At 49.4% G+C, this 63,042-nt stretch overlaps 1 protein-coding gene across 2 annotated transcripts; it reads left to right on the top strand.

Annotated features, from left to right (window-relative positions):
• The first annotated feature begins 2,997 nt into the window (after nucleotides 1–2,997).
• Sdc1 (syndecan 1) lies at nucleotides 2,998–24,732 on the top strand. Of its 2 annotated transcripts, none has more exons than XM_051181679.1 (5): nucleotides 2,998–3,345; nucleotides 21,123–21,204; nucleotides 22,134–22,600; nucleotides 23,022–23,157; nucleotides 23,336–24,732. In XM_051181679.1, the coding sequence occupies exons 1-5, from the start codon at nucleotides 3,280–3,282 to the stop codon at nucleotides 23,503–23,505; spliced, it is 921 nt and encodes a 306-aa protein (XP_051037636.1). In that variant the 5' UTR covers nucleotides 2,998–3,279; the 3' UTR covers nucleotides 23,506–24,732. The 2 variants fall into 2 exon arrangements, with proteins under 2 accessions (XP_051037636.1, XP_051037637.1); XM_051181680.1 differs by lacking the exon at nucleotides 2,998–3,345 and adding an exon at nucleotides 4,085–4,138.
• Nucleotides 24,733–63,042: the final 38,310 nt, after the last annotated feature.

The raw sequence follows: 63,042 nt of genomic DNA, 5'->3' as shown, positions 1-63,042 counted from the left end.
AAAGCAAAATCCAAACAAACAAACAAAAAAAACCCAAATGAACACAAAGATCTCTTCCATGGTAATTTTTTTTGTTTGTTTTTTGAGACAGGGTTTCTGTCCTGGAATTTGCATTGTAGACTAGACTAGCCTCAAACTCACAGAGCTTGGCCTGTTTCTGCCTCCCAAGGGCTGGAATTAAAGGTGTATGCCACCACTGCCCAGCCTCTTCTAACGGTTCGTATTACCTCTCTTTCCCTCAGAACCTTGTTTACTATATACTTGGTTTATTTGTTTATTTGTTTTGTATTTTGTTTTTTTAAGACAAGGTCTCACTATGTAGCTCTGACTGTCTAGTAGCCTAGGCTGGCCTCAGACTCATAGAGATCTACGTGCCTCTGCCTCCTGAGTGCTGGAATTAAAGGTGTGTACCTTAACACCTGGCTATATACATTATATCTATTTTAAAGAATGTTTTGAACATTAATGTGTATATATATATATATCATTATATGTAGTATATGCTTTATATATATAGACTTTTTTAACCTAAAACACATATTACACTTCAAAATCAGTTTTGAAATGTTTTCCATGACAAGTGTTAACTCTCTTCATTTTAGAAATACTACTTGGGAGTGGGGCTGAAGAGATGGCTCAGAGGTTAAGAGCACTGCCTGTTCTTCCAGCGGACATGAATTAAATTCCCAGCTCACAACCATTTGTAGTGAGATCTGGTGCCCTCATCTGGCCTGCAGGGATACATGCAGGCAAAAAGCTGTATACATAATAAATAATCAATCAATCAATCAATAACAGCTATTTCAGCTTCCCTGCAGTGATGGGCATTAGGCATGCCTTTTGAGCACAGCTGCTTCTCAAATGCAGCCCTACAGTCAGGTGTTATACCTGTTGTTACTTCAACTAAGAGTGGGCATTTCTCCCAGAAAGAAACCATCCATATATGTTTGTAGGAAGAATAATAAAATGACCTATAGAAAATTGGCTTTGTCCTTGGGGAAACTTAGTTTTAAAAAGAAAGAAAGAAAAGATCAGACTTAGGGATTCACCAAAGAAGTAAAGGAAAATATTTAATAATCCATGGTTTGAACACCAACCAAGATGGCTTTAGCCGAGGCCCCTCCCCAGGAAGGCTAGAGGCTTTCTTCTCAACCAGACATTATTCTCCTAGTGTTTAATTCTTGTTGTTTTATTTTATTTATTTATTTTCAAAACAGGGTTTCTCTGTGTAACCTTGGCTGTCCTGGAACTCGCTCTGTAGATCAGGTTGGACTTGAACTCACAGAGATCCACTTGCCTCTGAGCTCTGGGATTAAAGGCGTGTACCGATACCTCCCAGAGAGTGACCCTCTCTTAGGGGTTCCTAGTCACCAGTCCTAGGCAGTGTACTTTGGTAAGAGGTTCCAGAAGGAACCATCCCTTAGACGTAGGGGAGGTGGAGGCAGAGGCTCTCTTGCATATGGAGGACAGGAAGGAATTACAAGCCAGGTAAGGTGTCTGAGCTCCAAAGCCAACAGGTCTTTCATCTCCTTTCTCTGTATATATGCTTTTCTTAGGGTCTCCTTGTAGGAGTCCTCTTCATTGCCTGCCCCTAAACAGACTCATTGATCTGTGGTAAATTTATTCAGGTTGAAGGAAGCATCAAATTGTTCATGTTTAAACATGAAACACCTCCATCAGTCCCTCCCTGTTCCCAACCCCCCCTTTTTTTTCTTCCTATTTTGAGAGGACTAGAGGGTAACATACCAAATTGTCTTTTTTTTTTTTTTTTCCTTCACATTCCGTTCGAAGTATTGAAGAGCTGACTTCAGACCCTGGAACCACTCTCCAGGAGAGACCTGCTTTTTAGGTCCTAGGCGTCCTTGAGTGTTACTGTTGGGGTGCTCCTTACCAAGACCCCCGAGGATCCAGGCAAGAACTCAGCAGGATCTGTAGCCCCCGTGAGCAGAGACTCCACACCCCCCCTCCAAGGGAGATTCCCCATGACAAAGGTGTTGCTACACTTGTGAGTGCTGGGCTACGGGCCACCACTAGAGGCGCGCGCGCGCGCGCGCGTGTGTGTGTGTGTGTGTATGTGTTGGAATAAAGAAAGTTACTGAACTTTCAAAAGGCGGGCTGCATACAGATTGAAGGCAAGACAGGGCCGGTTTTCCCCTTTGCTCTCACTGCAGTTCGCTACGCCCAAAGCCTTTCTGCTGTTTTTTTTTTTTTTTTTTTTTTTTTTTTTTTTTTGACATACGTGCTTCTGGGTGTTGGAAACCGTGGGGTCCAGGCCCTAAGGGGCAGGAACTCAACTGGAGCTCTTCAGATGCCCGAGGTCACCTGGAAACAAAGAGGCCATTTATTTTTTCTTGTGGTCTTGGACTACGAAGAGAGAGGGCTTTGTCTCTTGTGGGAAGACAGCAAAAACTTAAAACAAAAAAAAGCCAGCTCTTCCAAATAGTGCTCATGTCTTCAAAGGTCCAGAGTTCTCAGCACTTTGCTCCAAGACTCTAGGAGTCCCATTCTCACTCGGAGGAAAGGTGGGAACAATACATCAGTCCTTTGGCTTATATATAGCCTCATTGCTTTCTGTGAGGTGGCCCTGAAAATCTTGCTCACCTGGAGGGTGCAGGGCACCCTCATCCAGAGGGCGCTGCAGCCTCGCGCATAGAGGACCAACAATTGCCCTTCCCCAGGGCAGCGCCTTCGGACTCGGAACCAGGCCATAGTAGCGGTTGCACCTGGGTCCGCATCAGCCACGCATCAAGGAAGTCACGACGCGGGAATCTCAGATTGTTGGCACCAGGACTCAAGGAAGGAAGGCGGCCCTCAGACCCCCGGGAGATGAGGAGTGGGGTGGGCTTCGATCTTAGGAGGCGTGGGAGGGGGTGTGGCTGTATCCCGGGGGGGGTGGGGCGCTCCAAGGGGGCGGGGAAGCCCAGAGGGCGGAGCCGAGGGGTGGGGACTGGGGCTACCCAGGCCCGCGGAGCTGGGGGTGGGTGGCTAGTTTTTTGCAACGGCTAACAGCCTGTGGGTTTATTATAAGGCGGAGCTCGGCGGGAGAGGTGCGGGCCAGCATAGACAGAGCCTGGCGCAAAGGAAGGAATCTGGCAGTCGAGGAGCTGACTCTAGCCGGTGGAACCTGCAGCCCTTGCTCACTCAGGACAGCAGCGCCGGCCAGGCAGGCGTCCGGGACAGCAAAGCGCAGCGCAATCAGCAGAGCCGACCGGCAGCTCCGCGCAACCCGCAACTCCAACCCGCGCAGTCCGCGGAGCTCCCGCCGCTGGTCTGGGCAGCATGAGGCTCGCGGCGCTCTGGCTCTGGTTCTGCGCCCTGGCGCTGCGCCTGCAGCCTGTCCTCCCGGTGAGTGTGGCCCGGGGCAGGGCTAGAAGGCGGCGGGAAGCCTGGACTCGCCACCCGCCGATGCCATGCAGGCGGCGGCACGTGGAGGGGGAGGGGAGCGGGGACTTCTTCCCGCGCTGCCTGGCGGATCCAGGGGTGGTGAACCCTTAAATAAGGACTCCTGCCCTAATTCCCTCCACGGTCGGTGGGTGCCGCGCGGGTCCCACAGCCCGTGGTCGGGACTGGGGCGTCCCGCTGAGTGGACTCTCCGCTGGTTCCCGGCGATCAATTAAGTAAAACGACTCCACATGGGTGTGAGTCCGCCGGCCTGCGGCGGCGCCTAAAGTCACTCTCTCCCGCGACTGTCTCGCTGGCCACCTCAGCGGCCTGGCCTTCGCCAGTGACCCGGAGGGATGCAGTGGCCATGGCCACAACGCCCTTTCCGCAGACCCTAATTTAAACCAGACTGCAGGCTGCGCCCCCAGCGCGGTGGAGCCCGGGCTCCTGGGTCTTTGCACCCGGGCAAGTTTGGGCGCAGCAGAGCCGGCGCCGGAGCGGGAGGGGGCGGGCTTGCGGGAGGGACCGGGATCGGGGCTGTGCGTGGGACACAGGAGGGTGGCACGGGGCCCTTCAGTTTTTTTCTGGCTGTCCCAGGTGAGCTGGGCCGAGCTGGCAGCGGGAGATTCCGGGAAGTTGGCTTCAGACCGCTAAAGACCCTAAGAACCCAACTTTGGGGTCACTGAAGTTGTGCTGCCTCCCGGAGGGCCTCGTCCGCATGGCCGGCCCTGGGGACCCTTCCCGCGAGTGGACCCCGGTACGGCTCTTCCCCTCCCCCGACTCGGCTTTGTGCTGAAGCCGCGCGCAGGGAAGGCGGGTCCCTTGGCCCGCCCAGTAGGGCCGCGGGGAAAGAGGGGCGAACGCAGAGCTGGCGATTGGTGGGGGGAGGCCTCTGGGTAGGATGCAGCCATCCACCTTTGGCGGGGGTCGGTCTCGCTAATGAGCGACTTGGCCGACAAAGAGCTTGTCGAGGGTCCCTAGAAAGTGCTCTCCCGCCCCAGCCGCCGTCCGCTAGCCCGCCTTCCCCAACGGGGGCGCTTTGTTCTCGGCCCCTGTAACCCTTCCCTGGGAACCGCCCCGCAGCGCCGGCCCTTGACGTGGGCCGGGTCCTGGGTCGCCGCCAGGTGTCAGCGCTTGCCCCCGGGGTGTCCACGCCCCTAGCCCCGCACCCTCGGTGGAGTCCGGGGGTCCTTCCGACTGGCGGGGTTTGACCATCCCGCTGAGAGGCAGAGTCGAGGTGCGGAGCCTCAGGCTTTATCCCTTCCGGAAGTGGCAGTCTCCCACCACCACATCTGGTCTGTTTAACTTTGGTAGTCCTGGCAAAGAGACACGTGCACAGGGAAGGAGAACTGAGAGACACCCAGGTCGTGTACATATAAAGTGGCATCCCGGATCACTGTTAATGGGCATTGTCTTGGCCGCATCCCAGGTGGCTCCATCACTCTGGAGTCTTGAGAGAGGACCTCGGTACTTATCAAGTTGCCCATGAGTTGGGGGGCCTGTGGGGTGCTGAATCAGGGTTCTCAGGGAGGGATATGGTTTCCGAACTGAGTCTCCGGTGCACTCTTGGCTTTAAGGTCCAAAAAATTGCTCTTGAGGGTTGTGGTTTCTGTGGGACTCAGATCATGCCTGGAATCAAAGTTACCACTGTGGAGAGGAAAGTGGAGCCGCTTGGCATGCCTCCCTGACCTGCCTGGCATTACATCCACCTCCAGCCGTTCTCTCTAGTCCCAATGTGAGGCCTCACTGGGGCAGTGGAGATGCCGTACTGCATTGCTTTCCAGCCAGGATGCAGCTTTCCTGCTGTCTTTGGTGAGGCGGATATTCCTATGAGCTAGGGCTCTCAAGCTCCCGTTACTAATACTGAGTAGGCAGTAGGAGGTGGCAATTCTGTCTGAACTGTGCTTCCCGGAATTTTCTGTGTCCTGGGTAAGGAGCGGGCACTGTAGCAGGCTGCCTTTCTGACCTGGGAGGTTGGACCCTTTAGGGAGACACAAGGCTTAGGAAGCAGAGTTGTCTCAATGGGAGGGACCTGCAATCCTGGGAAGGCTCCCTGGAGGAAGAGGCTGAGCTGAGCCAAGCTTTGAGGACAGACTCCCACTTGGAGGCAAGGGTGTTCTTTTGCTTATTCTTATTTTATAAAGTTTGGTTAGTTTGTTTTCTTCCAGCAAAAATCCATGTTTGGTTAGAAGTGGGTGTGGAAGAAGCAGGGCACTTCCACATCTCCCCCCCCCCTTTTTTCTGGATAATGGAGGCAATTGGGGTTTGCTTAAAAGGGAAGCAGAAACCCATGCCAGAGATCTTGTTCCCTTCCTAGGGCTCCCTTAGCTCCTGTGGGAAGCAGGTCAGAGCACCCCTGGGGATCAGTGAGCTAGAGATTGACTGTTGGGTGCCTGCCTTTGAATAGGCAAGGGGAGGCTGCTGGGAACCACTCCCCAGAGACTGGAACAGGTTTGTCCAAACTGTCCCTCAGTGTGTGTGTCACCATGGTCTTTTGTTTCTGCTATGTAAGGGAAAAAACAAAGTTACTCTGGAATAGTTATTTGCTATTTTTTCTCTTTCTTTCCTTAATTATTTGGACTAGTAGAGACATTTCCCCTGAGGTCTGGCAGAGTGGGAGGGAGAGGGGGGAGGATGGGCTCGGCCTTTGGAGATGATGTCACTGCTGGCTTCAGCTCCCCAGGGAGGGTGGAGCTGGTTTTAACCTACCTGTGGCTCCTGATGGGCTCCAGTAAAACCTCATTAACACACATTGGTGGGGAGCTGGGCCTGGAAAGAATGACTGGAAAGCTTGGTTTTTGCAGTACTTTCTAGACATCCCCATCCTCCCCTCCCCCTCGGCATTGCAGCAGAATTTCAGATTCCTGAAATCCTCTGAAAATGTATCATCATGGTAGTCAGACGTTTTCTCAGTGGATTAAAATTGCCTCCTTACAAAGTATTCTTTTCTTTTCTCTCTCTCTCTCTCTTTTTTTTTTTTTTTTTTTGAGACAGGGTCTCAGTTATATAGCACTGGCTACCCTGAAACTCACAGGGTAGACCAGGCTGGGCTCGAATTCAGAGATCCACCTGCTTCTGACTTTATGTTCTGGGTTTAAAGGCATGCACCACCACTCCCCACCTTTACAAAGCATTCTTAGATTTGAGCAGCATTCTAAAACCCTTATTTCCTTTCCATTGTCCTAAACAAAAAGAAAAAGATGCTATGTGTATTTAATCCCTCCTCTTCATGGTGATCAAGCAGTCTCCTGGTTCCATGTGGCTCCGAAGAACACTGTGTCCCAGTGCCTGGTGGTTTGCATTCTTAACTGCCTTTTTCCTTCTCAGTTTCTGGTGGCTAGAAGTGTCGCTGGTGTGCCCAAATGCAGCAGCTTTTCTCCTCAGTTCTGATTTATTTTCTTTAGCAGGAGGAAAAACAAATGCGATTGGTTATGATTCTTACAAAAACAAAGGTCTCACCTGTGGATAACTCTCAGGCTGTGTGAATCTGATGTCCCTCATGGTCTGCTGCAGTGTAATAGAATGGGCCAAAGGGAGCTGTCACCCCCACAGGCCTGAATGTGATGCACAGGCATTGACCAGGTGAAGGACCTAGGGAACCTCCCTCTGTGAAGAGATGTACTTAGTCAGTGCTAGGAAGCACTCAGTGCTAGGAAGCGTGTGTGAGCATGAGCCCCAGTTCCCTAGCCTCCTCTCATCTGTGACTTACTGGCTCCAGCTACCTTGGACTAACTAGGCTAGTTCACACTGTGTGAAGATGCAAAAGCCTTTGTTTTGGTTTTGAGACAGATTCTCCACTCTGTAGCCTAGCCTGGCCTCAAAGTCTTTGCAATTCTGCCTCTACTTCCAAAGTGCTGAAGTGACAGACATGAGACACTGTGCCTGACTGGGACTCCTGTATTTGCTTTTGACTTTGTATCTTGGCTTTTGTCTTTTTCTCTGTCTCTTCAGTGTATGTTTTAATTCTACAATATTGAGCACCCATACTGTTTGTCAGGTCGGAAAGGAAACTGCTTTGGATCAAGTAGAGCCCCAGACCAAAGCTCCACTGTGCCCCTGATTATACTATGTAATCTTAAGTGACTCACTTCCAAGTCTTCTTGTCACCTCATCCATAGAACAACTATCGCTATACCTGCTCTTTCTGCCCTCATTCTGTCATTTGTGTGTTCATTTCATAAGAGATGGTGTGAAAGTGCTTTGTAATGAAAGTGTCTGAGGAAAGGTAGCTGTTGGTAATATTTAAGTTACCTTCCACCGAGTGTGTGCTAGAGAGCACTTGGCGATTTTCTTACTGTCCAACTTAGTCTTTTTTTATGATATATACCATCACCTCATCTTTTGAATGAGGAAGAAATGGCTTACAGAGGTCAGCTCTCCACAAAGAAGAAAGTGGCAGAAACTGGCCTCTTGGTATGTGGTTGTATGTATGTGCTTGTGTGCACACTTATGTAGATGTATGATGTGAATACATTGTAGAGTTGTCCAATGCCTATGGCCCCCAGAAGCCCTGAACACAGGGTCTAGCTGGGCCCTGTGAGGCCCTCCGTGCTTGGTGCTTCCAGGCCTTCCTGGACTCTCTTGCCTGTGAGCATTTTGCATGGAAGGGGTACTTGGCAGGGCTGAGTTGGCCTGCACTGTGCCTTTGGGCAAGTCCTGGGATTGGGCAACACCCCGGGCCTTGGCTGTGTGTAGCTGATGGTTGCTTGGGTCCAGGCAAGAGCTCTTAGAAAGCTGAGGTCAGGAGACCTCAGTGGGTCTTGACAGTGGACAGTATGTACCTGGGGCTCCACAAAGCTTACATGCTGTTGACTGAGTGCTGAGGAGTCTGTCTGGGCAGTGCCTGCCTTCCTTCCTTAGGCAGCACTCAGCTTGTGCTTTTTTTATCCTGAGCATGGGGGACACACAGATTTAGTAGAACCTTTGTTAAGCCCAGGGAGATGGGTATCCTGGCCACAAGTGGGTAACTTGGGACCCAAGACTTCGGGTTCCTATGATGCATTCTCCTGGCTCTTTCCAATGCCAGAGTATGCTAGGGAAGCATCTTGGACATTATATTATTTCTTGTCCCAAAGCACACAGAATATACTGTTTCCTAATTGCTTCCCCCCACCCCCACTGATTTTTCAAGTGTTGGTTTTGAAAATCTCTTCTGAGAGCTTGCTTTAGTGTGTGCAGAGTGAAGACACTGGAACAGGAAGTCTATAGAAAGAGTATTTTCATCTCCAGGACCTTGTGCCCTGGGGCAGAGTCAGTATGGTGTCATTTCCCTATTGGCTATTTGAGGAGAGATTGGGTTATAGGTGGGAATGCACATTCTAGAACCTTCTATTGAGTGTGACAGGAATGCTCTGACAAATGCCCAAAGTGCTTGGACATTTGCCTTTTACCATAAGCAGGTAGCTTCAGGTGCAGACTCTAGACATGAAGTCCTTGAACTTGGTGCCGTTTTAGCTCCAGATGTGCAGCAGCCTGGGCAGCCTGCTCTGGGATGACTTTGCTTTGTAGACATAGGATACTGCTGCCTGCTTTACAGGACCTTTCCGGGTTACTTCTCATTGTCGATGCTGGGGAAACCCTGACAAGGGGTGGGTGTTGGAGAAGGGGTGCCGCCTGGCAAGTGCTGTGTGTTTGGAGAGTCGGGAGGTCTGGTGAAGCCTGCAAGTGGAGGCAAGTTTAACATGACTGGGGAGAAGGTAGTGGGTAATCTTTGGACCACTGACAGGCGGGTGTGGTAGTGGTGGTAGTGGTGGTAGTGGTAGACTGGCTCTCCTTTTAGAGATTTGCCCAGGGATCTTTCCTGCTGACTCTGAGAGCCTCTCAAGGGTCTCAGTCTGTCTCCTGGTGTTTATGGCTTCGTGGGCTGCCTAATTATATAGAGAGGCTGTGTTCCTCTGGCCTCCAGCCCTGGGAAAAGTCCTGCCCAGTGACTCACCTGAGGCCTGCAGCATGCTCGGGGCTGTGGCCATGCCTGCATAGCCCTCGTGTTCTCACTCTATGGGGCTCCCCTTTGAGTTCTGCAGCAGTGGTAGAAACATTGGGGAGACTTGGTCACCTCTTATTTGCAGGTGCCTCCCTTTCTGGGTGTCTTCCCCCTTCTGAACTGCACTGCACACCCAATGCTCTTTGTATCCCTGGCTTAGAAGCATGCAGAAATTATTCCTCTCTTTGTCCTAGATTTGTCCCTGACTTCTTTGTGGCCCAGGTAAGTAGTTCACCCTGTGGGCCTGTGAAATTTGCTCCAGGGCCTCTCTCTTCCCATTGCAGTGTCTAAGAGTCATGCACTGGCAGAGAGGTCTTGCCTTGGGATGGGTGAAGGTGACCTTACAGGGCTTCCCGGGCTACTTTTGTCTTTCTGTCTTTATCCCTTCTGGGGACTCAGCAGGGACAACTGACTGCTTGCTCCAGGAGTCTCAGGATAGACCACTCTGGAGATGGGGGTGAGGCAGGTTTTCTGATCTTTGCCCTTGGCATTCATTGTGGGAACCAGAGTAGATGAAGCCTCTGGGCCAGGTCAGGCTGGGGGTGGAGGCCAGGTGATGTTCTCTGTACCCACACCCAGGCATCCTGGCACCCTCCCCAAGGTCCGCTCATCAGCAGGAATGAAAGCTGTGCCGGGCAGGTTGGGGCAGTGGGCAGGTGGGCGTGTTTATCACTGTGCTCATCAGCTGAGTCACGATGCCAGGCCCCATGAGTTCTCCCCGGAGACTCACCCAACCCACCTTGACCTGCTGGCATGAGGTGGGGCAGGGCAGTGGGACAAGACAGGCCTTGGGGGGCTGAAAGGAAGAGGGGGGTTCATGTCCTGGCTGTGTCACAGAACTTGTGGATTTCTCCGGTGCTCCTGGATCTCTGCTGTCTCAGGAGGATTCTGCCTTAAGCTAGAGTATCGCTGGGGGTACAGGAAATGCACCAAGGAGGTGTGCCCATCTGTAGAGGATGTCCACCATTCTAGACCAGAGACAGTGGTGGAGAAGGGCATTTGGGACTCAGCCCTCTCCTGGGTCTTCCTAGCCAGCCGGAGGTTTTTATCTCAGAGTTTCACAAGGCCAGAGGGTCCACTTTGGAGACTGAACCACAAGGCTGGTTTCTGTCATGCGTTAGACTTGCCAGCTCTCTGGCTATGGACAGTCCTTAGGGAGAGTCTCATAGATGGGGCATCAGGAAATACAAGATAAGCAGGCACCTCTGTCTCTTGGGCATCTGTCTCTACAAATGGTAAGAGAATCCTTCCTGTACAATGACAGGGAAGAGACACCCTTAGTCTTTCCCACTTGGGTCTATCCCAGCGCTTTCTGTGGCCATAGAGGCTCTCTTTGGCTATACCATCTGTCTCATAAGGGCAACAGATAGGCCTGATGCCTGGGTTGCTCACCTATAGCCATTGGGCTGGCCAGGTGAGGGGGACCCAGAATTGGCAGGCTGGGAACACAGGATACTGATGCGAGACAGACTCACCAGGTGGGTTGCGTAAGCATCACTCCTCCCTAGGATGGGGGCTGGTATCTACTTGTGGCATCCAATGTGTGCTGGTCCTTGGCTGCCATAACAGCTAAGGATGTTCCTGGGGCTTCACTGGTTGGGGATTTGATTGTATCAGAGGGCACAGAGTGACACTAAGAGATCCTCTGCAGCAGCCCTTGGCATCCCTGCAGACCCGGAAGCACACAGGCCTTAGAGATCCATGCTTCTAAGGAAAGTTCCAGGTGGATATGGAGGTCAGGTTTGGGCTCGCAGGGCCCCAGGCTGTAGAATGTCTAAGGAACCATGGAGACCGTTGTGGAAGTTGACGTCAGCTTCTCCCAGAGAGAGCTGAGGAGGTGTGGTGCCCAGAATGCATGTTGGGGAAGAAATGGGGCCCTTGCTTCCTGCCGAGGCTTGGTCTGTGGGCTTTGTGGTCTCTAGGTTCTGTCCTATATCCCTGCCCTTGCCCCAAAGGCACTTTGAAGGGGCATTCCAAGAAGACACAGTGTTCCCTCTGTTCCCCCACCCCAGGAGGAGGCAGGGCGGACTGTAGCTTCCTAGAAGTGGTCCTGAGGACTCACTGGTGAATTTGAAAAGAAAAGAGATTTGCTGCCATACAGGCTGGCCGTCCACTGGACTCACCAGCCCTTGTCTTCCCACAGAAGTCTGGGTCTGCCTACCTTTGGGAGTCCAAGCTAACTCAAATCTTTCAGGGCTTGAGTAAGGGGCTACTGGAGTGTTATTAGCTGGCTGTTTCATTTTGGCAGGTCTAAACCCAGGGTGGGCTAGAGAGAAGTATGAGGTAGAATCTGACCCACCTGAACCACATCCTGGCTTTATTGTTTCCTATATCATCTTGCATGTAATTTTTTTTACTTCTAAGCCTCAGCTTTCTCTCCTGTGAAATGGGGTCATCATATCCTGCCTGGACGGGCTTCTGAAAAGATGAGTGAATATGTGAAGTGGTTGGAATTCTCTCCTTGACTGGGCGGGGGCTCAGTCTACAGGAATACTGGGGATGGCCTACTGTGTAGAGTACCCCCAGTGGCTGTGCCTGTACAGGAGGTTGCAGAGTCTCCTTCATGTGCATGACCGTTTTCTGGTCTTGCCCCTGGAATGCTGATGTCACAGGGTCTGCAAACACAGCTTTTGTCCTTCCTCAGAAGTTCAAGCCATTTCTGACAGACCAAACTTTCATCTTCACTGAGTCTCTATATGAGGCTGGATCCTGGCCTAAGCTGCGTGGGCTAGGCTGTCAAAGTGGAAGGGAATCAGGGAAACACAGACAGTCGGGCACGTGGGTGGGGGCTCAGGCAAACAGGGTTGTAGTTGTGGGAAGCCGTGGCCTGTGCGTGGAACTTGTCACTGAAGGTTACCTTGAGAGGAGGCAGGTTTCCCAAAGACACCAACACTGGACTAGAGTGCAAGGTGTGTGTAGGCACCTGCTTTGTGCCCACTCAACTCCATGGTGATGATGGCTAAGGTCTGGCAGAGCAAATCTGCCTGGCCTCTCTTCACTTTTGACACTGTGCTCTTAAACAAGTGACTGTCCCCTTTGCCTCAGTTTCCATATTGTGCAAGATGGGTAGGGCTGTAGGGTCTGAAAGTGGTTTTAAAGATAGGTTAGCTAATTCAGGGAAAGTGTTCAAACCGGTACCTAGCACATTACTCAAGAAATAGTGGCTGCCGATGACTGATCTCCTAAGGCCTAGATTTGTTTCTGTTCTTCATGTGGCCCTAACAGTCTGGGTCATGTGTTCCCTATAGCCTGGGTCAGGTCCTTAGTTTCTCCCACCCACTGATGGGTCCAGGACCTATATATGGGGGGGGCAGGCTGCCCCCATATTCCCTTTAGCCACCCCTGTGTCAACTATAAAGACTGTGGGGTTGTGCAAGCCTCCAGCCTGTGAGATGTCAGTGAAAGGCTTAGGCTGTTTTGTTCCTTTGTGGGCTGGGGCCAGTCCAGGAAGTGAGGAACCCACCCACCTTTCCAGAAGAAGACTTCCCTCGGAGAGTCCTATTCCTCAGGCTAGCCCACCCTGCCACTTGTACGCTCAGCTCAGTCCCCTTTTAATCTGAATTGGGCATTACGTGAGGGGGAAGGCACAGGCATCTTGTAGTTCAGGAGGAAAGGAGGAATTGAATGTATTTCCTGTGTACCTGTCACCCTGCATTCTCACAAAGGTTAAAGAAGTTTGCTCTGGGTCTCTTCTAGTCTCCCTTTTATAATCTACCCAACTGCAGAGCCCCTCCCCCACAGGAAACAGGTTTATGCTGTGATGTGAGTGACTGGTACCCCTCAGCCCCTCCCACGGCATTTTAATTTTTGAAAGGGCATTGCGTAACTGCAGGGACACAAGAAGAGAGATTTGGTGGTTAGAATTGGAGCCCTGGCTGCTGCAGGTGTCAAAAGTTTCTGCTTCTGTGAAACTTGAGGACACTTTATTTAGCCAGTTCAGGGACCGAATGGCCGGAGAAGTCTGTGGCACAGGTGTTGGGCCCCCATGCCCTGCTGAGTCTATAATCAGTAGGTAGCAGTTTTGGGGTGCTGGCAGCCTAGGAGTGATCATGGTAGGGGTTCCTGCACTGCTCTCTATCCCCATCTCTCAAGTCCCCTGCCCCTGATCTTCAAGGTTTGCCCAAGAAAAGCCGAGAGGACCCCCAGCTTTGCTTTAGGATAGCCTGGGGTCAGCATGATGGAGGGGTGGGGGTGGGGACAACCGCAAGAATGCCTTGGCCATCCCTTTCATCTACACAGGCTGCTGCTACCCAGAGGCACTTTGATTCCTGACCTCTCCAGCAGCCTCCTGGGCCATAATGTTCTTTGGAAGTGTTGAGAGAGGACATCGAGTGACTGTGCCCAGTGTTCCTGCCTGCCACCTACCACCACTGTTGGATGCCATGTTTGTGGTCTGCTGCCCATTGCTTCAGTCACTGTCTGGTTGCTCCTTGAGAATGAGCCAGAGGCGCCCCCCCCCCCCATCCAGAGAACATGTAATGTACAAGCTGTAGGCTGGGCCATGGGAGCCCTCTTGCTATCATTCTGTCAAATGGTATAGACGGGGAACCCAAATCAGGTTTGTTTCAAGAAATAAGAGCCTGGATTATAAGACTTCTTTTTGATATTTTGGGTTTTCTCATTTTCTCTTAGCACATCCGGCTGGTTAGAGCCAAAGGACTTGAAGAGAGGTGGCTGGCAAGTGTGGCCGATAGGTTCAGTCTGGCTCCCTCTGGGAGCATTCCCTGGTGAGAGGCTGGCTGGGCCCGGGCCAGCTGCCCTTGCTCCACACTCACTGCAATCTCACCCTGCCTGTCCTGGCTGGGTTCTGGCAGGTGGGAACTGTGGAGGAACTGGTCTTCCAGCCACAGTGCCACACCCAGCTCTCAGCTGAGCCTCATCAGAGACTAGTCCTGGCATGTGGACTGTAGGGCAGGTGCCAGTCCCATCCCACAGGGAGGTGTGGGCATCTGGGTACTCAAGTGACATTGACCTATTGTGGGCTTTGAGACTAGAGGTCTGGTGCAGGGAAAGGGCCTCGTGCTGGGAGACTTGACCCTGGCATTGACCTCGTCTGATGTTACACTAAAGGGAGATGCTGACAGAAAGGGTCCTTACAACCAAGAAGGGATACTGTCTTTGCCCTCTGCCCATTCCCAAGACTCCCCAAGCCACACAGAGGATGACTGGCAGGTGTAGAGCAGCAGGGACCGCTGAGGCTGGGAGAGAGTGGTCCTGTCAGTGGAAGTGCTACCAGGCTATGGGCCTTGGGGGTGCTTTGGGCTCCTGTGCTCCCTAGCTAGGCACTTGACACTCCTCCACCTGCCTGTCCTCCGTCTTGGCCCCACCCTGGGTTGGGCCTCTCACTCACTCCCTACTGGGTCACCAGTCACCTTCCCTGCAGGTCCCAACTTGACTGTTGGTAGAGAGACCGAAAGCTGATAAATCATGGTGGCTGTCAGCCAGAAATTTGGGTGGTGCCTGAAGGCACCAATGGGGACCATCCCTCCTGGAAGTGGCTTTAGGAAGGGGTGGGTTTTGGGCCTTGAGGCCTCCCTATAGTTTCTCAGGTCTCTGAGAGAAAAATGAGGGGTGGGCATCACCCCACCATGAATCTCCGATCATCACACTGCCCAGTGTGGCGTGTGGGAGCCATAAAAGAATTCAGGGTTATCCAAGCCACTTCATCCCCCCCCCACACACACACACACTCACAATGGGTCCAGAGACACAGGGAGAGCTATCTAGACACCCAGTGTAGGGGTAGTTGAGCTACCGCTGTCCTCGTTGGAGATGCTTTGGGACTGACGGCTCACCCTATTGCTATGTGCTCCTAGCATTCAGCTAGCTCTAGAGAGAAAGGTGACTGGGAAGGAGGGCAGTCAAGACCCCAGGCTGCAGGGCTACCAGGATAGGAGATTTTAGCCACGTTCTTTCCTGTATGCTCTACCCTCCCGGAGACACATTGCACCTTGTAACACACCTGCCCTTGAGGCCCACCTTTTACCTTTGGTGTCCCCTGGGACACCAAACATCTTCCCACTGATTGATGTCAGTCAGATTACAGTATGGGGCAGCTAGTGTGAAGGGAAGCCAGCTACTCGGGAAAAACAATGTTGTTCCTGGTCGACCCTGGCAGGGAAGAGGTCCTTGCTTCCCTTGCTGAATTTAAGGATCTTTAGAAGGTTGAATGTTCCCTCAGTTCCTTGGTGAAGTAGGCCTTCTGTATCAAAGTGTTTTGTCTGCCAACAGTGAAGGCATCGGAAGTAAAGAATAATCTAGATCCTCCCCAGGTTGCTTTGCTCTTGGTGCTGGCTTACGGAGCTCTCTCGCTGCTTGGTGCCTTGCCTTTGAACACTGAGTTCATTCAGGGGCCTGGAATGGAGGTCTTGCCTTCCCACTGCACCTCTAAGTGGAAACTTGCCTCTTGAAGTGACTGCTCTCAAAGTAGTCTCTGACAAGGAAGTGTCATGTGACATTATGGTTGTGCTTGGGGTCCCTGGGTGCAGGTAGTAGTTTGGATGGCATTCTCAGGACACATGTCCAATTTTACAGAGGGAGGTGAAACCTAATTTCTGTAGCTCAGAGTTCTCAGCACCCCAGAGCTGTGAATTATAGGGGGGAGAGGAATTACTCATAGCTCTTAGATCCATAGGTCTAACCAAGACACTGGGGTGGGGTTAGATCTCTTGTATACTATGAGCGTGCTTGAAGTCCCCTGGGCTATTTGCTGTGGAGTGGAGTCTTAGTTGGATAAGAGTGAAAGGTGTTTATCCTGCTGTGACTGTGGGGGCCATTATCCCTGCACTTCCCAGTGTGGCATGTTGATTGGACAGAGATCATGTGACTGGAGCTTGGGCTTCTGGAACAGGTTTAGAGCCCCAAACTAGCTGGGATCCAGGCTGCTTGGGAATGGCTGTGACCCAACTCCTTTGATAATAGCAGCCCTTTGTCACTGGATGTTGTGACTAATGGGACTTGTTGATTCAATGATTTGGCTCCCACCCACAGAAGTTGGGTGTTCTGTTACGGCATCAGGCAGCTGCAGACAACCCATAGTTCTCTTCTCTTTCCCACTCTATGAAGTGAAGTTCCCAGCACTGCCCAAGTGAGTTGTCTTATGCTCTCCTGGGGCTCTTCAGTTCCCAGCCCTTGAGGCTTCTCCTTCCCCAAACCTCTGGAGTGGGGCACTGGGTATGTGCTGGGAGCTCTTTTAGAGCCAAGACCAGTCTATTTCTTAACTTGTTTAAGAAAGTTCCCAAAGTTAAGCAAGTTCCCAAGTGATGATTCTAGACTTTTGAAGGAATCCATTTAATATCAAAATTCTGTGACCTTAACATTTTTCTTTTATTACACCTTATTTTGTGTGCATGTGTATTTGTATGTGTGTGGGCATGCACATGGACAGGAGGACAACTTGGGGAAGTCAGTTCAGTTCACTCCTCCTACCATGTGGGTCCTGGGGATGGAACTCATGTGATCAGACTTGGAGGTGATGCTTCAGATACAAAGATAAGCACTATGGAGTTGGTAATGCTCTTTAAGGGCTATGTGATTTAGATATCATTGAAGTTGCACAGTAGGTGATGTGGTAGTGTCTTAGGGTGCTGATGGGAAGCCAGGAGTCTTTGTATCTGGCAGCTAAGAGTAGTGGGTGGGGGCAGATGGGCATCTTCTCCAGAAAGCCCACAATCCCTGAACCTCTTGGAGACATCCACTTGATACCATTCCCTGAAACACAAATGAGGTGTATTCATACCCAGGATACCATGGCAAAGTGCTGGAATATGGACTACCCTCAGCCCTAGGCAGCCAGGACATAGGGCTCCATCAGATTGCAATGGCTGTCATAGAGGGTAGCCTTCTTTCTAGCTAGTGTGGATGTAGGAGCTGCCAGGAAGTGGCTCCAGGCTGCAGTTAAGCATCCCAGCCAGCCTTCTGCCCACAGCTCCTAACATGCTCTTTGGCAATGGCTTGCAACTGGAGGTGAACTTTCTCCTGTACCTTGTCCTGACCCATGCTGAGTCAGGACTCCGTGTGTGCCTGGTACCCCCCTGGGCTGCTAGGCAGGGCTAAGCATTCATCTTGCTCCCTGGTGCTACAGCTGTAGTAAAGAAACTGAGACAATTTTGCTTGAAACAGATGGACTCAGCCAGGGAAAATGGTCCTTAGGCTTGGGGAGTGGGGAAGAAAGGATGTACTGTAGTGTGGGGACATGGTTTGTCTAGCTGGCCTTGGGTAGGTCCTTCACTCTGGGAGGTGCTGTTTCTTATGTCTCAGAGATGCTAATCTCAGCCAACCTAAGGAGTTGCAGGGGAGAGGTGTAGGAATCAAAGTGAATGGTAGGAATTCTCTCCATCCCCAGGGAAGACTCTCCCTGCACTGGGTCTGTGCCTTGGGTGTGTCACCCGGGGTCCTTACTACACAGCCTCGGGGGATGCCCACAGCGATGTGCTGATTGGTCTTCTCTTCTGCTCTATATCTGGACCCCACGGGTCTGCTCCAGTGATCCTTCCTGCTAGCCCAAATCACCCGGCTTCCAGGCTCTGTGCATCAGTGAGGGAGCTAAGTGGCCCCGAGTTTGATAACATAGACCATGAAACTCTTTCTTACCATGATGGTTCAGCTATATTCCTTGAAAAATGTGTGTGTGTGTGTGTGTGTCCTGTATCCATGTGTGATGTACATGAACCACAGCAGGCATGTGGAAGAGGTCAGGCAAACTTACAGGAATCTTTTCTTCTCTGCACTTGAGTCCCAGGGTCAAACTTAGGTTATCACATTTAGTGGTAAGCACCTTTACCAGCTGAGCCATCTTGCCACCTCCGTTCCTGTTCTCAATTTGTTTGGTAAGCAGCTGATTTTCTTGAGGCCTGCAGAGGAGAAAGATAAGGCTGGCTTGCCTTTACCTCCCCAAGTGGCAAAAGGGGATGGCTTGATGCGAGTTTCTTTATCCCTTCACATCCCAGAAATGATACTGAGGAGGGAGGGCCCTCAAGAGCTCTTGAGAACACAACAGGCTTCTAAATGGTACCTGAAATTGCATCAAAAACTCCAGTCAGCTGGGACCTGGGGAGTCATGGTTCAGACTCACCACTCCCCAACACACCCCATTTCTTCATGGGCTGAAGTTTCTTTATTCCCACCCCTGTGATACCATCATGAATGGTCCCAGCTGAGGGTGGAGGTCAGTCAGGGAGCTGTTTCTGTTTCCTTAGCAGAGGTTGGGGGTTGCTGCCCCCCTCCCCGCCCATTCCCTGCTCTGGACCTGGTTTGCTGGTTTCAGTAGAGATTTGCTTTAGAAGCTTGTTGTGTATACAAGATCCTAGTGGGATAAGCTGAACAAAGCCAGGGAAACAAATTGCTTCCCTGTGAAAATCCAATCTTATCTAGCTCTTAGAGAGGCCCTCCCTTTTGGGAAATTACTGATTTTTAGGATTTCCCTATGGTGGTGGTGGTTAGCTGCCTTAATGTTTGCCTGGATCCCAGGATATCTTCATGCCATAGCTACCTCAATTGAATAAGATCTGCACCCCTGGTGTGTGACTCAGGCTGGTCTAGCTGCGTCCAGGACCTCTGGCCCAGCTCCAGCTCTCCCTCCAATGTAAGGAGTCCCTAGGTTAGGAACTGGTAGAGTTGGGACCTAGATAAGGAGGTCTGTTCCTGTCTGGAGGGTGCTGTTTTCCCTCACTAAAGGAGTCAGTCACGGGGAAGGCTACCACAGGAATCTGGGGTACCACCTGGGGTAGTATAGACAGGATGTGGGCTGTCAGGTGATGTGGGGATAGACTCTTTAACTATGGATGATGAACCACAATGAACTTTGAGTGTCTACTGTAGCTGTTCTCAACCTCTGCGTCACGACCCCTTTAGGGTCATAGACCAGATATTTCTCCATTACGATTTATAACAGTAATGAAATTATAGTTATGAAGTGGCAATGAAATGATTTTGTAGGTGGGGGTCGCCACAACATGAGGGACCGTATTAAAGTGTCGCAGTGTTGGGCAGTGACTGCTCACTGGAGTTGAGCCACAGTGAACCAACTGTACTTGAAGTTGGGTCTGTGTGAACTCAAAGCCTTTGTCCTGGGGAGAAGAGTGTGCTTTTGCTTTGTACTTCTAAAGGAAGTTCAGTGTTACTTCTGGCCTAGCAGCTTCTACACACACTGAACCGCCCCCATAACCAGTAGAGCTTATACAGCTGTAGCTTTTCTCCGTGGGTCCCACAGCCCTATTCGTGAGTGAGACCAATAGGGCTGTCTGGGTCCTCTCTGCATGGTCTGCAGAGGCTCTGTCCTGCCTCCTCATGAAATTCTATCTTGATCCTGTGTTCCCCTGCTCATATGAGCCTCCTCCCCCGAATCCCAGAGTTCCTCATCACAAATAGAGCCTCTCTCACTCATTACTTAGAACAATAGGCAGGGGCACTTGTTACATACTAAGACTGTGTGTTCTTTTACTTCACACAGAAATTTTGTGACCGTTTTGTAGTGCAGGTGATAGTGCTGACACCCATTATTCAGGTGGGGAAAGTGAGGCTGTAAGATGTGTGGTGACATCACTGGGGCCACTCAGCAGGTAAATGACAGAGGTCTGGGGCAGGGATCTCTGGGGCCCTTTAGCTGAACCATATTAATTCTTTTTCTGTTTTGTTGACACAGTAGTCTCTGTGTAGCCCTGGCTGGCCCAGAACACACGTAGAGAAGGCTGGCCTCAAATTTGCTGTAATCTTTTATGTCTCCCTCTTCAGTATTATGATTGTAGGCATGTGTTACTTCTTTCAGCTGTTGTCCTGGTTCTGGTCTGTGCTGGGACCCTTGTAAGATGGTCTGAGCTGGGTTCTGTGGGCTAGTCTCATTGCCAAGCATGTCACCTACTTACCTGGGCCTTCTGTACCTGGTGTCCCGGAACCAGTGCTGGGGAGGCTCAGGGGCCTGACTCTGTCCCTTTCCCATCCTGCCTAGCTGGGGGCAGTGCACCACATCCCCCATCCCTGCCCAAGTCCCTGGACTATGTTTGCACTCCACCACCTGCAGCCCCTTAGAGTTGGAGCCAGCAAGGCGGGCCACATTCCTGCAGCTGCTGTTGCCAAGGAGAGCCCATCCCAGGCCCACAGCCCATTCATTGGCGCCTCCTTATTGCAGAAGCCTTTTCAGATTAGTTTCCACTGTCCCCAGCCTAAAGGGTGTCCCGTCCTTTCTTCACTAAGAAGACCAGGATACAGTCCTTCCTGTGGCTGAGAAAATGGTCCTGTGACCGGGCCTGGGGCCACCCTGGGTGGGCAGAGCTGCCTTAGCCCAGACAGCTCCACTATGCCGGGCCTGGCTCTCTGCTTCTCACACTTGAGGCTTCTGTGTCCACACCCCAGGGTCTAGCTCAGCTGGACACTGATTTTCTTCTGGGGGACTGTGAAAGCTGGTGGCTTCCATGCCTGATTCTCAGGGTAAGACCAACCAAAGTGTTTCACAGGGATCACAGCTTGTAGTCCCAGGTTGGGTTCCCTCTTTAGAGAGCACCCTGGGGGTAGGACCATGTGCCCATCTCTTGCATCTCCACTTGGCACCAGGTTAGGTCGTTATAGCATGGGGGATACGAGGAGGACCAGGGAGCTCCGCAGAGCTGAGTGCCCCAGAGCCGTATGCAATGGCTTCATGGCTTCCTACATGTATAGCTGGGATAGTAGACTGAGCCTGTTTGGCTGCCTAAGATGTGAACTCAGGGATGCTGGGCATTGGCTGAGCCTAATCTCAAACCCCTCTCTGATCTCTTTTTTCCAGCAAATTGTGGCCGTCAATGTGCCCCCTGAGGATCAGGATGGCTCTGGGGATGACTCTGACAACTTCTCTGGCTCAGGCACAGGTAAGGTGGGCCCAGAACACTGAGATAGCCACAGGTCATGGCTGGAGTGGGTGAGCAGGCAGTTACTTAGCTTTAGTGAGCCTCCTTCCTTCCCCATCCTGCCCTCAGCCATCAGAGTCACAGAGACAGTGCCAAAGGGAAGAACAGTGTTTAGCTGCAGTTAAGGGACCCCCCCCCCACACACACACACAGTGAAGTGAATTGGCTCTAGGAGGCCATGGACAGCCTTTGGAGACAACTCTTGGAGAAGGAGTTTGACTGAGCCTTGGTGTTTCCATCTGTGAGACCCAGAGGCTGTTGGGAGCTGTTGTAGCATAGGGTCTGCTGGCTATAGAATTACCCTCACCTCTTTCCCTAGATAAATTCTGTCTGGAGAAGAGAAGGCTGTGAACTGCAGCTAGCCTAAGAGGTCTCCAAGAAGGGAGGTGTGGGGAGGGGGAGCTCAGAAGGGAAGTCAGGGGAGCAGTGGGAAGTAATCCAGAGCAAAGGGCTGGGAGATAGTAGGATGCCTGCATGAGTTCCCAGGGAGACAGGTAGGATGCAGCCATGAGTTCCTAGGGAGATAGGAAGGATGCAGCCATGAGTTCCTAGGGAGATAAGAAGGATGTAGCCATGAGTTCCTAGGCCTTTGGGGAAGAAGGCAGTATAGGTGTGTGTCCTGAGTTAGGGTCCTATGTATGGTGCTTTAGCCCATGCTCACAGCAGAGCCCCTTCCCAGATTCCTGGGATCTTCCTCACAGTTCAGAGAGCATGCTGTTCCCAGGCAGCTGAAGCTGCAAAGAACATCTTTTTCTGGTCTGTATTTTAGAGTTGAGCCTTGACTAGTTCACCTTGGAGGACTCAGACCCCAGTCTCTTCACAGCATGAACTTGTCAGGCTTGACACTTGGGCGCCTCCCTACCCTGACATCCCTGATTCTATCTCTGTAGGTGCTTTGCCAGACATCTCGTTGTCACGGCAGACTTCTTCCACTCTGACAGCCACACCCACAGCTCCAGAGCCCACCAGCAGGGACTCTGAGGCCACCTTCACCTCCATCCTGCCAGCCAGAGAGAAGCCTGAGGAGAGACCACCAGAGCGTGTAGCAGAAGTGGACACTGGCTTCACCTCTCAGGACAAGGAAATGGAGGTCACCACCAGGCTCAGGGAGACCACACAGCTCCTGATCACCCAACGGGTCTCAACAGCCAGAGCCACCACAGTCCAGGCACCTGTCACATCACATCCCCACAGAGATGTGCAACCTGGCTTCCATGAGACCTTGGCTCCCACAGCACCTGGCCAACCTGACCATCAACCTCCAAGTGTGGCGGATGGAGGTACTTCTGTTATCAAAGAGGTTACCGAGGATGGAGCTACCAATCAACTTCCTACAGGGGAGGGCTCTGGAGAGCAGGTGAGTGGCCACTAGTACCTGGCATCTTGGCACCTGGCACCCTAACATTCTTTGCCCTGTAAAGCACATTGTAGTCCTCACCACAGTGATGAAGTCACAGGGTCTCACATCTTCCTGCCCTAAACAAACTGATTACAGGATCAGGAGGCCCCTCAGACATCACTCAAGAGCTAGCCACCTAATGCTACACCAGGGTGAATTTTCTCTCTTAGAGCATCATGGGATTTTCAAACAAGAATGTGTGCTTTGTGTCACTTGAGGTGGTATCTGTGCCTTGGGCAGCCATGGTCCTGAGTGTGATTGCATTCTGTGACAGATGATGTGGGGTGGCGAGGGAACCACAACAGGGCGTGGCAGTGCTCTGGGTTGCTATTGTGTGGATGGCTCCAGCCTGACCTGATCCCGACTTGTCCTCCTGTAGGACTTCACCTTTGAAACATCTGGGGAGAACACAGCTGTGGCCGCCATAGAGCCTGACCAGCGGAACCAGCCTCCAGTGGATGAAGGAGCCACAGGCGCCTCTCAGGGCCTTTTGGACAGGAAGGAAGTACTGGGAGGTGAGTCTTCCTTCAAGTAGCTAGGAGAAGACAGACTGTGGCTCTGTGGTAGCCTGGGTTTCAGGGGTGCAGCCATCTTTAGCCATGGGGTGGTGAAGGAGAAGGCCACTTCCTGTGTTGTTCATACCCCTGAGCCCATATTGCCGCTGATCTGAGCCAGCCTCTGTCTACTCCCTAGGTGTCATTGCTGGAGGCCTGGTGGGGCTCATCTTTGCTGTGTGCCTGGTGGGTTTCATGCTGTACCGGATGAAGAAGAAGGACGAAGGCAGCTACTCCTTGGAGGAACCCAAACAAGCCAATGGCGGTGCCTACCAGAAACCCACCAAGCAGGAAGAGTTTTACGCCTGATGGAGGAATAGTTCTCCCCCCAACCCCAGCCACTCACTAGGCTCCCACTTGCCTCTTCTGTGAAAAACTTCAGGCCCTGGCCTCCCCAACAGTGTGTTGCCTCCTCAGTACCCAGACCCTTCCGGCTGTTCCTGCCCGAGCAGTCCCCAGGGTGTGCTGGGAATTCATTCTACTTCTTTGACTTCTGCCTAGAAGCTTGGGCGCAAAGGGTTTCTTGCATCTGACCTTTCTACCAAAGCCATGCCTGGTGTCTACTATTCTGACTTGGTTTCTCCGAATGGGAGGAGACCCAGCTCTGGAGAGAAAGGGGACCCAGCCGCTTTGGACCTAGATGGCTGGAGGATCCGGGGGACAGGAGAGGGGCTTCGGCTGACACATGCCATAGCACTTATCCATAGAGACTGCTAGGGTTGGCCATGCTGTGGTAGGGGATGGAGTCCAGGGCTCCTTGGAATTCACTTTGCATTGTGGGGAAGTCTACTTTAGATATCAACTTGTTTTTGCACATGTTTCCTCTAGTTTCTCTGTTCAGAGCCCCAGTAGACTTTACTTCTGGGATAAAGCAAGTCAGTTGACTGGTGTCCCTCTCCTTGCTTCCCTAATCTACATTCGGGCGACAGCATCGGGGTCATTAAGACTTTGTGTTTGTTTTTAACCTAGAAGAACCAAATCCAGATGCCAAAATGTAGGCTTAGTTTGTGTGTTGTCTCTAAGTTTGTCGCTCATGCGTGCAACAGGGTATAGACTATCTGTGTGGTGCCCCATTTTTGGTGGTCCATAAGTAGACTGGCTAGTCCAGGGTGTCACGGGGTAGCCACCTCTTGACCAGTCATGCCTGTGTGCATGAACTCAGGGCCATGGCGTGGCCTGGGCCACTGCGACATTGGAAGAGCCTGTGTGAGAACTTACTTCTATAGCACAGTCTAGGGATGGAGGGGAGAAGACTGTGGGGTGGGGAAGGGGTGGCAAGGGTGCCCAAGACTCTCCTGCCTTTGGTACCATCTCTGGTCACCATTCTTCTGAAGTTGACAAGACACATCTTGAGTATGGCTGGCACTGGCTCCTCCAAGAACCAAGTTCACCTTCAGCTCCTGTGGCCCTGCCCCAGGCTGGAGTCAGAAATGCTTCCCAAAGAGTGAGAGTCTTTTGCTTTTGGCAAAACGCTACTTAATCCAATGGGTTCTGTACAGTAGATTTTGCAGATGTAATAAACCTTAATATAAAGGAGTCCTATGAACTCTACTGCTTTTGTTTCTTCTCTGGGTTGGTGGCGTAGACGTGGCCAGCCCTCTCTCAAACCCTGGTAGCCCAGGGAAGCTTGGCTCAAGGCTATATTCCTCCAGTTGTATTCTCCAAGGGTAGGATCCTGGGTCCAGGGTTCCTCTAATTGTTTTTGTTTGTTTGTTTGTTTTCTTTTGACCAAACTTCTTTTGAAAGTTGGTAGGTTCAGCCAAGGTTTTACAGGACCTGATGTCTGCTCTTCTAAATGGTTTTAAGTAACTGGGACTCTAGTGTAACTTGATCTGGGGTCATTAGAGTCACATTGGTTTGCAGAGCAGACACCTGGGACAGCCTTCCTCCCACATGTTTGCTGGGACACTTCCGAGGACTCCTTGCTTATTTAGCCCAACAATGTTCCAGCTGCTGACGAGGCTGCTCTGTGGCCCAGCTAGACAAGAGACCTGTGGCCTGTGTTCATCCCAGAACTTATTGCCAGAACATAAAGGCTGGATGTGATGTGGGGTGGGGGTGGGGTCTGATCTGAGACAGCACTCAGCGGAGAGCTTGTGAGATGGTGGACAAGCCTCAGGCTGAGCCCATTCGTGTAATTGCAATAAATGGTATGTGTCCATTTGGACAACAGATTCTTTGCTAGTGGTTGTGGAGTGTCTTCTTGGTCCCGCCATGTCCTACTCTGTCCAGTTTTTGGAATGGGAGTCTAACTGGCCTGTGTTCTGGCTCGGTACCAAATAGCAACAGTTTCTGCCATCCTTGCCCAGGCCCCAGTGCAGGACTTTGAGCTTGCTTTCTCCCAGGACTCCTGGCTTTGCACCTGTCCAGCTCTCTTAAGTGTATAGTGCCAACTCCAGCTGGATAAGTCCTTTCCTTGGGGTCATGAGGGCTCTGCTGACTCTGAATTTCAGAGTTTGCTGTTTGTTCTGTTTGCTCATTGTGAAATTCTTTAAAAACTTTCACTAGCAATGTCTTGTCTGCACATTGGGAAAACAATGACAGCAAAAGATTGGCAAGTTGAAAAGGCACAGTACACCAAGGAGCCCCCCCCCCCCCAGGTTATGGGGCAGCTTGATATCTCCCCTTAGCCTCATGTGGTCCTGGTGCAGGTCAGCCCTGGCACTAGGCATGTTTTTTGTGGTGTGGAGCAGAAGGGACTGTACCTGTTGATACAGCAGGGCCTACAGGTTCCAGCTTGCTTGGCATGTGGTACTCTTTCCATGCATTTACTCCAAAAGCAGTACTGGTTGCTGGGCCTAGTGGCACAGGTGCCTGTAATACCAGAAACTTGGAAGGTTCAGGCAGGAAGCTTCTACATTGAAGACATACCTGAGTTACAGAGAATGAGTTCAAGATCAGCCTGGGCAGATTACAAGAGACCCTGTCTCAAAAGGAAAAGCATAAAGAAGGGGCCAGCAAGATAGCTCAGTAATCAAAAAGTTGCTTGCCACCAATTCTGGCAACCTGAGTTTGGTCCCCAGAACCACAGGATGAGAGAGAAAGAGCAGACTCCTGCAAGTTACTGTCTGGCCTTTACATGTATATACACAACTCTCCAACTTTTTTTTTTTTTTTTTTGCTTATTTAAAAAAGTTATATAATGTGTTTTGATTATATTCTTCCCTCCCTACCCAACTTCTCTCTCAAAAACCAAAACAAACAGCAAGAAATCCTGACAAAACAAAATAAAACACACACACACACAACATGGGCATGGAGCCTACTTTGGTGTGGCTGATATACCAATACAGTGTCACGGCAGTGAAGAACATTTTTCCTTTTCCCAGCAGGTATCAATTGCTAATAGCTTCGTGGTAAGGGGGTGGGCCTTTGTGGCCACTTCCCTTTCTCCATGAGTGATTTTGTATGGTTTGAACTTGTGCAGATCTTGTGTGTGCTGTCAAAGTCTGAGTTCATACATGTATCCGCCCTGTCGTGTCTGAAAGATGCCATTTCCTTGGAGTCATCCACCACCTCTGGCTCTTTCTGTTTCTTCTGAGATCTCAAGCTTTGAGAGTGGTGGTGGGAGAGTTTATCCCATTTAGGGCTGAGTGCTGCAAAGTCTTAATTACCATTTACTCCAAGAAGCAGCTTCTTTGATGGTAGCTAGGTGATGCCCTGATCTATGGGGTATAGCAATATGGTATTAAAAGTCATTTTATTGCTATGTCCTTTAACAGAATAACAGTAATAGGTTTTCTCCTAGGTCCCATAACCTCTCTACTCTCAGTTCCTTGGCTACTTTAGCCATGTCAGGTATGGGTTCCATCTCATGGAGTAAGCCTTAAGTGTGGTTTTTAAAAAGTGGTCGATTACTCCCCTAACGTCTGTGCCCTATTACACTGCTCTGTTTTGCGGGCAGGTTGCTGTTACAGGTCACAGGATTTATAGCTGGGTGACATTATGATTACTCTTCTTCCAGTAGCATGCAGGGCACCACCCAGGACCATGAACACTAAGCAGGGATGAAACTGCCTGTTGGACACCATCACAGTTCTTCAGGAATTAAAATTTTTAATTAAAAAGCTATTTTAAGTGTAAGCGGGGTTAGGGACATACAGCTCGGTGGTAGCACACTTGCCTATCTGGCATAAGCAAGGCCCTGGTTTTAGTCACCAATACTGACCAGAGCAACATTCCCTTAGGTCATTCATTTGTTCCTTAAACCCTGAGAATAAGAATGGTTCTTTTCCCGTTCCTGGGCTGGGTAGTAAAAACAGTGATGGACTTGGCCGCCAAGTTACCCATTAACTACTAATTTATATTCTGCCCAAGTCCTATGGAAAGAAGCGGAGTTGTTTAAACATCACTTTGGGGTCCTCAGGCGGCCTACAACCTGTCCTCATCTCACTCCAGCTCCATGTCCTGTGTTCCATTTTTTGAGATTCTTCTCTGCAAGGAGCCTTGGGACACATTTCTGTCACTTCATCTTCAGCTCCTGCCATTGGTATGAGTGTGCTAGTGTTCCGTGTAGGAAGTAAGAGTCATGGAATTCCCCTCTGAGGGTTCTGAGTGACTTTCTGAGGGTGACTTGATTGTGTCATCTTCTTAGTTTGCATCTGGTTTCTGTTTGAATTGCAGTCTGGGCCTTGCTTGCCTCTGGGGTTTTGCTCTGGATGTCTTGTCACGTTCAGAATGAAGATCCCAGACCTCTGCTCTTCCTGCTCTCAGGGATGCCAGTAACTGCAGAAACAAGGAGGAGGACAGAGTGGTATCCATGGCAGAGTTCTGTGGGGATTGCCAGGGTCACTGGGACTCACGTAGGCGGCCTTTGGACCAAGTCTGGAGGAGCAAAGTAAGTGGCCTCTGACACAGAGAAGAGGTACTCCAGGCAGAAGGCCCACCTCCACCAAAGACAGGGTTCCAGAGGCTCCGTGTTGACTGGAAAGCTGAGGCAGGTGCAGGAAGCTGAAGCAGCTGCAGTGTAGTGATAGCCCAGGAGAGTGGAGGCCTTGCAGATGGGTAGGGAGCATGGAGGGCCTGGATTGAGGTGCAGAGGCAGAACCATTGAGATGTTTGAAGTGTGCGCCTGGAGGCTCTTGCTCTCCCTTGTGAGCCTGAGGGAGCCCAAAGGCAAAGGTGTGAGATAAGCATGCCTTCTGTGCTAATGGTCTTGGGGAGGAAAGGTCATGGGATGAGAGGGGACAGTAGCCCTTGAGGTGAGCATTCTTGAGCTGTCTCTGGGTTAGACACTGGTTGGTCTCAGAAATCATGGTCACCTCAGAGGTATCCCATCTGCCTGTATCTGTCAAGCCATCTATGTCTCTTTTGGCCAGCTTGGCTCATGAAGCCTGACAGCTGCCTCAGAGGGGTGAGCATCTGCTCCCTGAAACTGGGAAGTGGTCCTGAGCCAGGGGCCTAGGGGGGTTTAAAAAATACTTTGGCTTCCCTGGCCATAAAGGTGTAGAGTTTCAGGCTCTTCCATCATTACCCAGCTGTGGCAAAACCTGGCTGTGACAAAGCCTTCAGCTGGCTGGGGCAAACCCTCCTGGCTTTCTCCCTCCATTCCTTATTGCCCAACACCAAAGCACCCTCCTACCTGTGTACCTCCCTTGGCCATGCACATTCATACTCTTACTGGAATCACCCCAATCAGGTCCTCAGCTGTTCTATTCAATGCCTACTCAACTTCAAGTTAGGAGAGACACAGAAGCCCTGCCCCACTACTTCCTGGTCACTCTTCCTTTCACACATCTCTTGCTAAGATGGCCGCTGTTTGTTGTGCAATAGTCTGAGCCTGCAAGAGTGCCTTTGGGGTCTTTGAGATGGCTGCCTATGCTGCTATCCTGCCCTGAACATCCAACGACTCTTAGACACCTAGAAATAAGAGATACAATGGTGTTGAGGGGAGAGGAAGGGACTGGATGGAGCATTTCTGGACTGTTGCAGGGTGTGTCAATTCACACAAGCATTGGGAGGCTTGCATGATAGTAATTATTGAAGACAATAACTCTGTGGTTCCAGTAAAATGAGAGCAGGTGTCTGTCAATACGTGTGCATGAGAACGCTCCTACCATCCATAGCCACATACACCGGACACGGAAGTAAATGTCTATCAACAGGAACAGAGAAAAGCAATGGGTGGCACATTTATAGAAAGGAACACTAGTCGGCAATAACCAAGGAACCAAAGCACTAAGGCACTCATAACACAGGCAACTCACTAGCTGCTTGAAGCTAGAAGCTAGAGGAGCCTAGGCTGCACAATCCCAGCTATCGGAGGCTAGTTGAACATCATAGAAAACAGTGGGGCCCTCTGGCCAAGGGTGTGTGTGGTATTGACTAGGCAGGGACACGAAGGAACCTTCCAGGATGCAGGAAATATTCTCTGGTTTGATGTGGGTGGTGATTACAAGGGTGAAGGTCTATGTAAATAAACCATCAGTCATGTACTTAGACGAGTGTACTCTAGATATTGATTCTGACTAGGAAAGTTACATGAAGAAAAACAGCTTGTTATCAAAGAGCTTCTGAAACTCTAATTAGCTTCTTGAAACTCCACGGTAGCCTTTTCAGTAGAAACAGGGAAGCCCACACATTGGACATTTTCTTCTGAGTCCCAGAGGGTTCTAATTTATGGGTGGAGAGGCCCAGGGCAAAGCTAGCCACAGATGCAAGCCAAGCAAGCCAGCTGCTTGTCTGGGTCTGATGGGGTCTGTGGACCCCCTTCTTAGCTGTGGGATGGTGGGTACCGCACAAAGGGCAGCACCAGTGACCCCCTCCTCCCCCAACAGCAACCTGGCCCCACTCATTCTCTGCTTCCTGGAACCTGCCTTCCCCAGACGCTGTTTCCAGCACTTAAGGCTGAGAGCTAAAGCCATTCCTCCACTCCAGGAAAATATTTGTTCAGGGACTTGGCACCCACAGAAGAGGAAATCAAAGCCACTTTGGAATCGAGCAGGCGGCCCTGCTGCAGGCTGCTTTGTCTGCCTCTCCAGACTACCTCAACGCTGGTTGTGTCTAAGACAGGGAAGACTAACACCACCCTGCCAAGAGGCCAGTGCTAGGAATGGCCTGGATGTCAGTTCTTCATTTAGTGTTCTCACCAGTCAGTTCCACCAATCCAGATTGACAAAGCCTACTCCATGCCAGGCTGGGTGCTGGGCCAAACCTTGCTTTCCAGGCTGGTGTAAGGGAGTGAGAGAGGCCAGTTAGTGGGAAGCCATGGTAGCACAGGAAGAACATGGTGGTCTTGAGAAAGGCGGTAGGGACTAGGCAGAGTGATTCCATCCCTGGGGGCAAGCATGAGATGTACCCTGAGTCAAGCTGTGAAAGGGGATGGTAGGGTGCAGGGAGCATCCGGGGGGTGGTTATGGAACAACATAGCATAGGCAAAGTTTCCGAGTTAGCAATGCCCAACTTCTTAGGAAGTTGATGGCATCAGCTAGGTTTGCAACCACGAGTCTAAGGAGGTGAAACTGGAGAAAAGGTAGTTGGGGAACCTCCCATGATACCGATTTGAGAATGTGTGTGGACTTTATCTCCAGGGCAGAGAAAGTATGTGCTCTGTGTAAGACATTTAAACATTGTTTTTTGAGATTTTTTTTTTTTAACGTATGAGGGTATAAAAGACAAAACTAGCCAAGCATGGTGTCAGAGGCCTGTAATTCTTGTTGCTCCAAAAGGTGAGACGAAAAGAACTGTAAATTCGAAGTCAGCCTGGATAACTTGGTGGTGACTACCTGCTTAGGAAGGAAGGGAGGGAGGGAGGGAGGGAGGAAGCTCAGTAGTATAGTGCTTGCCTAGCATGCCTCAGGCCCTAGATTTAATCAAAAGTATGAGAGAGGGATGGGAGAGAAGAAGGGGAGGAGGGGAGGAAGATGAACAGATGGGGACAGAATCTAGTCCCAGCATCTAGATATTTCATGATGACATTTGAAAAGTTTAAAAACACTGTGGGTATGTGACTAGAAATCAAAACAGTGAGAAAGTACAAAATGCAGTCGAACTCTGCCTCTCCACCTGTGGCAGCTCAGGCCAAAGGCAACTTCCTTTAATGGGGTTTCAGGGCATGTTTCCAGAATGTTTTTTCCAGGCATGTTCCTGTGAGGGTAAGTCCACGTTTTTAAAACTTATGCAAATGGCCGGCACTCTACATGGGAGATCTGTGTGGTTTTCTTTAGCATGCCAGTACCTGCAAACAGCTCCACCCTATTCTCATCATGGTTAGAGACCACTCAGCGAGGCAACAGACTGAAGCTATCCCAACTCCTTCTCCTGGTGGATGCCTGGCTATCAGGCAGATGCTGCTGTCTTTAGGCAGTACTGTACACAGCCTCCTGAACTACCATGGACACACATACACTGGGAGCCCTTCTAGCCAGGGGTCCTGGATGGACGGAAGGGGAGATTTGTCATACTTGTCTTCTGAAAAAGGGATTGGCATCTCATACTTGTCACTGTACCCACACTACAAGAGTCTCAGATTCATCTCTTCACCTTACCAAATGGTCCCATCTGCTTCACTCAAATTTGTTTAATTGCAAACGAAGTGAGGAATCACATCACACTTTGTACCATTTATGTTTCTATGTGTGTGGTATTGTGTATTTTCATTATATATACATGTTCAAATGTGTGTGGGTCTGGATGTGTGCACAGATATCTGGGCACATGTATGTGGAGGCCAGAGATTGACATGCGGTTCGTCCTTGATCACTATCGTGTGTGTGTGTGTGTGTGTGTGTGTGTGTGTGTGTGTGTTCCAACTTATATTTTGAGGCAGGGTCTCTCATTTGAACTAAAAACTCTCGGATTTGTCTAGTTTAGCTAGCCAGCTTGCTCCAATAATCTCCTGTGTCTTTGTCCTGCCATCTAGGATTGTAGATGGCTGTGTACTGAGGATCCACTCAAGCTTCCAAGGCAAGTACTTTACCCCCTGAACCATCATTGAAGCTTTTGGGTTTCTTTTATTTTTATTGCCCTTCCCCTCACCCCCGGATATCTAATTTTTCACATTTGGTACTCACTTTCCTCATCAGCCTGTTTCCTTTCCTTGCAGATGGGTCCTGGGTTTTCAAACATTAAGGCACTGAAGGGGTTAGCTTGCGGAGCCTTGGTCTTCAATATACCCCACTGTTACAGTGTTAGGGGATTTGGGGGTCCTTGGAGAGCGATGGTGGCCTGGAGTAGTCAGTGGCTACAGAGAACGATCCATGAATGGCTTTATGAGCTGTTCACAGAAACAGTGAGGAAGAACCGATTGGTGAATTGAGTTGTTTTGGCATAAGTCTTTTGGTTCTGTTGCCTACTGCCTTGCCCTAGTAAACCCAGTGAGTGGCAAATCTGGACATGGGCCCTATGTGTAAGCCACCCAGCTAGTTAACCACACGCCTGGTCATCTGTGCCGCTTCTCTCCTTCTCTGACCCTGTGGGGGAATGACAGGACAGTTCCCAGGTCCCTCCCTACTTTCAACATCATGGTTCCCTAAGCCACATCAACAACCTGGAGATTCCAGTATTTCAACACATGGTACCACACTGACCCACATATGTCTTCTTGGAGTTAAATCCCTACGAAGGGAAATAGTGTCCCTTTGAGCCGAGGACAGAGTTGGGTGGTAAAAAGGGCTTCAGGTTGGTGAGAGGGGGTAGTTGGTTTCTGGCTTTAGCCCTTCTTCATGTAGACTCCAGGACTTGACCTGAAGGAAACACTTAAAAAAAAAATCCCACAATGTGAAATTCTGTTTTTAAATTGAATTTGTTTAAATGTTTTGGGTTGCATTTCTTCTATAGGTCAGAGGAAGTGGAGAAGCAGGGTTTGGCTTGCAGCTCGGTGGCAGAGTGCTTGCTTCTGTGCATCAACAGCATTGCCAAGAAAAAAAAAATGAGAACAAAGACAGGAGATGTATTTCCCCCCTTTTAAGCCATATAAAGTATATTAATGGTGACTCACGTTGTCTTTAGTCCCAGCATTCAGAGGCAGAAGCAATCAGACCTCTGTGTTTGAGGTCAGCCTACTCTTTGTACTGAGACCCTGTCTCAACTAAAATAAAAGTATATAAAGTATATTTTATGGACAGTAAACTTTGCCCCTGCATAATTTTTTTAACAAATTGCACAGTTTATAGCTCTACAACGATGGTTTGATGTAGACCTACTCTGTTCTCCAAACTTCTCTATGCTTTCAATGGTCAGCCCTGTCCACCCTCAGATCTTTTTGTCCCCATAGTTTTGACATAGGTTTCCAGACATCCTTCAGGTGGAATCATTTACCATGAGTCTTCCCAGCCTAACCTCCTCAGGAGACAGCATTAGGTTTATCCCAGTTGGAGATCTTAGGACCTTTGTGGCTGCAAAGTATTCCACAGTCTGGATATGGTGGCTTATTTGAAGTCACTTGTAGTGAAGAAAAAAATAAACAAAACTCAGTGTCTGTTAACAATAAGAATTTCATTATATCTAGGGTTACAAATCAAAATACTTATGTCTGAGAGCAAATCCTGATTGGAATTCAGGACTTAAGGGCAAGAAGTCATCCTTGAGAGTCTCCTGAGGCCTGTCTGCCTGCCTCTCTTCCTTCCTTCCTTCCTTCCTTCCTTCCTTCCTTCCTTCCTTCCTTCCTTCCTTTCTTCCTTCCTTCCTGCCTATCTACCTTCCTTTCTGCCTGCTTGTTTTCCTTCCTGTCTTCCTTCTTTCCTTGCATTTCACTGTAAGGTGTACGGTTTTTCTGCCTGCTGCCGCTGGTCTTGTCCCGCTGACACACCAGCCCCAAATAACACACACCGAGACTCTGTATTTGATATTATACTGTTGCCAGTTACTACTTTCTCATCGGCTAGCTCTGTCTTGATTATTAACCCATTTCTATGTATTTCCACATGGTCTTACCGAGAGTGGAGGAATGGCAGTTCTGTTCTCTCCAGGCTCTCCATCTTGACTCCTCCTTACTACTTCCTATTTCCTCCTTGTCTCTCCTATCTTCCTTTCCTATTGGCCAACAGTGCTTTATTATTAACCAGTATGAGAAACACATACAGAATGACATCTCCCATCATTTCACTTTTTCTTTTTTGTTTTTAAAATTTATTTATTTATTTATTTATTTATTGAGAAAGTTTGTCTTGTGTCCCAGGCTGGCCTTGCCCTCTCTATAGAGCCAAAGAGATGTTCTTGAAACTTGAACTTTGGGTTCTTTCCTCTCCACTTCCTGAGAGCTGGGATAATAGACACCTCCACTCCTAATTCATGTGATGGGTGGGGGCAGATCCTAGAGCTTCCTGCAAGCACTCTACCCACAGAGCTACATCCCCAGCCCATGAGCAAGTCATTGTTGAGGAGAGGGACCAAGGTCAGAGGACAGGACAGAACATGAGCTCAGGATTCCCTGGCTGGCAGTCCAACCTCCACCAGTGCAGGGCGAACCCAGCCTGGGCAACAACTCTGATAAACTGAACAGGCTCGTCAACTGGTTTCTAGCTCTGTAAGAGAGGGGCACCTTTCCCCACTAGGACAGCAGTATTTTAGCCCTTATTCATTCCTTTATCCCTGCAAAAACCCCATAGCATCATGGGGCAGACTGTGTTTGGGATATCCCCGCTTAAAGGCACAGATGCATTGAAATCTGCAAAGCCAGTGGACAAACAAAAGTGACAGTTTCAATTCCAAACCTGTGCAAATGGAAGTGGCATGAGGGAACAGGGGATGTGGTCACTCACCCCTTCAGAGCCCACAGAGGAAGACAAGGTGGAAGTTCAGGGAAGGTTCCAGAACTGGACACATGGGCTCAAAATCCTGGTTCAACCATTTTTCAGCCATGTGAACTGTCTGTCTTCCAGCATGCTACAGGGCTGAAGCACCCTATTAGTGGCAGTTGGTCTTAGGAAATGATTGTTGTTCTGATTGCACCTGTGATAGCTCAATGCTGGGAAGCTGTCTGGAAACCTGGGTGACTATCTATCTCCTTATGCTCCCCTCTATCTGCTCCTCTGCTCCCCAGTCTGCACCTCAGCTCTCCACCAGCTGGAGAATGTGGTAAATGATGAGATGACCACTTACATCTTCTGGGATTCTTCTAAGATGTAGTGACCATGCCTACTGGCAGCCAGGTCTGGAACTGGTAGTGAAGATTCTAGCATCCTCCTTCTTGCTTGACGGTCCCTGCTGCCTAAGGGACAAGGGACAGAGCCTACATTGGGCCCCATGATTCCTAATGCAGCAGCAGCCTGGATCTCCCTTGTGGGTCCAGCTTGACCACCACTGAGCCTGGACAGAACCTGTGGCCCATGGGTGTGGTCTACTCTGAAGGAGGGACTAAATCAGCTACTGGCTATGTCTGTCAGGTTCCCGGGGCTATAATCCACGTTGGTTATTCCAGATCTCTCTTTTACTGAGGTTACCCCTCCATGCCACTCCCCTGAACCCATTAGACAAGTTTTTGGAATAACTGACAAGGTCTTTCTAGTTTGAAAATGCCAGACACAAAGCAGAGTATCCTCCTATTGCTTTGACCACAAATGACTGGCCTGGTCACCCCTTCTCAGAGGAGAGCTCAGGTGTCCCTGTGATGTACCTTGTAGTGACAGTCCATTATGAGGCTGATGACCCAGCCCCCAAGCAGGGCTCCCACCTATAGTGCTTGGCTGTTACAACCATAGTTGTAACAATCTCTCATAGTTTCACAACCACTCTAGGCTTGAATAGAGTGAAGGTCTAATTCCCACCTACAGACAAGGAAAAAGAAGTGTGTGTGGAAAGGGGAGACTTTGCACAAGGCTGGCCCACAGTGGGGACAGAAGAGGGAATGGGCAGAGATCTACTTGTAGCTGGCTTTCTTAGCCTTGCCTTCACAGACCTCTTCCTTACCTGTGCCCGACAGCAGCCTGAATCTCAGACCTGGATGTCCAGGCAAGCTCCACCACACTAGCAGAGAACCTACACCAGAGCCTTCAGCCTGCTTCAGCCTCCACTTCCTCATTGGAAACCCAAGGATGTGAGTGTCTTGCTTCAGGTTCAGCCAAGACTGTGAAAGACACAGGCAGATGTGCTTCCCTGCTAATTGCTATACACCAGGATCTAGATCTCTCCAAATGAGAGCTAGCATTACTTACATGACTAGAAACCACTGACCCAAGACACACCCACCCTCCTGCGTTAGGGTAAAGGGGTAATACAGAAGCAAGGTTTTGGGCTTAGACCCCATTCCACTTGCTGCCCAACTATGAACACTTCGGAACTCAATTTTCTTGTCTGGGAAATGGGGCAAACAGCTCTCAGCTCATCATTATGTCTGTCAGGCATAAATTAAGGTAATGTTTGTAGCTGCTTAGCAGTTTGCTGTGGGCTCTTTGCAAGCACTCCATTAATGGTGGCAATCACCCACTAGAGTTACAGAGGCTATCCGGACAGGTGGAGGGAATGTTCTAGCTTCGCTGCCCAGCCTAACCTGAGGTAATTCCAAAGCATGGAAAGGGGTGGCCTTGAGACTGGACCTGCAAGCTGCATCAGTCTACAATGATAGTGAGCCCTGTAAGGAGCCAAACAGACAGGAGGAGGATGGAAGCTCATTTCTTCCCCACCTCAGGCATCTCTGTGCTCCTGTGCCAGTGGCATAGCTCATACCAGGGCCTGGGCATTATCTCCTCCCAGTAGGGGGACTCTGGGCAGCATGAGTTCTCAAGATGCTGGCCAAAAAGTTAGCTCAGGGTCCCATAGGGACTCTTAGAAGATGGTCCTGGGTCAGAAGGGAGAGAATTGTCTGCTTCTCTTTCAGTATAGTCACTCTTCCAGGTCAGGGCCCAAGATCTGTGCATGAACAGAAAAGGAGCCCACAGCTCCACCACACAGATTCCCATATACTATTAACCCACAGAGTGGTTGTAGGCAGAGTTGATGAGCATGGGGTTAGAGAAATCTCCCTAGAGGAAGAGGCATCTGAATTCCAAACTCTTGAAGGAGTTGGCCAGGCAGGGGACCAGGTGCTCTAGGCAAGTGCTAGTTAGACTAAGGGGCCACTCAGTGTACTGAGTTTGTATCAGGGGTGGGAAAGTGGTAGAGGATGGAGCTGGAGGGATCCCCAGGGGCCAGGAAAGGAGGTACCAAGAGAGGATGATACTGAACTGTTGACTTGGGAAAGCTGATTACGATCTCTGGTTCGAAACTGCCCATGATGGTAATATTTACACCATGGGAAGGAACAAGAACTACAATTCAGAGGCTGTATTTAAAAAGAGAAAAGAAAAGAAAAAGTCAAGAAGGAAGAGTGGCAGTCTTCAGTGAATTTTAAATGAGGGCAAGGGATAATTAGCTTTGTTTTTTAACGGAATGTTCTGGTCTGGCTGCTGCAGTAGGAAAGGCAGGAGAAGGAAAGGACTTGGATGACCTATTAAGAGGGTGCAAGGAGGAGAGAGGACAGATGTCTGCATGGTAACCTAACTCCTGTGTGGGGGCTCAACTTGGGGGTGGGGCACAGGATTAGGCCCTCTCTCAGCCTTCCTTGGTTGAAGCCTGAGAATCTGCAATAAAACTCTTAATGAAAAACACCTGGGCTCTGCCCCCTAGCCAGGCCCTGGGATGCGGATGGGAAGGGGATTAGAGGGCTGAAAATGAGGGTGGGTGGAGAGGGACCACGCACTCATTTCCATCCATGCACTCGCTCATGCATTAACTCTTGTTTCTCCCAGCTCTTTGCTCTTGGTCCTGGGTGGGGATGAGGAGCAGAGGAAATATGCTAAGGCACACACATAGAACAGCTAACAGAGGTCATCAAGGCATTAGCTGAGGTCATCTGGGTAATGGTACCCTATGTCTGTGCTGCCGGACTGTGTGAGTTTCTGATTCAGGCTTCTGGTCCTAGGCTTCTCTGGTCCCTTCACAGAGCTCGCTCTCTCTCTCTCTCTCTCTCTCTCTCTCTCTCTCTCTCTCTCTCTCCCTCCCTCCCTCCCTCCTTTCCTCTATGCCTCTGTGTGTGTGTGTGCATGATGCATGTGTGTTTTTAGGGTTACTTGTGCAAATGCAGGAGGGATGATGGCTGAGCCTCTCCTGTCCCTTTTGCCTAGGACACCACTGAGACCCCAAAGAGGGGACTTGGCTGATTCCAGAGCCCACTGAAGTTTGGTTTAGTCTAGTCCTGATCTTCTACTCGGGCCTTTAGACTCTGTAGGGTGCTGAATTACTGGCCCTCTACTCCATCTTCTGGAGGGATATGCAGCATAGAAGGGCTTGTGGCCCACAAGCAGCTGGGACCTCAGGGAGAATCTGCAGTGACCAGCTAGGTGAGGCCCTTGGGAAGATGCTGTTCTGGCAGTGGACATCTGAGTTTTAAAACTGACTGGTGGCTATGCATCTTCTGAGCCCTTCTTCACATTGGAAATCTATCCAGGGACAGGTGACCCCTAGCAATAGTTGACAGTGTCTGTAGAAGCATGTGAACTCTGTGAACATTGAAAACAGCGTCCCTTATGGACACAAGGAGCTTTTCAGGCACATGATCTTCATTTGAACCAGGAAAGAAGCCATTTCTTCAAAGCAGCCAGATGCAGCCACCAATCACCCTGACAGACACACAGTAGCCCAAGTGTCCACCAGGAGCCACCCGAGAGGACTCCTTTTGTAAAAAGCAATCCCTGCTCATAGGCCCCCTCATTGCCCTTCCCCCACCCATGGACTACCCTCTTCCTCGTTTCCAGTTAATAAACACCCCTTAAAAGTCTGTGCAGGACTTTGAGGGCAGGGGCGGGTGTGGTGAAAACTGAAATCCACAAGCTTCAAGGGTTCTGAGCAGCATAGCCCCCTGCTGTCAACACTGCCACCGGCAGCTTCTAGCAAGACCAGCCCTTGGAACCTTCTGGACACCATGTGGGGACGGAGGCCCAAGCATCTGGAGATGAAAGGCACAGGGCCAGCTGCAGCCCCAGCCACCACCCAGGAGGCAGCATAGTTGGTCTTCCCAGGGTTTTCCTCCAGGGCCATGTGGTTCCAGCCCATACCCTCCTGCCCCACAATAGACACATGGCTTCTGCAGCATTCACAGACAGATCCTGAGGAGGAACTGGCTTTGCTATCTGGGCTGTAAATGGACATGAATATTCATGGACATGGCCAAGTAGGTCTCTAGAACCCATCCATGTGAGAGTCTACAAATCTGTGTGTGGCAGGAGGGAGTCTTCCCTGAGGCAGCAGAGATACCTCCTTTTATGTTTGTGGTTACTTCACGAAGTCAACCTTCTCTTTGCAGTTGGCTGTGACTGGAAGCTGTGTAGGGAGCTTTCTTGCTCTGGCACTGGCTAAAACTATGTCCTATGCTTACTCTAGAAGCTGGATGGCTGCTGGCAAGCTCATGTAAGCTGAGCCCCAGGCAGGGACTCTGAGGGGTCCCATCTGGACTGACTCCCTGAGCCTATAGGCTATGAGAGTTAAAGCAGGGTTGAAGGGCTTAAGGGGCAAAGCTGGGTCCCTACTAAGCACCAACTGGATGTTCAGCTCCAAGTTTCCCACTGGGATAGTGTCCCTGTGCTTAGAGGTGCCATCATCCTTCTGGAAGACCTCAGGGCCTGGCCACTCTTAGCTGGACTCAGCATCTTCATGGCAGGCAGGTGGGCTGGCCGGGGTTGGGGTGGGGGTGTTGGTCTGGAGGGATGGGCAAGATGCCTCTCCCCTGGAAAAGATTGCAAAGCTGAAGACATCATGTACAAAGTTTGGGCAGCAGGTGAGCTGATGGAGGATGGAAGTGTTCCTGTAGAAGCCTCTCTGCATAGAGCCCGAAGTGCTGACTACATCCTCCACAGTACTGCTACAGCGCCCAACCCTGGAGCACGCACCATGGGCTCAGTGAGTCAGGGTCCATATTGGGAAGCACACACTGACCTCTGGTTCCCAGCTGGCTCCACCTCCCCTCCAGGCTACTTCCTGTGAGGGTTACTCACTCTGCTGAGGTTTGCAGATGAGATGCCCAGCTAGTTTGCCCCCCCCATCTTCATTTTGGAGAGACAACTAGGTTAGTCTTCTGGATGTTTCCTCTGTCCTTTATAGGTGAGGCTCTCGTCTCTCCTGATGATCTACCCTATAGCTTCATGCAGGACACTGAGGGCCAGCCTCCTGCTGAACCCCTAGAAATGAATCCTGTGGCTTCTCCCATCCCTCTTCCTAGTCTCTTCCTTGTTTCTCCTGCAGTGACTGCCCTCTACTTTCTCAGTTACTTTCTGATCCACTGCCCTTTATTTCCAAGCCCATCAACCTTCACAGGGAAGGTTTCCAAGAGGAGGTAGACACAGAGCTGGAGCCTGGAGTACTAAGAGGACCTGTCTGAAACTCCAGAAACTTCTGAGGAAAGGAGAACTCAAGCAGCGTGTCCTTCCCCACCCTGGCCCCTCCTCTATGACCTTCATAGAGGATTCTCTTCAGGCCCACGCTGTTGAACAGTTTCCCTAGAGATTGAAACATCCTTTCCACCAGGGAACTTCCTTGAACTGGAAGGTAAACAACTCAAAAGATCTTCAGGAAGTCCCTGAAACCTACCAGACTGACTAGGCCTACTCCTCCAGAGTAAACGTTATTGTTACTTTTATTAGCTGAGAGTCTCTCACAAGAGCAGAGACAAGCTGCAAGTAATACTCTCAGATGGCCTGCTGCCTGTAAGAGGTTTAGACCAACTGAGGCACCTGGAAAAGACACTCTCCAACTTAAGGAGCTGCCTGCAGGCTGTGCAGTGTGCTCTAGGTTCCCAGATTTGTGAGCTGTCACCCATGCTGGGATGGGCTTTGGTGATGTGGCTGTCTTTGAGTCATTTCTGCTACTGTAATTATCCCCTCACCCATATTCCTGTAAGTAACCCCAAGGAAACTCATGGTTCATCCCTGGGAGTCACTGAGGTTGACAGTAGTGAGAGGGGGTAAAAGTTACACTGAAGAGTTCTCTCTGTGTGGCCCAAAGGGTTTGTCTGCCCAATTAGGTCAAGGTAGCTGCCTGGTGACTCACCATTAGAAGCAAATGGTTCATCCCCAGGGAGAAGCAAATATACACAGAGAGATGTTGGCAGGATCCTTTCATAGCTTTATCACCCCTCAAACAGGAGTATAATATCTGGCTTACACCCCCACCTTGGGACGGGTGTCGGTTGCTGGATGCCCTCCTCCCTGGGTTGTCCCTAGAGACTTGGGTAACAGTAACATGACCAATCTTCCCTGATCTGGGTTGTCACTGGACTTCTGGGAGCTGCCCTGAGTGGCCACGTGTTCTTAATAGTAGGACTGCTGGATGGCTCCAACCTGTGATGGCTACACCCAAATGCCCCTTCCTCACCCTCCCGGTGAGACTGATGACTCCCTGGAAATAGGTTCAATGAAGGGACTGGGACATGGAATATTTGATGTGACCTGAGAACTTCCTGTTCAGATGACCCCTTGACTCCTTCCTTAAAGTGTCCCGGGCATGGCTAGGATGACCCTTAAGTCAGATTTGCCTGAGTAGACCTACCCACACCTGGCTGATCCACCCTGGGCTCTGGGACACAGTGCTCTAGTTTTCCTGGCCTCTTTGAACTGCTGCAGTGTGTTGAAGCTGCCTGATGGCCCGAGGGCTGTTACTGGGGAATCCCAACAGGAAGCAGATGTTCCCAGAGAAGGTTTCTGCTCCCATGCTCCCTCTGGGCAGTGGGAAAATAGTAACTCTAAAGGGATTTTCACCCTTGCTGCTCCAGCCTCTTGCATAGCATTGGTTAGGGTCCTAGAAGGTTCCTCAGGCCTTTACCCATCATTGTTCTGTATAAACAATGCTGTAGTATGTGGGTGTGGGCTCAGTCAGGCTCCTGTACTTGCCCCCACAGCCATGAGCCTCAAGAGTTCTTAATGCTCCCAGTCAACACCATCCTGCCTGCTGGATTGACCATACCTTGTGTGAAAAAAGAGTCCACGAGGACTTTGCCAACTTCAGTTCAGTACTTCTGGTATAATCTTAGCCCTGTGAGTGTTGTTTATTGAGCTCATTGCCCCACGCTTGTGTTAATGGTGAGTTTTATATGAGGAGACCCTGCACATATATCCTGCCTGGAGTCTTGTAGGGAAGGCTGTAGCAAAAATAAAAGTACCCTGCCTTTTTGTCCCATCCTCCAGATGAAAGAGAGTCTGGGTCACAATACTTGCGGAACACACCCCATGCTCTGCACTGAGAGGTGTGCAGGGGAGAAGCCTTGATCTGAGATTAGATCCAGGATGATCTCAAGGAAGAAAGGCCTTCCTGGGACTTTTAAGAATTTATTTTTCCTTATTTTATGTGTTTGAGAGTTTTGTTTGCATGTATGTCTGTGTACCATGTGCATGCCTGGTGCCCATGGAAGCTGGAAGAGGGCATTGGATCTCCTGGAACAAGTTATTGACAGTTGTGAGTTGCCATGGAGATGCTGAGAGCTGATCCTGGGTTCTTTACAAAAGCACCAAGTCCAAGTGGTTTTTATAAGCACTGAGCCATCTCTCCAGCTTCTTTTCTGAGCTTTTCAAGGCCCTGGTATCACCTGTGGCCTTGACAGGTCAAGGGACTTTCTCTTGGCTTCACTCTTCTATGTAACCCTTCTGGATGAGGTTCACCCTCTGAGGGTCCTGTTAAAGGTGTGCTCACTGAACCTGGCCAGCCAGTGGGTCAGCCTGGGTTCTCTATCTGCCTGTGAAGCAAAAGGCTGAATCAGGCCTTGACCAGACAGTTGTGAATACCAGCCCCATAGATTGGGCCTAGGTGGGGCAGGGGTGAGGGCTGAAGGTCAGTCAACCTCTCAAGAGATGTGGTAATCTTCTTGGGCCAAGGGAGAGACAAATCTTTTAAATTGACACTCCCTTAAAGGAAAATATGTGAGGTAAGCCACCAAGGCCACACTTGGCTTAGTACCTGTGGCAACAGCAGCATGGTGCTTTATGGGTGAGAAAGAGGAGAGGGCCTTGGAAGTTGGTCCCAGGAGAGGGTGATACATAACTGTGGCCAGAGCAATGAGGGAGCCTCGTGGAGTATGTTTGACTTCTTGGGAGAAGGCAAAGTGAACAGTGACTCAGTTGAGAAATAGCCAGTTGAGTGTTTGTTTTTGGAAGGACAATGTCATTGGAAGGCAGTGCAATTATGAGGCCTATAAAGAAAGATCTGGAAAGGACTCAAGGATTTAACCCACCAGCCCTGATGTGTTCTTGTCTCAGCACTTGGGTCCATCCTGTGGGAAAGCCTGGTTCTGACCCCCGCCTCTTACAAGCATTTTAGGATGGGTCCCTCACAGGAAGACTTGAACAAAACTCCCAATGGAAGAGCTTTGCTGGCTTCTGGGAATCTTCTATCCATGTTTACAGGCTGGCTGCTCTTGCCTTACTTAGCTCCTAGTCCCTCTGGAATTAGAATTCTCCTAACTCCACCTCTCCTGGAGGTCACAGTATGCATTGTCACTCCCATCCAACTCATGCATCTGAAAAGAAAAGAGAAGACTGTCTACTCATGGACCCCTCATATTGCTTTTCCTGGAAATATGTTAACATCTGCTCACCCCATATAGGGCTCTAATGGTGGACCAAAGAGATGATTCTAGCACAATGGACAGATGAGTTTATCAGGATAACTTACAGGACCATGGGTGAGGTATTATAGTTGTGTGGGTGGCGTCACCAAAAAGTACCACCCTCCAATATGGGTACTGACTTCAAAGTTTCATCTCAACTCTACTTCTACACAGTCTGGCATCCTCTTAAAATGATGAATAATTGGGGCCATATGTGTAGCTGGGGGTGGGGCAGGAGGCTGTGAGTGGGTGGAGTCTCAGGTGAAGGTCCAGTGATCCTCTGCTCTTCAATCTATGTCATGCTCAGAGGACAGGGTTCCAATGGCTCCCCCACCATTCTCCCTCACCTGGGAAAACAGGAAGGGCCATAGGACACCTTCCCACCCGGATGGCATGCACATTTTGATGCTTGGCCCCTCCCCATACTACCCCTCTGTCTGTTAGAGTGGCATTGTTTCTAAGAATTTCTGGTGAATCTGTAGGATCTTTTACATATGGAAATATGTAAATATATGCAAACAGAGTGCCTTGATTTCTTGTTTTCCTGTTTGTATCCTTTTTGTATATTTTTCTTGTTGCTCTGGTTAAGACTTTGTGCACAATGTTGAATGTGAATGAAGCAGCAGACCCCCTGTGTGCTCCTGATTTTAGGGAAAATGCTTTGGGATTTTCCATGTGTAGTACATACTGCCTTTGTATGCTGAGGTATATTCCTTCCATTTTCTGAAGTGTTTATCATGAAGGGATATTACAAGCTCTCTCTGTATCCACTGAGCTGATCCTATGGTTTCTGTGCTTGGTGACAGACTCCCATCACACTTCCAGCCCAGACAGAGCTGGTTAGGAAATCCCCCCTCTCCCCATTTGCTTTTTTTGTGCATGTGGTCCACCTTGCAGCATCAGATGGTAATCCACTACATGTTAATTGTGTATCTCAGGCAAGTGCTTGTTCATCTCTCATTTCTAAAATGCTGGTCATGAAGTGATCTGCTTCATAGGCCTCCCATGAAGGCAGGAAACAAACAAACAAATAAATAAGTAAATAAAATAAACATGCCCAGGCTTAGAATTAAGTACCATTTAAGATCTTATCACCACTGTGGCACTGTGGCCTCTGCAGTCTGTTCTCATCTCTGGCCGTCCATCAGTATACCCTGTAGCAGGCATATTCAATTCCCTCCAGCCCAGAGCAGAGGAAGGGCCTGTAGGAGGCAGAGGTGGAGAATGAGGGTATCCTTTGGGGAGAGGACTCCGTGGTGGCAAGGAGACTGAGGGTTTCAAGTCTGGGTTTCAGAACAATAAACAGGAAATAGTGTTTCAGGTATGTCAGAGAACTTGGGGCCCCCAAAGCTGGACTGGACTGGCACAGCTTGTAGATAGAGGTTTCTATTCCACCTGGTCCTGCCGCCCTTCAGTTCCAAATAAACACTCTGAGGCTTGTATTAATTATAAATTGTTTGGCCAATGGCTCAGGCTTCTTACTGGATAGCTCTCTCTTAATTATTAACCCATACTACTAATCTATGTATTTCTTTTACTGGAGGATGCCCAGAGTCCTGTCTTCCCAGCAGCTCTATGGTGTCTCCTTGCAGGCCTCTCTCTGTTTTTCTCCCCAGAATTCTCCTTGTCTGGTAGCCCTGCCTATATTTCCTGCCTGGTCAATCAAGTGTTTTATTCATCAACCAATAAGAGAAATCATATATACAGAAGGACATCCCTCATCACAACTGTTTAGAGTAGAAATTGCCTCTTCCTTCCTTCCTTCCTCTTTCCCTCCTTCCTTCCCTCCCTCCCTTTCTTCCTCTCCTTCCCTTCCTCCTTTGCTTTCTTTTTCAGTTGTTTAGAAACCATTGAAGACCCCGGCCCAGAAATCCCCAATGACCTTTTACATCAGCTAAGACCCTGTGTCAGACCAGCTTTTACTGCTTATTGAGGAAGGGGTATGGCGCAAGAAGATGGCCACAGCCCCATCTATGACAAGTCCACTTCTCCCACCTTTACAGAAAGTTGGTTTTCACAGCACCACCCCTAGCAACCAACCTGTTCTAGATCCCCAGCCTCTGATGCCGAGAAGCTTGGAAATGGTGCAGTTCATTTAGGACAAGGGACTTTAGTACTCCATTCAACAAACAAGCAAGAGGTCCAGGCTCCAGGGAGATGGAGTGGGCAGGTGTGGAGATGGCAGGAGTCCACAGGCAGTCTTGGCATATATGAGCTCAGAGTTCACCACCTCCATGCAGCCCCTCAGGAACTGGAGTGCTCCCAGGGAGGAGCCCCCGGGCATTGAGTGTGGGGTGCACATGACTGGGACATGCACACACTTGTGCTTCCCTGTGATGAGGCCAGGGGTGAAACTCATGGGCAAGGATTAGGGGGTCCAGGAGAGCAAGAAGAGGGGTCATCTGTCTGGCTCTTCACCTGCCAAGGTCCTGGATAGGGGAGAGCGGGTCTGGGCAGCTTCTACTTGTTCTAGTTCAGTCTAGAGGCTGATGCTTGTGTCTGAGGCAGTGTGGAAAGGGGTCAGGTGACATTTTTTGTGGGACATCTCCAGCTAAGTTGAAACCACAGCACTACAAACCTGGTAAGAATATCTAGAGGCTACAGAAGGGTGTTGGCATAGCAAAGACTGTAGTTGTCACACCTAGCCTGACTGTCCTTTATCCCTCCTGGGAATGACCGCCCAGCTTGTAGGAGCCTCTGGCCCTGCTCAATTGAGTCCCTGGAGCCAGGCAGGCGGGTGTGGCAGCCATTGTGTAAGGGGTGAGCTCACCGACTGTTCCGCCCCAGCCTGCACCAGCCTGCCCGCTGCTGGTTAATCATTGTTCAGACACCCTGGCAGGCATGCAGGCTGCAGAGAAAGACATGACAGGGCAGGGTGGCCTCTGCCATGTCTCAGCAAAGTATTCCCACTCATCAGGCCTGAGCTGGGCTGTTACCATGGACCTCACAGAGAACACTCTGCAGTGGGGCTGAGACCTGTTCTCTTGTTTCCTTAGTTAGACCTTAGGTAAATAGTTCTGATCGAATGCAAGAACACACCTCTGACATTTCCTCCCTTGGAGTGAGCTCAATGCAATTTAGTGGCAAAGCTAGGACAAACAGCAATGCCCAAAGGCCTTGTCCCAAACTCCAGTTCCGCTGTATACTAGGTGACCTGAGTCAGGCTCCGTGATTGCTGTGAGGCTCAGAACAGTTAGAGTGCCCACTGTGCCAATAACTAGAAGGCTTAGTGTCGTGATCCAAGTCTGAAATACTCATCACTGGGCTCAGCTAATTCTCCAAAGGGAGGGAAGTGGCCATCGGGTGTGGGCTGGCCAGTTTGTATGCATTGTCTAAGAACCCTTCAGCAGCCTCTTGTGAACAGTCTGCCCAGTTCTCTCCATGAGAACACTCAGATTCCAGGGTGTGGGGGAGGCATGCGTGTGGAAGCACCTGCCCAAGGTCACACAGTGTAAGCAACGAAGGTGAATTTCAACCCTACGCCGGTCTGTGCTTGGGTCTCATGTTCTCACTATCACCCAGTACTGCCAGGTTTACAGATCAAAGTTGCAAATCTGAACTTGTCCAGCAATTAAATTCTGCCTACACTCACTGGCACTCTCTGAGCCCATGTAGGGGTGGGGGTGAGGGTGAGGGGTTCTGGCCTGAGTCTGTGAGAAAGCCAAGAGACCAACAAGTCCTTGTTCACTCCCTGGGCCTGAAGAACCCCATCTCCCTGCCCATGAGGAGATGGGAAGAGCTGGCACAGGCTTGGCACGGGCCTAGTGATACTGCAGCTTAGAGTTACAATATCTGCTACATTTTTTTTTTTTCATTTGTCATAGTTAGGCAGGATAGGGATTATCTAGAGACAGTGGGGACCTGGGATATTTCCTCTCACTTCACTATCCTCCATGATGCTGCTACTAGCTGGGATAGAAGCAGAGACCACTGTTGTATGATGATACTAGGGACATTCCCTGCAAGCCATCCCAAGAAATGATATAGCCACCCAGGAGTTCCTTGGTCTAATTCAGAGATGTGCCTTAAAGGACAGTCTGTCTTTGGGAGCCAGATGGCTTGTCCTTGTGCCTATGGGGTTTTTGTGTCCCTTGGAGCCAGCACACAATTGAATGGGGAGCTTAAGGAGAGAAACCTCATGTCTTTCTTGGGGATCCATGGATGTGTACATGTATATGTGCATGCATGTACATGTAGGAATAAGTATGCATGTATGTGCGCACATGCTGGGTGACAAAGCTTCCTTTCACAAGAGCTTCTGAGACCTCTTCCTGGATTTTCCTGCTCCCATGGTGTGCTAGCATTCTTCCTGTAGTATGTCCCTTCCCTGACCCCAGCTCTCGGTGCCCTCTCATCCACCCACATGTGCTCTTAGAATATACTCTTGAGATGTACACACTACCTAGCTCTTAGTGCTTGAAAATAAGGCTTCCCATGAGCCCTCATGGCCACTCTATCCATTCACCGAGTGTCCTTCTGTTCCTATGGCCTGTGATCAGGCAGTCCAGCTCTGGGAAGGAATTAAGTGATGGAAAATGAGGCATGCCAGCTGTCTAGACCATTAGGTGTGGGAAGCCACGCTGGCCACGTTGGCTTCGTCAGGCTTTGCCACGTCAGCTTGTTTATTGTTCTTGTATCCTAATCGTCTGTGCATGCCTAATCGTCTGCGCATGAACATTGTGACGTTATCCTAAGATGGCTGCTTACCTATCCCGATTGGGTGATGCACAATCGTCCGATGAGACCTAAGCCAATCAGACGACGCTGCATGTCCACATCATCATGAGTTTATAAGCTTGGTGCTCCGTAGGGTCGGGGTCCTTCTCCTTCTCTTTTTCAGTCCTTCTCTCTTTCAGCTTGGAGCTCCCAATAAAGTGTGCTTGAGAAGAATCCTGTTGTTGTCGTTCTTCCCATTGGCGGGACGGGCGTAACAATTAGGCACTTTCTCCTCCTGGTTCTAGCAGAAAAAAAAGACAGGCCTGGATATTAACTAAAGAAAGTTATGTGCCAGCCTTGGTCAACATGGTAAATTCTGAGTCTTGAGGCTGCAGGGTCCCCTACTAGCCCAATGTTGTATATTATGGTCCTTGAACCCAAAGTGATCCTTTATGGCCATGGTTGAAGCTGTAGACAGAAGTGGGTGAGACCTGAATAGGACATCGGGAAGTATGTTGTGATTGATACATGATGTTGTGCCGTAAAGCATGTGGGAATGTGTTGGGATAGCTCTGAAGGAAGTGAGAAAATGTCTCCTCTAATGTGTCTTGCATACCCATCACTAGCATTATCTCACACCTGTCAACCCATTTGGTTGTTTAACAACACATAATGGAGGTACCTGGGAGGTATGAGGTTTCATAGCCTGAGGGCTATGAGAAAAATAACCAGATCTTGAAGGAAGTGGAAGGTTCTAATCTCATCTTCAATTGCACACAAACACTCACACTGCCCCCAGTATCTTCCTGATCTCAGCAAATGTGGCTTTCCAATAGCATAGTGTTCTTAGGTAAACACCACTATTTCTAAGGATCAGGAAAGAGCCTTCTCAATCTTCAGGGAAGAGCCTTCTCAATCTTCAGGCATGTTACAGTGAAAGCAAATGTAGTCCACATTCTGCCATGAGGCCCTTTTAATAACAAGTGCTCACAAGTCCATCAATTTAATCCTCTGCTAAACTTGGGGGCTCCTCTCTGTCTGTCCCTAGACATGCCAACACGTACTTCTGTGTGAGTTCAGTCCCTAAGGCATGGTTCTGTGCTGTTGGCAGGACCAGCCAACCTTCTAGTTGGGGATGGATGCCCAAAAGGAACACTCAGAACCAACTGGGAATAGATCCAGACTCCCTGAGTGCCAGGTTATGCAGATTCTATTCTTGTCCAAGCATAGACATAGGTGCTGCCCATCTTTGCATCCAGACATAGTTCTTGACTGCCACATAGTGATGAATTATCTGAAATGTTTTATGCTAGTCAGTGGATTTGGAGAAGTAGAACTAAATAACTGTTTGCGGCCCTTCTGCTCATCTTGAGTGTGAATTTAAATGTTCAGTAATCATCCCAGAGCGCTTAGCTCACACATGAGATCATCCTGTGGTCCATTCATAGATAGTGCCACTAGCTGAAAGACCCCCAGCTTTAGTACTTTTGGCCAGAGAGTCCTCTGTTGTGGGGCTGGCCTAAACCTGAGTGCCTTTTGTAGCTTCCTTCTCCAGATGAGACAATCAAAAAGGCTTGCAGACCTTGGCAACTATCCCTGGAACACAAAATCTCTACTGCTGTAACCCCACTGAACCAGAGAGACCATTTATTTACTCAAAGACAGGGTCTCATTATGTAGCCCTAGCTACCCTGGAACTTGCTATATAAAGACCAAGCTGGCCTTTAACTTGAAGAGCTCTGCTTGCCTCTGCCTCCTGAGAGATGGGATTAAAATTGTATACCACCATGCCTATCTTGGATATTTATTTATTTATTTTTCTTATTTTACATATTGATCCCAGTTCCCTCTCCTTCCCTCCCTCCCTCCCATTGCCCCTCCCATCCCATCCCCCCCCCACTCCACAAGGAGGGTGATGCCTTCCAGGAGGGATCAACAAAATCTGTCAAGTCATTTGGAGTAGGGACTAGACCCTCCTCTAGGTTAAGGGAGTATCCCTCCATGGGGGATGTGCTCCCAAAGTCCTTTTGTGCACCAGAGATACATCCTGGTTCCACTGTCTGAGGTCCCATAGACTGCTCAGGCCTTCTAGCTGAGACCCATGTTCAGGTGGTCTGAGTTGGTCCAGTTCTGGTTTCCCAGCTATCATTCTGGATATTTTTTGTATTAGGAAAATTTAAACAAATACAAAATACAGAGAACAGTGTGGTAGATCTACATTTAGTCACTAGAAAAACTCAACCAGTCAGTTTCTGCTCACCAATTTCAGTTCAAGTCCCCTTCCTCCCACTCCCTAGTATTTGGAAGCAAATCTCAGATAGTTCATCTATATCTGTTAAAGTATCTGCTTCTGAAAGGCAAAGCAATTATTTTCGAGTATATTACTATCATACCTTGAAAATTAAATGCCATTACTTAATATAAAATATCCAGTAAGTAATGCTGGAGAGTCTTAAGGATGAAATAGACATGTGACTTAATAGGATACCTGGAGAGCAAGCAGGAAAGAAGATTAAAAAAAAAAAACACCAACGAACAGACAAACAAACAAACCAGGACCTGTGCACACTTAAGAGGCAAGTGTTTCCCTAAACATTGCCTTAACAAATGCACACATCTGGAAGGTTATTTTCCTGCATTGAGTCTCTAGAAGCTCCCAGAACCTAAATGCCAAATTCCAACACATCTGCCTTTTAGGATCATTGCCATGGCTCTATGTGCTTCTGTCTTCACCTGATCTACTGGCATCCAGGAATGTCATCACTCAAGGACACTGGGTATTTATTTTGTTCTGGAGGGGCTAAAATAATGCCCTTCTCCCAAATGCCGGGGTTTATGCAGTCTTAAAGGCATGTAGGAATGTTGGAAGCTGCACAGCATCACACACAGTCAGACAAAAGGATGTCCTCACAGATGAATTTGCTTAAGAAGAACATAGAACTCCTGTTAAGAGCCCTCTGGAAGAGGCAGAACTCCCTCAACAAGCAGGTTATTGGGTGGCTTTCATCCCCAGATGTCTAAGACGCTCAGCCAGGGTAGGGCATAGCTCTGATGGACAACAGCAAACCTTGCTACTTAAGATGAGATGCACAGATAGCTGGCAAATCACTTCCACACCTGCGAGGACCTCACCGCTGTCACAGGCCATATGCCCAGGACAGGCTGCACATGGCCACTGCTGTGCCTGGTCACCTCTCTCTAGTGTGCCTTACAGACAAACCTTGCCTGGATACTGTCTTTAGCCTCTTCCCACAGCAGCAGGGAATTTAGTTTATCTACCCACCATGGAGATCTTTGCTTGTTTGGGTGGCTCAGTCCACAGAAATGCCCAGTGCATTTCTTTATACAAGCTACTGATTGCCTCTTCCTCCTGCTGGCCCTTAGAGTCATTTCCTATGAGGATATCTTCATTCATTAAATAAATAATGATTGGCCTGTGAGTGGTGGTGCATGCCTTTAATCCCAGCACTCGGAAGGCAGAGGCAGGTAGGTCTTTGTGAGTTCGAGGCCAGCCTGATCTACAGAGCTAGTTCCAGGACAGGTTCCAAACTCACAGAGAAACCCTGTCTCAAAAAACCAGAAACAGCAACAAAACAAAAAGAAATGATTGAAGACCTACTATATTCCAGCTATAGACCTAGTAATTGGAATAGACAATAATAAAACACCCTCCCATACCTGGTTTGTAGGTTCACCCACCCTACATTAACAATGACACAGACGGCTTAGGGCCACCAATTCTCAGACGTGCTGGGATCGTTATTCAAATTATTCACCTTCTCAAAAGGGACCAGGTTTGCTGACCAGTATGACATGGAGCAGTGAGATGGTGTACTCTGTAAAGGTGTCTGTCACCAGGATTAAGGACCAGAGTTCAATTCCTGGGATTCACATTGAGGAAGGAAGAGAACCAACTCTTTTAAGATACTTCTGGATTTTAGGAATGCACCATGGCATGTACCACATACAAATACACAATACACAAATAAAAAATATAATTTTAAAACTCTTTTTTTCCAAAGAGAGAGCTCTACCCTGTTATGTCACAAAAAAACTTGTTTTTGGAACGCTCCTCCAGCCCTAATATTAAACTTTCTCTAAGAATAGGAGGTCAATTTGATTTGCCTTTCCACTGGAGGGGACAGTGCATATGTACATGCATGTGTGTGTTCACGTATGAACTGTGGAGGGACCACTGGGGGTCTAAGTTTCTATGAACAACTGTTGAATTCTATGATGATTTCCCTGAGGCTTCTGAGGATTCTATCAAGAGTCTATTTGGATTCCATTAAGACAGCAGAAGGATGTTATGTTTATTCACAAAAGTATATACCAATCCTATAAAGACCCAAAAAGGGTTTCCAGCGCGAGCCTCCCAGCCTTGGCTTGTGGGTGGATGAGCAAAGAGCTTTTCCTTCAGTGGCCCTGCCCCCGCCCTGTAAACTACACTGCACTACTTCCGCTGGCCTCCTTCGGGGTGCCCTGCACAGAATCAGTTTAATGAGACGAATTAAAAAAAAAAAAATGAATAAAAGGAAAACCCCAGAGCAAACAGCACATGGTGGGCTTGGCAGAGGGCATCTCTGACATGAAAGGATGTTGGGACGCATCAAAGGTGCCGGAGACAGACAGATGCGAAGTGCCTGCCCTTCCTGACTTGCAAAAGGCATGGAGAGCCACTTCTGGCACCCTGACCCGCTACCCCTGCGCTCTTCTTTCCTGGCTGTTGGGTCCCTGTTGTCAAAGCTGTCTTTGGGAGCTCATGTTTGGGGTGCAAGCAGACCAGCGTGTTCTTAAACTCCACCCATATTGGGCCACAGTCACTGGCCAACTGCTGGAGGCTAGCCTGCTCCCACGAGTGCTCCAGCTCGGGCAGGTTCCCACATGCACTGTTCTCCACCCCAGGGTTGTGGAGGACAGCTGCAGACAGGCCTCTGGTCAGGCAGCTGGGAAGAATCAAGGGGGGTGGCCAGTGGGTTGGGGAGCAAGACAGCTTGAGCCAAGGTTGGGAGAGAGAAGAAAAGATGCCTGACCTGGGGTGGGCAGGACTCCCAAGAGCTGGGAGACTGACAACCACTGGCCCAGTTCCTGCAGGTCAAGGCACTGTCTTCCGGTTTCTTTGATCTCCTCCTGGATCCAGTACCCTCCAGTACAATTTTCTATGCTGATAGAAATAGGTCTTCACTATATGGTATACTAACCCCCACGCGACCCCCAGTGAGCATATACCGCTAATGAGCACTTAGTTAGCCATCTTACAACAAAGGAACTGAATATGTAAAATTGCCAAATTTTGGTATTTAAATATTAATTTGTAAAACGGGTGAGTGGCAACCCCATTGTTTTCTTTTATTCTTTTGAGATAGGATCTCAAGTATCCCAAGCTGGCTTTAAATTCACCACATAACTGAAGGTAACCTTGAACTTCTGATCGTCCTGCTTCTACGGCTCCAGGGCTGGGATTACAAGTGTACACACACACATTCCCCCCCACCCCCACCTGTTGTATGCAAGGGTGCAGATTGAATCCTGGCTTTTTGCATACTAGATTAGCTCTCTAACAATTGAGCTATATCCCCAGCCTGCAACAACCATATTGGTCAGGCTACTTGGGTGCAGGTAGCACTCACTAGATATCCCTCACAGGTCTGGACAGCAGCAGGCTCTGTACAGGACAGTTCTTACCTGTCTGCAGTAGCGTTTCCTGTAGGTTCACTGAGTGTAGATCACTAGAGCTGTGGACATACCTTGCTTGTGGATGATTGTGGAGGTCTGGGTTCGCATCTGCACACATCCCCAGGCTTGTGGGTGACCCTGGGTAGATCTGCTCTCTGCAGAAAGAGAGCAGAGGTTGGCTATATCAGAGGTTTAGTGGCTCTCAAGTGGCCTAGGTGTGGGACAGGATAGCCCTGCAAGGCATTCTGGGCTCTTTTCCTTGCCTGTCTTACGCACACCTCTGGTAAACAGATGCAGGGAAAATATCAGAGACAATTATTTAAATGATAGTGATGAAGTACTTGCTTTGTGGCTAAACTAGTGATAGCTTCAAATCTCAGTTCCATTACCTACAGCCTGTGGGCCTTTTTGTTTGTTTAGTCAGTGTCCAGCCAGGGTGAAGAATGCGGGCTTTGGTGTCACTGGAATTGGGTCTGTTCGGGTAGCAGTCTGGAGTTGACGTCTGTGCACTGGTGAGAACAAACTACTGCATCCTCAGGGATTTTGTGAGCCAGATGATAGACAACTTAACTACAATTAAATAAATTACATTAAAAGCAAAGGCAAAAAGAAAAAGGATTTCAGACTTACCACTCTGCAAGCGTTTTACCATTACCTAGTCTGTTTGGGTTATTTATATGAACTGTCTATAGATTGACATTTTCTTTTCTATGCCGAGGGTATCAAACCCAGGCATTATACATGCTAGACAAATTCTCACCATTGAGCCTTTTAGATAGGAACATCACACACTTGTCTCCCCCTCTATTTCTGGTCTCACTGACACCATGTTAGCAGCCTGAATCAATGACAGTCGTGGGAGAATATTTATGCTATGGAAAAGTTGGCAAACAAATCATGGTTTTGTTTTATTGATTGTTCAGACATAGAAAGTAATAGAAGGGAAGATAAATAATGAAGCTAAAACTAAATTATGCCATTCCTAGTTATTACATTGTCAAAATTTAAAAACAGAGGAAATATTCATGTTGGTCCTCTTCATTGAGTCAGCAAAGGTGTCACTCATGTTGGAATAATACACAGCTGGTTTTAAACATCTGCTGGTGCCCTGCCAGTTTAATAGCTGTGCCAGGTTCTGACAGGCAAGGTAACTGTGCCTCAAGTGATGCTTCTCTGTGAACCCCAGTGTAGCTGGCCATCTGTGAAATGTAGATTTAAAATGTCACTTGTGTGTGACAGACTCTCAGTGCCTTCCAATATGCCTCGCTCTTTATTGGTTGAGAGAGATTGAGATTACATTTTCAGATCCCCTTGCAGCTAGAATGCTGGAGATGAGTTCACGTCTACCTGGGAGACACACATAATTTGGGAAGCAGAAATGAAGGAAGCCATGTCCCTTGTCATAAGGCAATGGTATGACAAGGTCATTTGACATTTCCTTTGACTTTTCTAAGCAGCCAAAACTGTCAGGCTGAGATTCTGTGGTCCTCACTGAACCTAAGGGAGAAATTGACACTCAGAGGGTAGGTGGCAGATAGGCTCATACTTGCTCCCATGGCTCCTGGAGCCATCAGGCCAGGTCCTCTTCAACACATTCTGCTCAAGATGAAGCCCACTTTTTACTTCTGCAGCCTCCAGGTCTGTGTTCTCTGAGTAGACTTTCCTGGCCAAGAGTGACTCCCCCTAACCCCCCCCCCCGCTACTTTTTGGTGTGTGTATTTCCCCTCCCATCTCTGATACAAGGAATAAAGTTACACTTCGAAGTGTACCCACTGCAGTCCTGGAGATACTTTCTACCCTTAGTAAATGCCTTTCAGGAATCCAGCACCAGAATCTGAAGGTGATCCCAGATCAACCCTACAGAGTCCTTCAGTTCTCCGAGGGGTCCTGTCAAAAATCCTCTAAAAGCTGTTCAACCCCCCTCCACCACCACCCCCGTGTGTGTGTGTGTGTGTGTGTGTGTGTGTGTGTGTAAGTGTAGGCATGCCATAGTGCACATGTAGAGGTCCTTGCCTCCCATCTTGTTGGGTCGAGCTCTCTTCCCTGTTCACTGCTCTGTGTGCCAGGTTAGCTGGCTCATCATCATCTGCAGATTCTCCTGCCACCACCTCTTATGTTGCCATGGGAGTGCTGGGATTATACATGTGCATGGCCATGTTAGCTTCATATGGGTTCTGGTATTTGAACTCAGGTTCTCACACTTATGTAGTGTGTTTTACCCTCTGAGACACTTCCCCAGATCAGAAATAGGTAGTATTTCTGTAGAACCTTTGCAGTGCCCACTCTTAAGAAAGGACATTTTCAATGTCTCCCAATCAGGTGTTTTCTCAACCTGAGAAGTCTTGGCTTTTATTGCTCAAACCCTCAAGGGCAAGCTCAAATGTCACCTTCCCGACTGAATGTGAAGTTTCATGCCTCCCATCTTTCCAAGTCCATTGCCATCTCCATGTTCCTCTATTCCATCACTCATCCTGGGCCCATCACCTCACTTTACTGAGATGAACATTCTATAGACGGGAGGATACATAGACATTGCCAACTATATTCTGCTGCCCCACTGCCATTGTAGGGTTTCCAGTTTATCTCAGAGGGTTCAGATTGGACCATACCTGGGGATGCTGCAGACTCCAAATAGGCCCAGTGGGATTCTGACCAATTTACTGACAACAATGTCACCTTCCATTCCTGTATTCTTGAGATTCAAAGTGACAAAACCCTTAGGTATTAAGAAAAGCTTTTTCTTTATGCCACTAGGTAATGGGACAGCGCAGCAAGGTTCCCGCTCCTTCTGGTCTACCCCACAGTCTATCTTCACAGTCTTAGGATAGTCATCCACTGACGTCAGGACCTCATGAAACTCTGTGTTTCAACAGAGTAATGTGAGATAAAGCCATTTCCCATTTTGTCTATAACCATTGACTCCCAAGATTCTAACCATCATGTGGCCACATCTTCCTGTGGTCCCCATGGGGGTTCCCATACTTTTTCCGCAAATACCTGTTACATCTGAGGTTTCCTTTTGCTTTCAATAACACCCCTAACCCAAATAAATCAAAGAGGAAAAGAAAGCACAGGGGCAAATCCACTGTAGTAATGGCATAGCTGCTAGTCTTGCTATCTAGATTCCCGGGGCCCTACCAAGTTGAGCCTGGGCATGGGAGAAGGCTGTTGGCTGTTGTAAGGAGTGGGGATTTTTCTTTCAGGCCCCAAAGTCTGTTCATGTTAGGAATAAGGATGGAATGTCTCATGTATATGGGAAGGCAACATGGCTGACCCAGTACAGAAGGACTTTGGCAGTAAGCACTGTAGGGTTCTTAATACAAGCCAAGCCTTTCCTGGCCCCAGGGTGGGGTCTTGGAAGAGGTACAGGCATGGGGCACCATGCCTGGCTACATGCTAGCTATCCTGGTTGCAGAGCTGGGTTGCAAAGGCTGAGGTCAGAGTTAATGAATCCATACTTATCTTCTGGGTTCTGCTAGTTTGTCCCTCATATGTTTATAGACTCGATGTTTTTATAGACGAGTTTTATGCACGTCTGTAGGTTTTCATCTGATGTTCCTAAGGACCATACATTCTTTGGTCAGCCAAATGGTAGGTAAAGGAAGACCTTGATCTTAGAGCACTGAGCTGTGGTTAAGAGTTCTCACCAGCCCCAGACTGTGTTGCATCACCCAGACCTGCCCATTCCATCTCTAGACCACACTGTAAAATTGGACATCAATCCCCTGTCTCTTGTGGTGATTTAAAAATGGGCTTATGGTTATGCTTATGTGTCCTTTGACCTTCCCCCATCCCAGGAGAAGCTAGATGCTATCAGACCAAGTTGTGTTTAGCTATAACTTTTTAGCCTGGGCTTTCTGCGGTGGGCAAGGTTGCTTAACCCAGCTTTTTCTAGAACCAGGCTCCAAGGTGGATGTCTCAGGAGGGGTGGAATGGTGAGTGAACTTTGGGACAGAGAGCTAAGGCTATACTGGGTGATGGTGGATGGATACCATCCCTTTGCTGCCCTTCCCATCCCCAGGAAGGGTCACCAGGAAAGCTTCTTATTTTGTTTGGAAAGCCCAGAGTGTTACACACAGTCTGAAGTCAGGAATTGATTGAGTATCTGAGTCTTTAGAGTGTCTCATCAGGTTATGTTCTCTGGCCATGGTGGCTCCATAAAGGTGTCTGTGCTGGTACCCAAGGGACAAGAGTAAAGTCCTTTCTACATTCTCCTTCTGCTTTCTCATCTCAGCACACTCTATGACCAAGTATTCCCATGGTATCTTGCCTGGTCCCGCTGGTCCTATGAAGTGGGTGGTCCCATGCCTACCTCCACCTGACCTCTGTAGCCCTCACTGTGCTGCAACTCACTCTGTAGAACAGGCTAACCTTGAACTCAGAGGTCTGCCTGCCTTTGCCTCCCAAGTGCTGGGAATAAAAGTGTGTACGACTACTGCCCTGCCAGCCCTGTTTCTTACTTTTGATTGTTTGCTTTTTGGGTCAGTGCTGCTGCCTTGGGCCGTGTCTTTGACCTCCTACCCTCTCAGTTCTCTGGATCCTACGAGGCACAGGTTGAGGTCAGCTCCTCCCATCATTTCCAGAAGATAGTTTGACCAGACTTAGGACTTAGGAGCACAGAAGAAAAGGCTGAGTCTGAGCCCATAAAGGGAGCAGCCAGTTGCCCGCACCCTGCATGCCAGCCTGGATTTCCTATTAGACACAGCTTTACGGCAGGAAGGCCTGCCTGGGGCTGGCAGCTCCATCTACCCATTCTAGGACCTGGATGTCTGCCCTAGCAGATGTGATTTAACTTGCTGCAGGAGAAATATCTATAAAAAGTTAACTATTGTCGTAAAAGCAGCCCATCAGACCCAGGGCAGGACTGCTGGAGGGGTGCCCAGCCTCTGGGTCACTCTCATCTCAGAGAACATGACTCTGCTAGCCAAACACATCTCCCCCACCCCGCTCCAGCCTCTTCTCCAATCTCGGCACAAGAAGGGTGTCACATCACAGAACTGTCATGGGCAATGGTTGGTGTGTCATTGCTGTTGCATTCCTCAGCCGGTCTCCTCCCATGCTGTGGAGACAGGGAATGTGTCCTCGGGGAGCAGGGTGTAATTCCCCCCAAGCGCATGTGCATGCGCCTGCAGCACCTGGAGTGGCCTGAAGGGGACTCTTTCCCTCTTGGGCTTCTAATTAGGAAGGAAGCCCAGAAGTCAAGAGGAAGGGGGCCCACTATTGTGCGAACCTCTGGCAGATTTCCCTGTCTCTGCTCACATAGTCCTCACATATTCAAAAGCTAGGACTCTCCTGTTTTCCCCAGGGCCTGGACTTCGTGGTGGGAAGGAGGAAGAGTCTCTGAAGAAGAGTCTCTGTGGGCTCCTTGCCATGAACCATCATCCCTTCCACCTGCTACATGGGAAGGAGGGGAATTAATGGAAGCCAGAAATAATTTTATCCTCTAGGAAGATTCCTCCTTTCTCCCTTTACACTTCCTTAACTGCACAGCTCAAAGCACTGGTCCCCAACTCGGAAAGAATATGTGATGCTCAGTAAGGCAAGTGTGGCAGGCTGTTGGTCTCCTTGTGGACCATTTCTGTGGCTATGTGTACACACATGCATGATGGAGGCTGGAGGGCAGTCTTGAGTGTCATTCCTCATAATGCCATTCACCTTGGTTTTTGACACAGGAATGGACCTGCTTGGCCTGGAACTCATTGATTCTGCCAGGCTGCCTGGTCAGGGGCCACCCAGGGGCCCGTGTTCTTCCTCCCCAGGGCTAACATCACAAGCACAGGCTGCCATGCCCAGCCCTTTGAGGAGGAACTGAACTCGAGGCCTCATGCAAGCACTTTCCCAACCCAACTGTCGTCCCAGTGTTAGCCTGTGTTTTGGGTTGTGTGCCTTCTTTCCCCCACATGGTGGACATCCTTGTTTGTGGCAATACTGAGGAATAGATTGGGCGTCACTTCATATTTGAACACTGGTTGGCCGAGAGGTGTTGGGCTTGGCCGTGGGCATGGAGTACTTACTCTGGAAAGCTGCCGTTTTGCTGTGCTTTGGTACGTTGAGAGCAAAGACAGTTGAGAATAGCCATGATGCCAGAGGGAAGAGGTGCTGAGGGACTAGTGGCTGTCAAAGGAGACAGCTGAGTGGGAAACCTGGTTCCCTTGTGACCTGCATGAACATGTGAGAGCCACTGAGGATGACTGGGAAGCAGAGGAAGATCCATGGGCAACCTTCTTACTACTCTACTGCTCTACTGCTAGCCATTACCCTGAAATGAAGGACCGCCCTCACCTCCTCAGAGCTCTACATGCTCCTAGAGGCTTCCCAGTGGGGTGGGCGGTTGAGCCCAATAGCTACACTGGACTGCCTTCCATCAGTGTCTTGATTTGTCTACACTGCATCCCCAAGGGGGGGGGTCAGCTTTCTGCCCTTGAGGGGTTCTAGTGAGGAGGATACGCATACACCATATTCTCAGGGCACACAGAGTGCATGAGTAAACACTAGATAGTATCTGTGTCACCCTGCTCTGATGTGAGTAACGGGCTGAGCCATGCCACGGGACAGACAGGAGACACCCTGGGCTCATGAATCTTGTTCTCTATGGCTTGGTGTGAATCACAACCACCATTTTCCAGATGTGAGCATTGGTGGGCTGCTAAGGCCTTTCTTCCCTGGAGACTGTCTCCTGCTGTGATGGGCCGAATTCCGGTGAAATGCCACTCTCCCCAGTGACACTGCAGGCAGAACCAGCCCCAGAATGCCAGGGAAGGCAAGGCCTAGAGAGATGGGCCATAGCTTGATTGCTTCTTGGTTTGAAGATCCTGTCCCCTCTCTCACATGAGCAGGCACATGGAAGGCATCAGTCATATTTTTCCAATGACTGACACTTTCCAGTGTGTGTGTGTGTGTGTGTGTGTGTCTGTGATGGATGTAGTTTGTGTGTGTGTTTTGTCAGTGTGACATGAATATAGGGTCATGTGTGTGATGTGAGAATGTAAAGACTCCTGAGAAAGACAAAGAATACGTCAGCTGTGACACAGCCCGCCACAGGCACATAGTTCACGATTCCACCCTTCTGTGGACGGAGCAGTTCCCGGGTCTGGTTCAGTATATCCAGGAAAGAGGGCAGCCCTAAATTTAGAAACTCCTTGCACGTTTTCTGGCCCAGGTCCCTGGTAAATAAGCCTTCCATACTGGAGAGCTAATTCTCACATTTCCACTTGTCTGTCTGTCTGTCTGTCTGTGATATACCCTCCTTGTTAGCTGCTGTGGTCCCTCCCTTTCACAGCCAGGAGGGAGACAGGGAAGTAGGAAACTGGAGAGGCCTGGTGGCTGTCCCCAGGCTGTGTAAGGAGTGGGACTAAGCCTGGTGCCAGGGCTGGGGCTGCTCCCAGGCAGGAGTGCACAGCCTCTTGGGTGTGCCTGAATGTCTCTTGTCTGTCTAGCTCCTAGATGGAGGGTCTCCAAGCTGTCTAGCTCCTAGATGGATGGTCTCCAAGCTGTCCCAGTCTCTCTCATTGCAGAGAAAGCATACAAGTAGGAAAGCCCACAGAAGGTTCTGGCCATTCAATATAAAGTGAATTTCAGGTTAGCATTGAATAGCTTGTTTGTTTGTTTTGTTTTGTTTTTAATAGTTATGTTCCTAGAAATGTCATGGGAAACACGTTAAAAAGACTATTCATTTATGTGACATTTGCACTGAGCTGGGGGTATTGCCATGATCTGACTACCTTTGCTTAAAGGGAAAACTGGAGATTGCAATGAGAGACTGATAGAGCTCTTTCTTTGTTCTGGGCACCGAGCTGCATCTTCTTGTGTATTCTTCTCATTTAAACTCACACACCACCTCACTGCATCCCAGACACAGACCGTTTGGTCACTGCCTTCAGGATTTCTGTCTCATCTTTTCATGTTTTCAGTGTAGCTTTCCCTTACTTTCTTTCTTTAAATCAGTCTCTTTCTTTCTTGTTTTTCAAGACAGGGTTTTTCTATGTAGCAGCCATAGCTGTCCTAGAACTCACTCTGTAGACCAGGCTGGCCTTGGACTCATAGAGATTTGTCTGCTTCTGCCTACTGAGTGCTGGGATTAAAGGCGTGTGCCACCACAGTCTGGCTCAAATCAGTTTCTTAAAAATAAAAACAATCTAACTCTTAAACCTACTTAAAACTTTCTAACATTTATTTATTTGTGTCTGGGTGGGAGGGCTAGGGGGACAGAGAGCAAAATGTAAGTGTTGATTCTTTCAATCTGCACCTGAGGATTGAACCCAGGTGAAAGCTTCCAGATACACCCTATTCAGTGAAGGACCACCCACAGCCCTGTAGGTAACCCCTGACCTATGCTCCATGATGAAGCCTACTTACTGCATTCATTGGTTGCCCAGAGTCAATTTTGGTGGAATCACAATTTGTCATTGGGAAGTTAGTAGATTTATGTATATCTCCCTCTGAGAAGGTCTTTTAACAACAGATCTCAATGTAGCCCAGGCTGGCCTTGACCTCTTAGGAGAAATATTATACTCATTATTGTGTCACATAAACAGCTGCAACACTACTCGAAATTCTGTGCTGGCTGGCTCACACATGTAATCTCAATACTTAGGAAACTGAGGCAAGAGCCCAGTCCAGGCTGGGCTCTGTTGAGATCCCCGCCCAAAAAAAGAGCAAGGTGTAGCTCTATTCCCATGGAAGCATTTTTGAGGCTGGGCTACTCAGAGGCATTTTAGCCACAAGCTCACTAAACTGCAACACCCACCTTACACTTTATTCCCAACAGAAGATTCTCCTCTGTCTTCAGTGGCTAGAATGCAGCAGTCCCTTTCCCAGCCTGCCCTTGGCTGGCCTGTGGGCATCTGACCCAGCTCTGCTTGCTGAGGTCTAAGTGAAGGCCCCGAGAGCTTTTTAGAAGGTTACACTTCCACGTTTAAAAGCTAAATAAACCCCAGAAACACCCAACATGTTCACCAAGGAACTAGCAGATTAAACCCAAAAGTGGTAGACACACACAACAGAATATTATT

Source organism: Phodopus roborovskii, unplaced genomic scaffold (assembly GCF_943737965.1).
Source record: "Phodopus roborovskii unplaced genomic scaffold, PHOROB, whole genome shotgun sequence".
Lineage (NCBI taxonomy): Eukaryota > Metazoa > Chordata > Mammalia > Rodentia > Cricetidae > Phodopus > Phodopus roborovskii.
The sequence above is the reverse complement of the archived record's forward strand: the minus strand, read 5'-3'. Positions and strand labels throughout refer to the sequence as shown.

What these genes read in the sequence shown, in the direction of transcription:
- Sdc1 (XM_051181679.1), top strand. Translation starts at nt 3,280, where the DNA reads ATGAGGCTCGCGGCGCTCTGGCTCTGGTTCTGCGCCCTGGCGCTGCGC. An exon ending in GCCTGCAGCCTGTCCTCCCG is followed by an intron (nt 3,346 to 21,122) that starts GTGAGTGTGGCC and finishes TCTTTTTTCCAG; the next exon opens with CAAATTGTGGCCGTCAATGT. An exon ending in CAGGAAGGAAGTACTGGGAG is followed by an intron (nt 23,158 to 23,335) that starts GTGAGTCTTCCT and finishes TCTACTCCCTAG; the next exon opens with GTGTCATTGCTGGAGGCCTG.